This window comes from Nelumbo lutea, chromosome 3 (genome assembly GCF_056320005.1).
Source record: "Nelumbo lutea isolate HS-2025 chromosome 3, American lotus-T2T, whole genome shotgun sequence".
NCBI classification, from domain to species: Eukaryota; Viridiplantae; Streptophyta; class Magnoliopsida; order Proteales; family Nelumbonaceae; genus Nelumbo; species Nelumbo lutea.
Window position 1 is genome coordinate 8,848,939 of NC_142686.1, and position 69,101 is coordinate 8,918,039.

The 69,101-nt window shown below is 41.1% G+C and overlaps 4 protein-coding genes and 1 pseudogene across 6 annotated transcripts; 4 read left to right on the forward strand and 1 right to left on the reverse strand.

Annotated features, from left to right (window-relative positions):
- The first annotated feature begins 9,732 nt into the window (after window positions 1-9,732).
- Window positions 9,733-12,038, forward strand: LOC148862767 (putative cytochrome c oxidase subunit 5C-4). Of its 2 annotated transcripts, XR_016110938.1 has the most exons (4): window positions 9,733-9,866; window positions 10,206-10,323; window positions 10,672-11,125; window positions 11,644-12,038. XR_016110938.1 is itself a non-coding variant. In XM_088981707.1 (2 exons), exon 2 carries the CDS (start codon window positions 11,650-11,652, stop codon window positions 11,854-11,856), a length of 207 nt encoding a protein of 68 aa, XP_088837833.1. In that variant the 5' UTR covers window positions 11,016-11,125; window positions 11,644-11,649; the 3' UTR covers window positions 11,857-12,038. The 2 variants fall into 2 exon arrangements, 1 of the variants encoding a protein (XP_088837833.1); XM_088981707.1 differs by lacking the exons at window positions 9,733-9,866; window positions 10,206-10,323 and having other exon boundaries at window positions 11,016-11,125.
- Window positions 12,039-23,641: 11,603 nt separating this feature from the next.
- Window positions 23,642-35,252, forward strand: LOC148862768 (uncharacterized; annotated as a pseudogene).
- A 6,127-nt stretch (window positions 35,253-41,379) lies between these two features.
- LOC148862769 (cysteine-rich receptor-like protein kinase 3) lies at window positions 41,380-45,731 on the forward strand. 2 transcript variants are annotated; one of them, XM_088980151.1, is made up of 6 exons: window positions 41,380-42,709; window positions 43,641-43,754; window positions 43,843-43,982; window positions 44,060-44,270; window positions 44,368-44,602; window positions 45,194-45,731. In XM_088980151.1, the coding sequence occupies exons 1-6, from the start codon at window positions 41,941-41,943 to the stop codon at window positions 45,384-45,386; spliced, it is 1,662 nt and encodes a 553-aa protein (XP_088836277.1). In that variant the 5' UTR covers window positions 41,380-41,940; the 3' UTR covers window positions 45,387-45,731. The 2 variants fall into 2 exon arrangements, with proteins under 2 accessions (XP_088836277.1, XP_088836278.1); XM_088980152.1 differs by lacking the exon at window positions 45,194-45,731 and having other exon boundaries at window positions 44,368-44,606.
- On the forward strand, window positions 45,194-46,808 carry LOC148862770 (cysteine-rich receptor-like protein kinase 3). The gene is made up of 3 exons (XM_088980153.1): window positions 45,194-45,296; window positions 45,733-45,877; window positions 45,980-46,808. The coding sequence occupies exons 2-3, from the start codon at window positions 45,740-45,742 to the stop codon at window positions 46,304-46,306; spliced, it is 465 nt and encodes a 154-aa protein (XP_088836279.1). The 5' UTR covers window positions 45,194-45,296; window positions 45,733-45,739; the 3' UTR covers window positions 46,307-46,808.
- Window positions 46,809-55,247: 8,439 nt separating this feature from the next.
- On the reverse strand, window positions 55,248-60,150 carry LOC148862771 (cysteine-rich receptor-like protein kinase 42). Its single transcript, XM_088974979.1, has 6 exons — window positions 58,858-60,150; window positions 58,055-58,168; window positions 57,574-57,924; window positions 57,090-57,324; window positions 56,193-56,337; window positions 55,248-56,070 (listed from the first exon to the last, which is right to left on the reverse strand). Exons 1-6 carry the CDS (start codon window positions 59,618-59,620, stop codon window positions 55,756-55,758), a joined length of 1,923 nt encoding a protein of 640 aa, XP_088831105.1. The 5' UTR covers window positions 59,621-60,150; the 3' UTR covers window positions 55,248-55,755.
- Window positions 60,151-69,101: the final 8,951 nt, after the last annotated feature.

A 69,101-nucleotide genomic window follows, 5' to 3' on the forward strand; every position in this document is an offset into this window, starting at 1 on the left:
CCAAGTGGTTGCCTATCATCATGGCACACAAGTGCCTGTCATCATCGGCTTACAGAAGACCCATCACATCGGTGCCAAGTCACCTCATCGGTGCATGGTTGCCTTCCTTATGGTTGTCCCCCTTTAGCACGTAAGTGGCGCCTCCCATGGACCGGTCTGAGCCAGGAGAGTGCCCTGGCCATTGGACTTAAGGTCATGATCCAGAGCTACTAACTTTGGTGGAGCCATCCCATCGGGCAACTCCTAGCCTCTATGCGTTACAAATGCTTGTTCTGGCCTGCCTTGGCCAGGACGCCGCACGGGTTCTTCCGCTGTAGAACTACCCCGTGACAGTTGGTATCAGAGCGAGTTGGCCAATTGCAGCCGCAGTTGGTTTTCAACAGATTAGCCCAGAGCCAGTTGAAGCGGTCATTTCGACAAGCAGCATTTTGTGGGGTGCGGTCCCTAGGCACTTCCACCTAGGATTGAGCAGAATTCAGATCAGGCCTGGAAAGAGGCCATTTCAGTGTTCGTGTCCCCATTCCAATGACACTAAAACATCTTCCCTTGCGGTTGCAGACACATTAGTTGCTGTCCTCATGCGGGGGCAGACGCGTGAGCCTTGATAGGAATGTGGGTACACTGCCCGAGCAGATTGCTTATCAGGCCTAGCAAGAGGCCATTCATTGTTCGCGTTCCCATTCCAATGACCCTAAAACAACTTCCCTTGCGGGTGCAGACACATTGGTTGTTGTCCTCATGCTGGGGCAGATGCGTGGGCCTTGTTAGGAATGTGGTTACGCTGGCCGTTGGAGCATGGCGGCCCTACACCGTCAAAGTTTCAGGTGGACATGCTTAGTTTTCTGTTTGAACACTTGTAGTAGCAGAAGCTCATCACAAGGCGAGTGCATGTTCGGCAACTCATGGGTAAAATTTGCCACACTCGCACAGATTGCGGTCAAGTCTCCTTGAGGCAGCAGTAGTGGGACCCCCTCGGAGTGAAGATGTAGCCCGAGTCGGCGAGGCGAAGCGTAGTTTCGAGGGCCAGGAGAGCATAAGCCATGGCTAGGTTTGAGTAACCCGCACAGGGCGAGGTGAAGTCTGCAGGCCAACATGGTGAAAGGGTACCTAGGTCTTTGCCAACAGGAGGAGTAGACCTATCAGCGTGTTCGGTAGCATCACTGAAAAGCTACCAAGAAGACGGTTGAGCCTTGAGGTAAGATGGTACATGGGGCGGACCTCTGCGAAGCACCACACACATTTCTTCAAGGGCCCTTATTTCACAAATCAACGACATAGCCATTGCGCGGTTTGAGTAATCTCAACATTGGAGGGGTGAAGTTCAGGCACGCCGACAATGGTGAAATGGTTCCATCCCCATAAATGGACACCAACATAGGCAAGACCCGGGTTGACCAGGTGAGCCCAAAAACTGGTGGAGAAGGGGATGGCGCGGGACACATACGCACATTCACATGAAGACCATTGTCGAGGTCGACAATGGATTGAGTGGGGGAGCCTATGACGGTCTGACATAGGCTTAGCCTTGCCTACACTTGGCAGGCTTACGTTAGGGACATGCCTGTCATTTTTGCCTGTAAGATTTTTGGGAGAATTGATGTCATCTTCAGGCAGACCACCAAAAGCTTAACGTACTCTTTGAGGAGGGGTGGTCGACCTCCTTGGGTGCCTAACCTTGGCACTCCTAGACCATCATCCCCTTGCGGGGTGGCCTTGGTTAACGGCTAGCATGGCTACCAGGGTTCCTCATGGTCGCACACTTGCTCATGGGGACAGCGTTGAACCGGCACTGCGCTGCCGATACTCAAGGGAGGCTTGGCATGCGGGTTTGGCTCAAGCATGTCCCTTCACCACGCCAGTCCCTTGCCCAAGCTAAGTGAGCTACCCCGTTGCCCTTGGCGCACGGGTGTGTTCTGGCCCAAGCGGTTGCCTATCATCATGGCACACAAGTGCCTGTCATCATCGGCTTACAAGAGACCCATCACATCGGTGCCAAGTCACCTCATCGGCGCATGGTCGCCTTCCATTATGGTTGTCCCCCTTTAGCACGTAAGTGGCGCCTCCCATGGACCGGTCTGAGCCAGGAGAGTGCCCCGACCATTGGACTTGAGGTCATGGTCCAGTGCTACTGACTTTGGTGGAGCCATCCCATCGGGCAACTCCTAGCCCCTATGTGTTACAAAGGCTTGTTTTGGCCTGCCTTGGCCAGGATGCCGCACGGGTTCTTCCGCTGTAGAACTACCCCCGTTACACTAAGGCACCCTCCTGGTCAGCTCGGCACCTCACAACCAAAGCCTACGGGCCACATTACTGCTTAAAGACCCAGTCGCATCTTCGGAACGGGCAAAGTCAAAAAAGAGTGGACTATGAGTCGCTCCCAAAGCCTACGGGCCACATTATTGCTTAAGACCCAGTTGCTTCTTTAGCATGGGCAAAATCAGCAAAAGTGGACTATAAGTTGCCCCCCATAGCCTAAGGGCTACACTACTGAACTAGCGGAGACCTCCTCACCTTATAGGCAACTCGCTACTTGCAGGCAGCTCGCCACATACAGACGACTCCCAAGGCCTAAAGGAATTGGATCGACACTTACTAGCTCGTCTACTTACAGGCCAAAAGAAGAATACTCCCTCTAGTGAAATTGTGACACGTGGCACCTCGTGACAACTAGGTGACACCCAGGCAACAACTTACCAAGTTGGTGTCCCACCTGGGCACCGGCCTGGCATGCAGCCTGAACGCGGCCTGGTGTGCGGCCTGCGCGACCTGCCCTACCTGGGTCAGCCTAGCATATGATCCGACCTGGATCAGCCCGGCACATGATCCGACCTAGATCAGCCTGGCACACGACCCAACTTGGTCGACCTGGAAACCCATAAGATGTGCCCACCGATAAACTCGACATGCATATCCCATGATCTGTGGAGGCCGGCCCACGTTCCAAAAGTTGGTCAACGTGCACGGCGGCTCCAAGGAGCTCAGTAGCTCACCTAGGAGCTCGCCATCCCTCCAAGGAGCTCGCCATCTCTCCAAGGAGCTCGCCAAGGAGCTCGGCAGCTCACCAAGGAGCTAGGCAGCTCTCCAAGGAGCTCGCTAAGGAGCTTGACAACTCTCCAAGGAGCTCGCCAAGGAGCTCGTCAGCTCACCAAGGAGCTCACCAGGGAGCTCATCACTAGGTAGCTCACCACCAGGGAGCTCATCACCAAGTAGCTCACCACCAGGGAGCTCGTCACCAGATAGCTCACCACCAGGGAGCTCATCACCAGGTAACTCTCCACCAGGGAGCTCGTCACCAGGTAGCTCACCACCAGGGAGCTCGTCACCAGGTGGCTCATCACCAGGGAGCTCATTACCGAGTAGCTCACCACCAGGGAGCTCGTCACCAGGTAGCTCACCACTAGGGAGCTCATCACCAGGTAGCTCTCCACCAGGGAGCTCGTCACCAAGTAGCTCTCCACCAGGGAGCTCGTCACCAAGTAGCTCATCACCAGGCAGTTCGCCACCAGGGAGCTCCATCATCCTCTGAGTCACAAGTCACCTGGGAGCAGGTCAAATGACAAGGTACTTAGCCAAAAAATTGATACATCACAAAAAATTGTTACGTGACCAAAAACGGTTACATCACCTATCATCTAATTTTGGTATGATTGATAGTAACCACCTCACATTAAGTTGGTTATGGATTCAGGGCCCATACTCAATCAAGCAATAAAAAGGGAATAAAAAAAAAAGAAATAGAAGCAAGGGATAGAAATTTCTGAAGACCTTTTGCATTGGTATATGTTACAGCACAACTCCATAATCAACAATACTGAGAAGAACGATGGACTTTCACTGAAATGGGATTCAGTCAGTGGCTTTAGTCAGGGCAAATTCATGCCCACACCATTCTAACAGCCTTTTTCGACTTTGCATTGGGAATATCTCCCCATTAATAAAGCATGTTAGAAGACAGTAAAGTGTGCCTAAACAGAGTTTGCCCTGATTGAAACCGAACTTGTTAGATAGTCTACTGAAACCCAGGCAAGGCAAAGGATAGGGGGAGCGAGGGGATAAAAGATTCAAGAATGAGCTGGGGGATGGCAAGGGAAATGGAGAAGGTAAAAGGGCAGGACCATTTGTTCGTGGCGAAGGGAACACATGTAGCGGAGGGGTAGGAAATAAGCCTGATGAGAATGCCTGAGCTTGACCTTGTGCTTGAACTTGAGGTTGGGGTGCAACACGAGGTTAGATTGGGCTGTCTTGGACCCAAATCTATGATAGGAACTTGATTCCATTTTATTACTCTTATCATGCAATGCTTTTGTCTTACTAGACCTTAGATCTTTTATCCATGGAGAAGGAGAGATTGGATGAGTTTTTTCCTCGGGAAGTTCTGGAGAACTACCTCCGAAACTTAGAATTTGGTACAAGTTCATCCAAAGCTAGTACATTGAATTCTGATTCTCGAACCAATCATAGAGTAGTCTCCCATTGACAGGAATTTGTTTAGCTGATAAAAACTCGAACAATAAAGCGATTACACACCTTCTCTCCTTTCAGAGTTCCAAAGCTTTCAAAAAGGAAGGACATAAACAAACTCTTTGAATCGAGTCTTGCTTTTAGAGGCGGAGCTCTTAAATCCACCCTACGACTGCTCTTGTTTTTTGGTTTTACCGCGTCGGTGTTGGGTGAATTTGGGTTTCTCCAGCACATTGTTGTCGGTCTCTGATCCCGTTTTGTCCTTAGGATTTGACAAGAGAAGTATGCTGCTCGTTGGTTGATGGCGAAGTGAGGTTATAAGCTGTGTATCCGTTCATTTGATTTAGCTAAGTGTTTGGTTTTGAATGAGTTCTGCATTTAGATGCCTTTGCCTAAACTTAGGGTTTGTGTTACTTGGCTAAGATTTTAGCTCGAAGAGAATGTTACTTGGTTTAGTACGGCATTTTGGACGGACTGGATTTGTTCTGCCATTTGCTCTACTGAGATACTGGCGCTGGGTACCTTGGGTAGTTTCACTAGATCCAGCGCATGGTTAGGGACCTTCATGTACACGATGGAGAATGGGGATCTGCCTGTAGAACTATGCACTGCATTGTTATAGGCGAACTCAGCCTGGGCTATGGCGAAGTCCCACTGTTTCGGTCATTCCCGACATATGCTGTGAATTAAATTCCCTAAGGTTCGATTTACCACTTCTGTTTGTCCATCTGTCTGCAGATGGGCTGCACTACTGAAATTAAGTGATGAATCAAACAACCTCCACAGGGTCATCCAAAAGTGACTGAGGAACCGTGTGTCACGATCTGAAGTGATGGTCTAGGGTACCCCATGTAAGCGAACAATCTCTCTGAAAAATAATTTGGCTGTTGCGGATGCATCTGCTGTTTTCTTGCATGGGAGGAAGTGAGCCATTTTTGAGAACCTATCAACCACCACGAAGACGGAGTCCATGTTCCTCTGGGTCTTTGGCAAGCCTAGCACAAAATCCATGGACAAGTCTTCCCATATAGCAGTAAGAACGGGTAGGGGCATGTAGAGACCTGTGTTCTGGGTTTGTCCCTTAGTTGTCTGACAAACATAGCACCTGCTTACGATGGTAGACACGCCCCTTCTCAATTTCGGCCAGTAATATCGCCCCTTAACAACTTCTATTGTTTTGTCCCTTCCCAAGTGTCCTGCTAGTCCACCCCCATGCAAATCCCTGATGATCTTTTCGCGGAGGGAGGTGCAAGGGATACACAACTGCTCCCCTTTCATAAGGAACCCGTCATAAATAAAGAAGTCTTCTGCTGACTGCTTATTCACACATTTCTTCCATACCTGTTGGAAGTCTTCATCTTGGGCATATAAATCTTTTAGGCACTCAAAACCCACAATCTCAACGCTGAGGGTCTTGATTAGAGCTATTCGCCTACTAAGTGCATCAGCCACTTTATTCTGCTGTCCTGTCTTATACACAATTTTATATGGGAACTTGTCTAGAAAAGCAGACCATCTGGCATGTAAATCAATTCTTAATTGCTTTTGCCCACTAAGATATTTTAGGGCCTGGTGGTCAGTATAGAGAACAAATTCTTTTGCAATTAAATAGTGTTCCCATGTTTTCAAGGCTCTTATCACAACATAAACTCCTTGTCATAAGTAGACCACTTTCTCCTAGCTTCACATAAATTTTCACTAAAGAAGGCAATGGGTCTTTTCTCTTGGGACAACACAGCCCCTATGCCAACTCCACTGGCGTCACATTCAACTTCAAATAATTTATTGAAATCTGGTAAGGCAAGAACAGGAGCAGTACATAACTTTTCTTTTATGAGAGCAAAACTTTGCTCTTGTTCTTCTCCCCATTGAAATTTCCCCTTCTTCAAGCATTCAGTAATGAGAGCCATGATACTACTAAAATTCTTAATAAAACGCCTATAGAAGGTTGCCAACCCATGAAATCGCCTGACATCTGTGACAGTGGATGGGGTTGGCCACTCTCTAATGGCTTTCACCTTTTCCTCATCTACTTTCACACCATCATTGCTTATAATAAATCCCAGGAATAATATATTATCATTCATAAAGATGCATTTCTTCAAATTAGCATATAATTTATTTCCCTCAATGTTTTTAGGACCTCCCTAATATGTCCCACATGCTCAGTGATAGATTTGCTGTATATCAAAATATCATCAAAATAGACTACCACAAATTTACCAATGAAGGGGCGCAATACCTGGTTCATCAGCCTCATGAAAGTGTTGGGTGCGTTGGTTAGTCCAAAGGGCATGACCAACCACTCGAACAAGCCATCTCTAGTCTTGAAGGTTGTCTTCCATTCATCTCCGAGACAGATCCTGATTTGATGATATCCACTCCTGAGATCTATTTTTGAGAAAACTACAGCTCCGCTTAGTTGGTCCAGCATGTCATCCAGCCTAGGAATGGGGAATTTGTACCAATGGTGATCTTGTTAATGGCCCTGCTGTCGACACACATTCTCCAACTGCCATCCTTCTTAGGTGTTAATAAGGCAGGTACTGCACAAGGACTCATGCTGATTTGAATGTGCCCCTTTTTCAATAATTCTTCTACATTTTCTCGTAAAATTTCATTCTCCTTAGGACTCATCCTGTAATGTGGGAGGTTAGGTAGACTAGCACCTAGAACAAAATCAATATGGTGCTGTATATCTCTCATGGGAGGGAGCTCATTTGATAACTCCTCTGGAACTACATCATTAAATTCATTCAGTAGTCCCTGTATTTCAGCTGGAATTGTATTTTCATCATTAACATCTTCTCCTTTTACTACTAACAAATGTATCTCATGAGTATCCTTACATTCTTTAACAAATTCAGCATGATGATGGGTGATGGGTGATGGTAAGGAAATTTTTCTCATGTGCCTTTGGAGTATTTGTAATACTTTTTTCTGCTATGGTAACAAAGTATAACGTGTACCTTCTTTTTCAAGTTGGTAGGTATTCTTCCTACCCATGTGCCTTGCATCTGTATCAAATTGCCAAGGCCTCCCTTGCAGCGTTCTTCCACTCGTACGCCGCCTCCTTCCTTGATCCACCCAATTGTGTATGGGTTGGGATTTTTTCAGAAATCAGCTGTAATTGTTAGATGACATCCCTGCAAATAATATTTTCCTGACTACCACTGTCAATAATTAAATTAAATAATTTTCCCTTGACAGTACATCTGATACGAAATAATCTGTGCCTTTGAGAAGTATCCTTATTTCTCTAGGACAACATTAATTTTCTTACCACACAAGTATACTCCTCATGTTCATATGGACCCTCTTCATCCTCCCCATCAGGTCCACAATATACTTCTTCCTCAATATCTTCTTCCTCTTCCCTTTCTACCATATTAACTACCTTCCTCCTGGGGCAGTCATTGGATCTATGTCCAACCTCATTACATTTAAAACATTTAATAGGATCAGGCCTTGCATAAGGGTTACTGGGTTTAGGAGGGTTGGAAGGATTACCTTGAGTATGTCCTCCTGTAGTAGCCTTACCGGCGTCACTTGTACTTGCCGGGTGAGAAGGTGGTACTGCTGGAACTGATTTATTCCTGTCGACAGTTGCCGGTCTGTTGTCGCTCTTGCTGTACCGGCGATAATTGTCACTGCGTGCCTTGTCCTGGAACATTAATTCTGCTTTCAAGACTAGGTTCCTTGCTTCCTGCACATTGAGAACCATCTATACACCAATTTTATCTCTGATAGACGGTCTTAAACCGCTTAGATAACGGACTGCCTACTGGTTATCACTTTCAGATAATTGATTTCTTTCAGCTAATCTCAAAAATTCAGATGTATATTCATTAACACTACGAGAACCCTGTGCACACCTCTGATAAGATTCAAACATATATTGTTCATAGTCAGGGGGTAAAAATCTACATCTGATTAATTGTTTCATGCGCCTCCAGGTTCGAACAGGACCCCTTCATTCTCTCATCTGGGTCTCTCTCATCCGTTCCCACCAAACAGATGCGCCTCCCTTTAATCGGAAAGCTACTAATTTTACCCTTCGTTCCTCTGGTATTTCCATGTAATCAAAGAACCTATCGACTTCTGTGATCCAATCCAGAAGTCCCTCTATACCAAGATCTCCACTAAAAGTAGGAATATCTACCTTGAGTTTAAATTCATCATTATTCCTACGGGGGTTGAAATTACCTTGATTGTGCCAATTTCTACCGTTTCTGTCGTTGCCGGGAAGAGCTGGAGCACCATTAAATTTGAAATCGTCATCATTGTTGTTGACAAGAACTGGGTGTCGGGACGCAGTAGCGACGGGTGGTCTGTCGTGGTTGTCTCCTGCGATCTGCTGTGGATGTTCCCGGATTCGTGGGACAACCTCCCGTAACAAGGTTTGCAGTTGTTCAATCACCTCTGCCAACTGTAGTTCGATGTTACGTGTGGCTATACGCTGCTCTTCGATTGCTCTCCAAACAGCTGGGAACCCCTGATCTCCGTCACGGGGTGGGTTGCGACTGCTACCGTCTGGGTTGGACATGACTGGGCGAATTCCCTGCTCTGATACCACCTGACGCAGCGTGGAAGCAATGAGAACAGAAGCTGGCTATGCAAGCACCGGGCGTCCGCTAGCACCTAGCGAAAAACACCGATTTCTCTAGGAGAGAGAAAAAGGTGGCGAAAATATGAAGAAGAGAAATTGAAGAAATTCTAAAAATTTGAAGTATGAATTGATTAATAATTATGGGAAATAACAGTATTTATAATACATTGAGAAATTATAAAAGAACTAGGAAAAGGAATTAGATTTGATCTAACACATCTCAAACTTGTAGATAGGATCGAACTCTGCTTGACTTGATCTCCCCCGTCCGATCTCCCTTGATCTTATCCATGCATGAATCTTGGATTATCTAGAATTCTTGAATTCTTGATGAGCCTTGGATTCTTTGAATTCTTGATTTATCTTGGAATCTTGTCCTTATCCTAGGAGCTGCCGCCCCTAGGGTGAGATGGGCCTTGGGATGGTGTAGACTTCTTGTGACCGGAGGAGAAGATCACAGCTCACAAGGTCAATTTGTGGGCGATTGGGAAATCGGGCTCATTACTGGTCAGTTCAAATTCCGAAATTCTCTTCAGCTGCACATTCGTGCTTCTCTGAATTTGTCATAATTTTTAAACTCATGGCTTCTAATAGGTGCTTCTGTTTCTACATATTGTGGTAAATATAAACTAATAAGTCGAACCGAATTGAAATAGATACAATTACTTTAGAGGAATTCGTTGCCCATGCATCGAGTTTCAAGTAAGGAAATTGTGTAGACTTCTTGTGACCGGAGGAGAAGATCACAGCTCACAAGGTCAATTTGTGGGCGATTGGGAAATCGGGCTCATTACTGGTCAGTTCAAATTCCGAAATTCTCTTCAGCTGCACATTCGTGCTTCTCTGAATTTGTCATAATTTTTAAACTCATGGCTTCTAATAGGTGCTTCTGTTTCTACATATTGTGGTAAATATAAACTAATAAGTCGAACCGAATTGAAATAGATACAGTTTAGTTAACCAAAGGATAATTCTTTCATGGAGTTAAACTGGCCACTTATTCTTCTTTTTTCTTTTTAATTGCATGTTAATGTTAATCTTATAACTTTTCATTGTCTGCAAGGATCCGACGTTTAGGTACATCATTACCTGCTGTGACAGGATATCACTCTTCTTTTTTCGTGTAAATATGCAGAGCCTGTCTTGTCACACAAATGCAATTGAATGTGTAGCTTTTGATTCAGTAGAGGTTTTGGTGGTTTCTGGAGCTTCTATTGGTGCAATAAAGCCGTGGGATTTGGAAGAAGCAAATAGTAAGTCTATTCTTTTCACCCCATTGATTGTTTAAGTTGAAAAACACTAACTAAATAGTTTAAGTAGTTTAAGTACCAAGATATGGCACCTGAAAATTGGAACTCATGACACATGCACTGTAATAGAATGCATCAGTTAATGACTCAAGGAAGCATATAATTGAAATAATCCTGTTGTTTGGTCTCAGTTGGGCTTGGGAACCTAATTGCTTGCATCCCAAATCTGACTTATTAATTTTGTTGATTAGGACCTTCACATAACAATTCCTTCACTTTTTAAACTAAAGCTTGTATTTGGAGATTTTTTGGCATTTTCTAATTTGTTTTATGATTCTTGTTGAAGTGTAGTTGTTCGCACCCTTACTGGACATAGAATCAATTGCACCGTCGTTGAATTCCATCCATTTGGTGAGTTCTTTGCATCTGGTTATTTGGATGTTAATCTAAAGATTTGAGACATCAGAAAGAAGGGATGCATTCACACATACAAGGGCCATACTCAGGGAATCAGTACCATTAGATTCACTCTTGATGGCCGCTAGGTTGTTTCTGGTGGTCAATACAGGGCCAGGGGTGCGTGTAGACTTCGGAGAGAGTAGGGACACGTGAAAAGCATGCATGCCAAGGCATCGATGCGATCGAAGCAAGACCGTTCAACAATTGAACCCAACATTTTAGGTGGGCCACTGCATCTAAAGGTTGGTTAATACTGTAATAGATGCTCTCATTGCTGGGCTTCTCTACTCCAGAAGGTTCTGTGACAACACACTCTGTTCCGAATTGCAGTATTGGAGATTAAGAGGTGAGAAATTCATCGAACTCTCTCAACTTTTCATATTAGTTCTCTTCTTTTTTTAGATGCTTTTGCCTTTGAATTTTGGTCTTTATTCGATAAGTGACGATTCCTGTTGTCATTTCCTCCTTTCTTCTCTTGTTTCTTTTTCTGCTCAAATTCTCTCTCTTATTATTAGTTTCATTCCTTTATGTTCAAGGCCACTTCATATTTGGGGTTCCTCTGCACTTCTTTAAGGAGAGAACGATCTCACTTATTGTTTCCACAACTAGTTCTATAACTTCTTTCCAGTTTCAGTGTTGCCGCAAGTATCAAAGACTTGACTGTACTTTTGAGAGTTTATTTGTTCCTCTGTTAAGTGTGAAGGATTGCCAAATGAAATTCTGAATAGTAAACCTTCAGTAGTGTTAAAGAAGCTTTCTAATTTTCAAATCTAATTTCATGTATGGCTCATGGCTGGTGACAATGAGTCAATGACTCGGTGAGAGTACTGATTTCTGTTAGACAAAAAAAAACTGCATGCACAGAGAGAGATGGGTGTTACCCAGAGGATTGGTCATGCATCGTACAACAAAGGCTCTGGGCCTAGCGTACTGAAGGAGATAATGTATGGGATGGCACTGGGCCTGATTGCTGGAGGCTTTTGGAAGATGCACCATTGGAGCTATCGGAAGAGAACCAAGGAATTCTATGACCTGCTTGAGAAAGGTGACATCAGCGTCGTGGTTGAAGATGAGTAGCCGAGTTGATGGAATGGAATATTAGGATTAATAAAGTATATAGGGTCTGTTAGGTTGTAGATGTTTCTTTTTCATTCTGTTACTGTAGTGTTGTGTTGGTTAGCCAGATCACATGCAGATGTAGATTGGGATTTTTTTTAATGGGTATTAAAGCAAAATATCCGTTAGAGGTGGGAGTACAATCACTTGTCTAATCACACTTGCCTATCACACAACCCCCCACCAACACACCTAATACAAATATACGAGAAACATAAGAAGCATTTGAATGAGATATCTTAGATTGATCAGCTGAAGCAAATTAATTAAAGATGTATCACATCGATTATATAAAATCTGACTTAACAATTTCATTTACATGACTACTCAAAGCAGACTTATCTCCATTATTGAAATTTTGTTATTCCTTACTGCCCACATGTAAGATAGCTCTAGGCTCTAAGCCATATTAGATATTAGAGTGACAGAAAATGCATTAGAGAAGAGACTTTTCTTCGGTTCTTCCTGCCTGCTCACAGACAGGACAAGACGTTTCAGTAAGTAAGACAGTAACCAAACCTTTCCTAACCAAAATTCACCTACAACTAATCAAACCCTTCACAACTCTCCAGATAAAGAGCATAAAACGGGGTGGGCCTGGAAGTAGAACAGGAAGCTTCCAAATATTGCCCATCAAATCCCGAATGTCACTGCACAACAAATTTTTAAATCCAACCCACTCCAAATAACAGAAATCGGGCGAATTGATTTTTTTTTTTTTCCGGTTTAGGGCTCTTCCACTCCTTGATACACCTATCATATAAGCGAATTGGAGGGACCCAGAACGATACGTATCGGGGCCGTGTCAATACTTTGGGCCAGTTATTAGTTCTATCCATACAATCTAACTTGTCGGAAAAGGAAAAACTCCTTTCTGGAGTCCACTAATAGGGAGAGGACTATCGAGGATTTGGTTTTCTTCAAGATGGATGACTTCAAAAACAGACAAATTGCTGAAATTTAGTTGAAAACAGGATGATAAATGTTAGGATTACAATGGATTACAATTAGGATTGAACTCTGTTGTAATTGTAATTGAATCAGAGTCTCCGATCCTTGTATACGTAGGAGATATCGAGTGTATATATTTGGGTATTGTTAGTGAATAAAATACGATAGTAGAAACCAGAGAAGCTCTGGTTTTACATGGTATCAGAGCCAGGGCACTCTAGAGATCAACGACAACAGCAACGATCGTTCAGCGGCGGCACTTCGGACCAGTGATCAGCGGCGACTTCGAACCAGTGATCAACGGCGACTTTGGATCAGCGATCAGCGGCGACAACGTTCTGCGTTATGGTTTTTAGTCTGGCGCTGTGTTTTCGGACAAGCGGCGGCACTTCAGTGATTATCGTCTTCTTCGGTGAACAGCGACAACACTTCTTCTAGTTTCAGACCAGTGATCAACTGCATTGTGTTTTTTAGTCCAGCGCTGTGTTTTCGGACCGGCGGCGGCACTTCGGTGATCATCGTCTCCTTCGGAGAACAGCGGCAACACTTCTTCTGGTTTCTGAAGTATCACCGTTCATCGTCTTCTTCGGTGAACAGCGGCGACACTTCGGATCAATGATCAGCGGCAACGTTCTGCACTGTGCTTTTCAGTCCGGCGTTGTGTTTTCGGACCAGCGGCGGCACTTCGGTGATCATTGTCTCTTTCGGTGAACAGCGGCGGCACTTCTTCGGTGATCAGCGGCAATTCGGACCAGTGATCAGCGACAGCAACGTTTTGCGCTGTGCTTTTCAGTCCGACGCTGTGTTTTTCGGACCAGCGGCGGCACTTCGGTCATCAATGTCTCCTTCGGTGAACAACGACGACACTTCTTCTGGTTTCTGAAGTATCACTATTCATCGTCTCTTTCGGTGAACAGCAGCGGCACTTTGGACCAGTGATCAGCAGCGTGAGCTGTGTTTTTCACAGACCAAATCAGTGCGGCACTGTGATTTTTCGCAGAGTTCTTCCGACGAATCAACGTTCTGTGGCAGTTTCTCTTCAGCGGCACCAACACTATACTCAAAATGGCTGAAAACAAGGATCAGGGCGGCAGTCAATGTCCAAGGAACGTGATCTCACCCTACCTTCTATCAACCAATGACGATTTAGGGAGCGTTATCACACAGATCCAACTTAGAGGTGACAACTATGATGAATGGACTCGAGCAATAAGAACGTTGCAAAGAAATTCAGCTTTATCGATGGATCAGTGAAACAACCTTCGGAAGATTAAGTGGAATTAGAAGATTGGTGGATGGTGAATTCCATGCTTGTGTCATGGATTCTGAATACGATTGAACCAAATTTATGTTTAACCATAATGTACACAGAGATTGCGAAGACACTATGGGACGACATAAAGGAGCGATTTTCCATTGCTAATGGACCACGAGTCCAACAACTCAAATCCGAGCTAGCGAATTGCAAACAAAGAGATATGACGATTCTGAATTACTATGGCAAACTCAAGATGATATGGGAAGAATTGGGAAATTATGAGCAATATCCCACTTGTCAATGTGGCAAGTGCAGCTACGACATAAGCAGGGCGTGGGATAAGAAGTGAGATGAAGGGAAACTTCATCAATTTTTGATGGGGCTAGATGACACGGTCTATGGAGGTGTGCGTTTGCATATACTGAGTACGGAACCCTTGCCAAATTTGAATCGAGCCTATGCCATAGTGGTTCAAGAAGAGCAAGTTCAGAGTATGACGCACGCAAAGGAAGAGAAAGCTGAAGCTGTGGCCTTCGCAGCCCACACAGGAAAGAGGCAAAGCGAAGGCAGAGACAAGAACACAGTATGTACTCACTGCAACAAGACAGGCCACGATGTAGAGTCTTGTTCCAACTGATCGACTACCCTGAATGGTGGGGTGATCGGCCGAAAAATAATACCCGTGGAACAGTCCGAGGGCGTGGTGGATAGAAACAACGAACAAGGGCAGGAGGAAAATGTTGTGACAACCAAGCTAAGGCCAATATAGCCAAAGCCTCTGCGCAACGCAATACGTCTCATGGAGAACCAATCGATGCAGCCAAGACCGGATTAAATGGACTGAGCAGTGAGTAGTGGAACATGTTACTTAACCTTTTGAACACACAGAAAGAAGGGAGTCAACAACTAAGTGGTAAGCAAAAATTGTCAGAATGGATAATAGACAAAGGGGCCTCTCATCATATGACAAGAAACATTGAGTCGATGAGAGACATAAAGAATATCATTCCGTGCTCTATCGGGTTGCTAAACAGGAAAGCGATGATAGCAGAAAAAGAATGCACAATTGCACTGGACGATCACCTGAAACTGACTAGTGTTTTATATGTGCCTAGTTTGAATTGCAATTTACTTTCTGTATCTCAATTAATTAAGGAATCGAATTGTATCGTCCAGTTCACTAACAAATTCTGTGTGATACATGACTACACTACGAGAATGCTGATTGGAGTGGGTGAGCAGCGAGAGGGACTCTATTATTTCTGGAGCATTGCATCAACAAGAGCAATGAAGACTATAGAGAGCAGAACGTCGGATATTTGGCATCAAAGGTTGGGGCATCCTTCTTATAGAATTATTAAATTGCTACATTTTCGTACTAAGCATACTGACAATATTAAGGGTTGTGATGTATGCTTCCGAGCTAAACAATGTCGGGAAGAGTTTGTTCTTAATAATAATAAAGCATCCGATATTTTTGAGTTAATTCATTGTGATTTGTGGGGTCCTTATAAAACCGCAGCTTCTTGTGGCACACATTATTTCTTGACCATAGTGGATGATTTTTCTAGAGGCGTTTGGATTTATCTTTTGATTGATAAAAAGTAAGTGGGACGAGTCCTTCGAATTTTTTTTTGCTATGGTTCTAAGGCAATTTAACAAACCTGTCAAGGTGATCCGTACTGACAATGGGACTGAGTTTGTCTGCTTGGCTGGTTATTTTGCTGAAAGTGGCATTATTCATCAAACCACTTGTGTCGGGACCTCTCAACAAAACGGGAGGGTTGAACACAAGCACCGCCACATACTCAATGTTGCCCGAGCCTTGCGCTTTCAAGCTAACTTGCCTATTGATTTTTGGGGGGAATGTGTCTTGACCGCATGTTATCTGATCAATCTGACACTGTCCATTCTGTTAAAGGGAAAGACTTCCTATGAAATGTTATTTGGGTGACTTCCTTCTTATGATAATGTGCGAGTCTTTGGTTGCTTAGCATATGCGCACAATCCTAGTCATGGAGGGGATAAATTTGTTAGTCGAAGCAGACGGTGTGTTTTTGTCGGGTATCCTTTTGGGAAGAAATGATGGAGCTTATATGATTTGGAGTCCGGCATGTTCTTTGCTTCTAGAGATATTACTTTCTTTGAGCATGAATTCCCGTATGCACACAAAGAGGATGCACGGCCGAACAAAGCACAAGATTGTGGAATAAGTGGGACAGATAAGGTGTTGGTACCATTCACTTCTTCACCTGGACTTGCAAATGGCAAGACAGAGACTAACCAACAAGATGAACTCGCAGAAGGAGTCCGTGTAGAAGAAGGAACCCACGCAGACCCGAATACCAATGCACCCATGCATCATTCTAACGTCACCACAGAAAATGCAAGCGAAGACAAACCTGACGTCAGGGGGGGTGGCAGTGTTGAGCAACAACAACACTCTGATGCTCATTTGGGGCATGGGCATCGACAAAAACAGTAGTCCACAAGGTTAAGAGATTATGTGCTTCACACCACACAGTGTTTGAGTCCCTCTCCGCGTCCCTTTGCAAGTTCACTCGGCCAATCACATTCTGCAGGTAGTCCTTACCCCATAGATAACTATGTGAACTGTAACAAATTTTCTTGTCGACATCGTGCTTTCTTGGCAGCTATCACTGCAGGAATTGAACCCACTTCTTTTGCTGAAGCCGTAAAGGATGAAAAATGGAGGGATGCTATGCTGAAAGAAATACAAGCACTTGAAAATAATTAGACATGGACTGTGGATCCTTTGCCATCCAAAAAACGAGCCATAGGATGCAAATGGGTTTATCGAATCAAGTATAACGCTGATGGGACAGTGGAAAGATATAAAGCTCGTCTCGTGGTTTTTGGGAACAAGCAAGTTGAGGGAATTGATTATAATGAAACTTTTGCCCAGTTGCAAAAATGGTTACTGTCCGTACCTTTTTTGCAGTCGCAACAACTAGAAATTGGGAGTTTCATCAAATGGACGTACATAACGCATTCTTGCATGGTGATCTACATGAGGAAGTCTACATGCGAATGCCTTCGAGTTTTCAGTCAGATAAACCAGGTATGGTGTGTAGGTTGCGAAAATCTCTGTATGGCTTGAAACAAGCATCGAGATGTTGATTTGCTAAATTAACCGCAACCTTGAAGATATATGGGTTTCAAAAATCATGTTCAGATTACTCCCTCTTCACCTTTCGTCGAGACAGGGTGCATGTGCTTGTTCTCGTGTATGTGGACGACATTATCGTGTTAGGTAATGATCGTATGGCAATTCAAGTCTTCAAGAAATATTTGAGTGACTGTTTCCATATGAAAGACTTGGGACCATTGAAATATTTTTTGGGCATTGAAGTTGCCCGAAACTCAACAGGAATTTTTCTGTCTCAATGTAAGCATGCTTTGGATATTACCTCTGAAGTTGGATTACTTGGTGCAAAACCTGCTCATTTTCCTTTGGAGCAGAATCACAATCTCGCATTGACAGATGAGCCTCTCTTATTTAATCTTGAGCGATACTGGCACTTGGTGGACAGGCTTATTTATCTCTTAGCAACTCGTTCAGAGTTGTCTTATTGTGTGCATGTTCTGTCCCAATTTATGCAGCAACCGCAAGAAAGACATTGGGAGGCTGCATTGCGAGTGGTGCGCTACTTAAAAGGAAATCCTGGTTCAAGAATTCTCTTGCGTTCAGATTGTGACTTACAGTTATATACATGGTGTGATTCAGACTGGGCGAGCTGTCCTTTGTCCTGACGTTCTCTGACTGGATGGTTTATTTTGCTTGAAAAACTAAGAAGCAACACACTGTGGCTCATTCTTCAGCGGAAGCAGAGTATCGTTCTATGGCCACGGCCACGTGTGAATTAAAATGGCTGAAGGGATTGTTATTGGCTCTTGGAGTTACGCATTCAAACCCAATGCGATTATATTGTGATAGTCAGGCAGCCTTGCATATTGCAGCAAACCCAGTGTTTCATGAGCGTACGAAACATATTGAAGTTGATTGCCATTTTGTATGTGATGAGATTCAAAATGGTTGCATTCATCCTGCTTATGTGTCGACTACCGTTCAACTGGCTGACATTTTTACAAAGGCATTGGGTTGCAAAGAATTTGAGTACTTTCTCCGCAAATTGGGTATTCACAATCTGCATGCTCCAATTTGAGGGGGGTGTTAGGATTACAATGGATTACAATTAGGATTGAGCTCTGTTGTAATTGTAATTGAATCAGGAGTGTACGATCCTTGTATACGTAGGAGACTCGTGTATATATTTGGGTATTATTAGTGAATAAAATAAGATAGTAGAAACCAAAGAAGCTCTGGTTTTACTATAAAAATAATGAAAGTAAATTTCGACGGTGCATGTACGTCAAGTAACATTTGCCTTGATATCAATAAAAATAATATTTTTTATATAATAATTTAAATGAGATTTTCTTTTTAAATATTAAATAAGGGCATTTATCTTCCTCATTTGTATTGAGTGGCTTATCTATTAACATTTGCCATCGACAACTCTAAGTTAAGTGACGACCTTTTAGCTGGATTAGGACTTTCAATCCATCATCCATGTGTGCCATCAAGAACGGAACAAAAGCAGATTCCTCTAATCCAACTGGTTTGAACTCGAACTGCTTCAGCAGCGAATCTAAACAAAAGCCATCTCTTTCCTCAGGCACACACTGTGTCCGGCTTGAAACACCGGGAACTTGAGGCGCCGCTTGGACCCAAGACACAACGCTCGTTTAATCTTCAACAACGAAGATGGGAGTGGATGCATGCTTGGCGCTTATCTTGGAGGCTATGTGAAAAGCTCTGGCCAGAACCGAAACATGAAGCGAAGAATCCAAGCAACCAGGATCAATTCTTAGCGATACCATGCACACCGTGTCGAAGGCGAACCTCCTTAACAAGTCCTGCAGGTCTACTACTTGGCCGATTTCCATTGCAGACGCAAATACTGACACCAAGTGATCTGTCACTACTCCCTCCAACGTCTTCCCAACGAATTCCCGCAGCGACATGGTACTGAACTCATGGCTTGCTAACTTGCGCTAGGCGCACCAGATCAACAAGTTGAATATACCACAACCGAGCAAGTCTCTCAGGATGTCGGTGAAGGGTTTGTCATGATGACTGTCCATTTTGCACCAGAACGGATTAGCACGATTGTTTGCATAGATCAAGCACCCAATTTGATGGTAGGTTGGTAGGCCATCACCGGAGGACTTACACAGAGGCAGAGGAAGACGATCAACAGTGACATTGCTCTTGTTTGATATTTTTCCCCAAAAAATATCCCATTTTGGTTATTAAAAAAAAAAACGTCTCTGCACCTGAAAGCTTTTAACATTGGATCCAGCGCACAGTTTTTTTTTTTAACAACGATTTAGGTTATGGATACAAATCAAGTTGTCTTATTGAACTTTTTTTTGTTATTATTAGCAAATGAATACATGCTTTGCACATAGCAAATTTAGATGATTATAGTAAAAATATGTTTTCAATATTTTCTACAAATTATTATATAAAAATAATACTTATTTATTACATTTATTTTTTATTTAATATGATAAATATATGATATTAGAAATATATCTAAATGTTTTTCACAAAAAGGTTGAATTGTTGATCCACTACCAAACATGAAAACAATTTCATTTTGGGTTACTAAATTTTGTAAATATTTTCATTATCAATAAAAACAATTATTCTTTATCACACTTAATTTTTCTTTAATACGATTAATATAAAATGTTAGATATTTTCTAGGAAGTTCATATATATATTTGTAATTTTTATTTTTTGTAATTTTTATTATTTAATTATGACATCCACTAGATATGCTAGGCTTGAAAGGTTGACATATTTGACTTGAAAGGTTAAAATGTTGATATGCTAGGCTTCCATTAGATAGGAAAATAATTTCACTTTTGGATTAGTTTTTAAATTTTGTATTTCATTTCCATCATTAATAAAAATATTCTTGTTTAAAACATTTATTTTTCTTTAACATAATTAATATAAAATATCATAGATTCGCCAAATGTTTTCTACAATTTTTTTTTTTGTATTTTTCATAACTTTTATGTTATTTATTATTTAATTTTGATATCAAGGGTTGACATATTTGACATGAAATGTTAAAATATCAATTCATCACCAAATAAGAAAATAATTTTATTTTGGGTATTTTTACATTTTATATTTTATTTTCATAATCAATAAAAGAAATTATTTATAAAAGATTGACAGATTTGACACAGAAGGTTGGGCCGTTTAATTGCCACTAAATAGGAAAACAATTTTATTTTTGGGTTGGTTTTAGATTTTCTATTTCTTTTCTAACATCAATAAAAAAATAATAATTATTTATCACACTTATTTTTTTTAATATAATTAATATAATATATTCAAGAGAGACCAAATTCAATGATATAGGTATTTTAGTAAAAAATTACACTAAATCAAAGATAAAGCTAATACTTTAAATATAATATTTACTAAGAGGAAATTGAATGAAATATAATTACGTTTTATGCCTTTACAATTATATAATGACCAGATTCAAAAAATTAAGAATATTTTAATCAAACAAAAGTTAGTTCATGTTAAAAAGGAAATGGAATACAACCGTGTAAGATGAATGGAGTTGTTGCACAATGTACACCAATCTTTCTTTTTCCATTCTATTTTGAAATCGAGCCACCCTTACGGGTGAAGTGGCGAAATCCTGTTTCAATCTGAATGTGTTTGAAGTTTGAACTAAGGATACATCTTATATGCTCATATGGTCACGCTTTAGGTAAAAGGTCCAATTGATGTGCTTGACGAAATGGCTCAAAAAAACAAAAGCACTCGTTCCACGCGTATTGTTCTCCAGATGCGCCCCCACTATTGGTTGGTTCCATGGATTCTTGCGCTTGTCTACGCCTCAACCTCACTATGATCACGGTCAAAGGTTTGCATTGACCATTGTCTTGATCAGATAATCCCATCAACTTTGAACATTGTCATGCCCATTACTAAAGTACCCATCAACTTCAACTTGCACTTGGAGTTGTAGGTGGCCCGCCCTTCTCCATTGAGGGGTAATTTGGCCCGACCAATTATTATACGGTCATGTGAAAGGACCTAATGATTAGACGATAATTCAATAATATTTTTTATCATCTCAGTAGGTTAGGTCAGCTTGGGTACTTCAGGCACCTCGGCCAAGATTGAAGTTCGGGCAATTTGTGGTGATCCGGCTTGCCGAGGTGCCACACAACCCATTTTTAGAAGTTAGCTAGTGACTTCGACCTTTCTGGGATCACACCACACGTTTGCAAGCCTTATCTCACCTGGATCAGACATACTCGATAAGACTTATCAATTCACACGAAGTCTATCTTTAGGTGCAAAAAAGATTCTGGGTAATGTGGGTCAGAGATCTTGGATGTGTTTCGTGAGGCTTACGGTAATTTGCCTATATAAGGGCTTCACTTCCAATTTTATAAGGTGTGTGCGATATTAGCTTTTTAGCTCTTTTGCTTATAAAGTCCTTCGACTTGCATTACACTCTTTGCTAATTTAAGTATCTGAGTGCCTACACCGAATAAATCACCTTGGGTCCTCTAACCATGTTTTCTTACAATTTGACTGGCCACTTAAATAAATCAACGTCTGAACTGTCATCTAGTTAGGAGAAACCGGATTGTTTACCATCACCCACCACTTACTTGACATATATATTTCATCTTCCAAAGCCAGGCGTGGACAACTTTGCAGAATTCACGTCAACGCCCCTCTGCTCATCCCAGCCGTGTATTAAAAACATCTCCGCGTGATAAATACGAGAAATGTTTCCAATGCACGCTTGAGATGTGTATGATCTCAAATTTGCACTGTTAACCTGCATCTATTATTTCCCACTACAGTGCAGAATGTCTGCCTTGAGCATTAAATATTAACGGTTTTCTCCTGTTGGCCACCTTCACCCTTAGTCAACAACTTAATTAATTTCTAATCGCAGAGTTTAACTCTATGGGGATTCGGAGCCCATCTGAATTCAGCAGCTTATCTGCTATGAGAGCAGATCCCAGTCATCCCACACTAATCATTTGATGCTGTATTAAAAATTGAATTTTTTTTTTCTTTTTTAGTAAAAGTATTAAAAATTGAAATCTGATTGCACGAGTACGAGCCGTAAATGTTGACTCTATTTCCTTCTGGACTGGACATAGCAAGAACATGATAAGGCAAAGCCCACATTGGAATTTAATTTATTATTATTATTTTTGGTTGTAATTGTCAAATGACTCAACTGGGTTGACGTTGGGACTTCCAAAATTTCCAATCCAAGAGTTAAATCGGTTTCCAGGTGGACCAACTTATTTAATTAACCATTGTTAAAACGCTTAAACGTCACTTCGAATTTCCCTGCCGAACCACGTCAGCTCCATATATGTAGGTGGATCCTATGTAGCGGGCTGACATGGCATGTCTTGATTGACTCAGCATTTCTTCATTGACAATGTACCAACCGGCCACTGTAACTGCACATAAGGATAATCTCCCTTGTCGTTCATGGGGAGATGTTCTGAAACTGCTGGGAGCGTTTGTTAGTATAGTAGTAGATCTGAACTCTTTCATTCTATTACATTGGGCCATTGGCTTATAAGTGGAGAAAATTAAATTTAATTAATGATGAGGGTAGATTTAAATTCAATTATATACACAATAGCACCTCTAGATAATTTTGTTTTATTTTTGTTTATTATTAACTAGATAAAAGGTCATAATACCTTATTACCCTGTTTTTCAGTCTTCTTTTTTATTTATTTATTTTTAAAATTTTTCTGGTAAGAATTTTCAGCCTTCTTATGCTAAGATCAAAATGCAATCTTTTGATATGAAAGGTTTTTCTCTTCTGGCTTTGAAACAGAAGTTTTGAGTTTTGTAATTTCTCCAAATTTGGTTTAAAAGAAAAGATAGGAAAAATAAGGAAAAGGCAGAAAAAAACAGCCTTAAAGAATTTACGTTCTTATCGAATTTTTGTTTATTAGTCTTATAACTATTAGGTATCATGCTGGCTTCTACACTGATACAAAATTATGATAATGCAAATGATGTGGGTGCAAATTCTGCTTTAATTTTTACTTCAAATTTTACCTTATTTTGCGTTCTTTTTTCTTGTACGCATTTATACTAGTGCAAATAAAATTGCACTACAACCAAACTCAGCCTGAAATTTTTATATTGGAAAAAATAGTTGAGTAATGCTAGTCATGTATAAATACATCAGCATGGCTAAAGCTAGAGTAAGGTGACGGTGGAAATCTGTCATATATTTTGAAACTTGAACATAGGGAATTGGGACCATTTTGAGTTGCATTTTAAGATCCAAGGGTGCGTTTGGCATTGACGACTATGGATTCTCATTCCATAGATAATAAAGTTGAAGGGGTTCTTAAAGGGTTAAGATATACTTTAGGTATATCTTCAGAGTATATCTGGGATGCTTGTAACAAATGCATTTTCCAAGTGTTTATCTTCAGTGTACTTTAGAGTATATCTGGGATGCTCGTAGCAAATGCATTTTCCAAGGATATTCGGCTCAATCCATGGGTGTCTATCGTTTCTGTGGTGAATGGCGTAATATTCAACAAACAGCAACACATGAGGATGTGGGGGTTCAACACATGTGCAGGAGTATGGAATCAAACTGTGTCCCTGCTGAGGCGGATGTCATTATTTACATTGATGCTGCTGTCAAAGATGAATACATTTCTGCTGAGTGGGTGATTAATGGCATGAATAATAGGTTCATCAATGCAGGAGTTACTCCATCTCCTCTTTGTAATGTTGAAGGTGTGGAAGCATGGCTATTCTCTCTTCTTTAAAGCATTGTTTGGCGTTTCATCATCAAAAAATCTGTGTGGTAAATGACAATCTCAACGTGATTTACTGTCTTGGGAGGGACATTTCTTTTGTTTTCATGGGCTGCTCAACTAGTTATATCTGACATTAAGAACGTTGCTGCTTGTTTTGATGATTTATGTTTCGTTCATGTGCATAGATCTTTAAATTTGATTTCTCATACTTTGGCTACAAGATTTAGGGGAATTCAACATGAATCTGTTTGGATTTCTCCTCCCGATGTACTCCTTGACTTTTTTAGCAATTGAAATTTTAATTACAGCAAAAAAAATATTGATTATTATTAAAATTGCAAAAGGCCAAAAGGGTAGTTTGAGGGGTCGTTGATAATCGTATGATAACACCTCAATGGAATGACTTATTTCTTTGCCTTTTTGTTGAACTAGTAAACTTGCACGTGCTTTGCATGTAGCAATTTTAGATGATGAAAACAGTAACATACATCCAAATTATTTTAAAATTTGCATATATTTCTATGTGTATAAAATAATTCTATATTATAGATGTTCCAAATGTTTTCTACAAATATTTTGTATTTTTTGTGTTCTTATCTTTCTTTCATTTTTATTATTTAATTATGATGTCATGGATTGACCCATTTGACCTAGATGGATGATCTTACCCACAACCTAGACAAAAGGACAATTTCATTTTTTGTTCAATTTTGAAAATAAAAAGTGATTTATATTGTTAAAAGTATTGGATATAGATCTAATAACATACTTTATTGGTGAAAAAATATCTTAAATATATTATTTAATGAGAGAGAATAGACGTTAGTACTTCAAATATATGACTTAATGAGAGGGATTTGAATGACATCATCGGTCAATCCATTTGACCCAACCCATGACCCAAAAATGAAAATAGTTTGGTTTTTAGATTTTCTCTAGTTTTTTTTGTGATTCTTTTTATTTTCTATTTTTAAAATTTTATTATTTGACTATGACATCATTTCATTTCTTGGTTGATTTTAGAGTTGGTGTTCCATTTTCATCATTAATAAAAATACTTATTATATTTTATACTTATTTTGTTTAGTATAATGAATATATAATATTAGAGATATGCCCAATTATTTTTGTTTTTTCTATATTTTATATTTTATTTATTTTAATTTATTATTATTATTATATTATGACATTGCTAATTAACTCATTTAACCCCAAATGGTTGAATTGCTTATCCATCACCGAGAGGTAAGAAAATGGTTGTGTTCAATTTACTTTTAAAAATATTTATTTTTATACTATTAAAATTAATGTTGTGGATTTAATTATTAGAATTTAATGATGAGAAAAATATATCTCCAATATAGGATTTAATGAGAGAATATAACTTAGATATGAGATTTAATGAGAGAGAAGAGAATAGGAAAATAGTTTTATTTCTAATTGGTTTTAAATTTTATATTCCATTTCCATAATAAATAAAAAGATTTCTTATTTATCATAATTATTATTGTTTAATATGTTGAGTATATGATATTAAAAATGTTCCTAAATTTTCTTTGATTTATATATATATATATATATATTGAATTTTTATCTATTTTTGAAATTTTTATTATTCAATTGTGGCAACATGAGTTGGCCCATTTAACCCAAAATGGTTTAACTTCTAACCACCACCTAGATAAAAATATTATTTTTTTCATGTAGTATAAGTTTTTATTTTATTGGAATTATTAATTTATTATGTATGGATTTAATTAGTGAAATTTAGTGATGAGAATAAATAAAAATGCTTTAAATATATGATTGAATGAGAGTGAATGGGAGTTAATACCTTAAAAGTGGGATTTAATGATTGAATTGAATTCATTGAATAATAGTATTTAATTTACATTTTTTACCCTCATGATAAAGGGACCATGTTTCAAAAAAATGAGGTATTTTAGTTAGAAAAAAAAATCCAAAAATTTTGGAGACTATTAGTAATTTTTATAGTACTAGTAATTATGCACGTGCTTTGTACGTGACAATTAAAAATTTAATATATATGGCTGAAATATTAAAAATGGTGCTATAAACGTGATACAACATTAAAAATATGGTATCATGTCAAAAGAATAACATAACATGAATAAAAGTCTTAAAGAAAAAAGAAATGTACACAAGAGTCTTAGCATGCCTTTAATCTCAACAAATTGCCCAACTTTGATGATAAAACCTTAAATTATCTAAAGAATTTGGCATGAAACAATCTCACTCGATAATTTATTCTTAGTTAGGATATTCAACACAAATTTTATATGGGCTCAACAAACCCAAGAAACTCTGTTCACTTGAGTGGATCACTTTCATTGATCATGGCAACATCTGTCCTTAGGGAGGACCGTTATGTTTATAAAGAAACTCTTAAGGGATAAGAAATTTAACATGGGCAATGGGTATCCAAGGTATTTGTTGTTGTTTCTGGTGTGTTTAAGGGGACGTGGTTAATTGCTGCCTAAAGAAAGGTGAGGGAGATTTTGCTTTTACTCTATCATTCTCAATGCCTTAATAGTAGTAGTGGTACTTGGGTGAATCGGATCTATTTTACAGAGGAGACAAGTTAAAGAAACCCAAAAACCCAAAAATAGTCACTAACTGAAGCAACGAATAATCAGCTTCAATTTACTGGTTAGCTTTATAAGGAAAAGTGTTGGGAGGTATATTGGATAGTAAAATTGAGTGAAGAAGTATTGTTATGTCTTTAGGTCAAATGGGATTTTAAGTGTGTCCAACACTATCCAAAAGCCTCTATTTGTTTAGCATCTATACATTAAGCAGATAATTCTGCTTGCACATTCAAAACCTACTTTCTCTAGAATCTTAGTATCAACTTTAAGCATAGAATATATGAAACAACCCATATTCATGGACCAAAGGTAGCAATAATAAAGGATAAGTCTTTTGAGATTACATGATAGATTACAATGAAAATTGTATTAAATCACTACAATTTTGTAAGAGCTATTTTAAAATGCTCAACGATGAGTTTAGGGGTGGATACTGGATAGTGGATTGCTTCCACCTTTCCTCAGATCTACGCCTGAGTTGTTTATAGGTAATAGGGAACTTATTTTACTTTTTCTTGGATTCACTTCAGTTTTATGTAGACCTAGCAATTGGGTTGGGTGGGTCAGGTTAGGATTGGGTCAAGACACCTGAGGTTAATTTTGGGTTGGTCAGCAAATGCTAAACCCTAATCTTAAATGTTTGGGTTAGGATTGACCCATGGGTCAATTTGGACTATTCCTAAAAATAACTAAAATAAAAAAAAAAAATCATGAAAATGTGGGTTTCTTCTCTTTTCACTTTCAATGTGGGTTGGGTTGGGCTTCACTTTCAGTTTTATGGGGTTGGGTTACATTGACAACGTGGGTTTCACCTAGACTTATTTATATGGGTACCTCCCTAGGATATAAGGCACTCACTTAGGCAGAACTTAAGTGCACAGGCAAAAAAATTAGTAAGATATATATGGGATATTAGGAACGTTATTATAATGTGAATTGATAAAGAAAAGAAAATGGGTTGCAACAATATGGGTGGATTCAATTTTATGAGCAAGCTCAAAAAAAGAAAAAAAGAAAAAGAAAACACACTTATTCCAAATTGATCGTAGTTTAGAAAAAATTGCATGACAACTTATAATTGACCATATACATGTCTATAAGGAGATAGGTTATAGAGCAGACTTCAAATCATACATGGGATGACCAACCAATATGATGCAGCGTCTACTTTGATTGTTTTAATTTCTATTGTAATTGGTGTTGGTTAAGATTCAGAAATATGGACTTTGCATTTTCAGTCAAAAATTTATGAAAAGATTTTATGGTTGAAAAATATTTTGGGTGTCTTATTTTTAGAATCTAGTGGTTGAGTTGAAAGGCTTGTACACATATGGAACGTTGGGATGCAGTGTATGCTCTAGATTTGTACTTGGCTAAATTAATGAAGAAAGAATTTGAAGTTACAACTTTCCTTGGAGACTTGAGGTAGTTGTATCGATTTAGTTTCAGGAAATGTTCAATTACTCTGTTTAGTCTTTACTGCCAAAGTGCTAAGTTCCAACAATGTTATTGAAGCTTGTTAGTGGACCGGGCAAGGAACTTAAGCAGTGTAGCATCTTTTCTTTATACTTGTAACATTATTTTTATTTTTATTTTTTTGTATAAGGTGGCTCCCTCTATACTTTGTTTTATTTCTTTTTCTTCATATTTGCGTTTTTCCTTTTTCTTTTTCCTTTTAATGAACTTTTGCTTAGCTATTCAAGATGAAAGAAAATAGTGGTTTGAATTGGGAATACATCTCTGTGATTTTATTATTTTATCAGCTTTTTATATTAACTTCATAAAACAAGGTTTCCCTTTCCTAGCTATAAAATGTAATGCCAATTCTTTTGACACAATTAATTTTAGTTGTTTATTTGTTGTATGTTGTAGATTTTGCATTTATGTGGTTTAGGATTTACCCTATATGTTACACCAAAATGTATTGATACTTTCTATTTTTCCTCACTTTTATTTGGTTTATCTTATTTTACCCCTCTTGGTGATTACATAAGATTTACGGTGTTTATGTCATGCTTGTCATTAGATTATTTCCTATGCAGGGGTTTGTTATTTTCCATGCTCTGTATTATGTAAAAGCAGTCAATTAACAGTCATTGCATATAAACGATCTTTACATATCTTTACTGTTTCTTAGGTCCATTGCAAATCCTTCTAATCCACCTATATTTATCTATACTTGTTTATGGATGGTTTAATGTATGTGATTGATATTTGAAAATTCTATTTTTTGTTTAGGGTCTGTATCAAATCAATGTTTTATTTTTGTTTGTGGATCTGTATCAAATTTATGCACTTCCTTCACTTGTTCACTTTCTTTTTGTGTGCACTTCATCTTTCTCCAGGAGTTTCACTAATTTGAGTACAAATATCAATCAGCTAATCAAAAGTAAACTGATTGGTTTTAGAAACAAAACTAATAAAAAACTTCACGCTTTTTACTAAGAATCCGTTTGGTTCGTAGTAATAGGGGTCCAGAATCGGAATCGGTTCTAATTCCATGCGTTTGATTTGGCGGAATCAGAATCCGATTCCCATTTCGGACGGAATGGCAATCCCCCATTTTCGGGAATGGGCCATTGGGGACTTGTGCTTTTGGTCAATTGTCACATATATTAGAGCACTTATCTTCTTCCAACACTCCAAAGAAGTTAAGTTGTTATAAAGGCGGACCAAACATCTGGAAGAGGAATAGGGAGATGACACAGAACAGATAGCACTCCACTGGGGATGCTTTTCAAATTTCAACTAACTTGTCTTTCCTTGACATAGGGAGAGATTGATTTATGGAGAGAGGGTACTTTGTTTCCTAGAAAAGGAATCTGAGCAATTCCACTAGTTTGTGCCTTAGATATGCAACCTTGAATTAGTCAAATGCTGTTAATCAAGAGTTGAAGTTAGACTTGCAATATTTCTATGAGAATATGAACTTGGATGGATTGCTTGTCAGTCAATGTAAGAGGTTTGTTTGGATGGTTTTAGTTGTTAGAAGGAAGAAATGAGCAAGTGTCCAAGATGCTTTGTAGGTCAGCAGCATTGACTTTATGGGGTGATTGTCTCTATATATTTTTTATCCAGCCAGAAAATTCATCTAAACTTTATGGGGTGATTGTCCAGGATTTAGCAATGTGAATGCCAGATTTCTTTTTTCTTTCTCACCAATAGATAGTTCTTATGTTTATGGAAAGCAGCTTATGTATGAATCCAATATTTGTGTAAATTAGCGATTGCTAATACTAATCCTAAAAATTAGATAATCGAAAAGTACAAACAGATGGAGGAGGTGATACAACTCACAAAGATAAGAGTGGTGCATTGGGATTTAGTGACAACAAAATTTAAAGATTTACCTTGTAATAATTGATTAGAGACTGATAAACAGTGGTGGGTTTCCAAAGAAGTAAACAGCTAAGAGTGATGCAATGGAGTCCACCAGGTAAAAATCTTACCAATCAAGAAGCAAAAAAAAAAAAAAAAAAAAAAAATCTGATCAATCAGGATTTGTGAAACACACTAGAGAGCAATGGAAGCAAATTGAACATTGACTCCATGTTACCTGATTAGGTTATAATGAATGAATTATTAAATACATAAGAAAACTAAGATTTTTATGTTGTTAATTTATAATGCATTTGATGTAGGACAAAATTCACAATGAAATGTGGACCTAATGTGTACGGACAATATCAATTCAGATCTAGAACAAATCTGTAGAGTAATAATTATTAAATACACAAGCAATGGAAGGTAATTGAACATTGACTCCATCTTACCTGATTAGGTTATAATGAATAAATTATTAAATACACAAGCAAACTAAGATTTTTATGTTTAGTTGTTATTTTTTCTTTCAGGTTTTTCATCTGCTTTGAGACTGTTATCTGTTTCTCTTTATTTTGTTTGTTTTTTTTTTTCCAGAAAAGCAGTGAATTGTGCCTTTTATCCCGTGTTTTCTTCAGTTTCTTTATATAATTATATCTTGTCTTTTCAGAGTCTCCAAAATACCAAGCCCCATCAGTGAAGGAAGGGAAAGATGGCCAGAAATTGCCTTCCAATCCTGAAGAGGTTGAGGACCTACGACGTGATTTTGCTGCAAATCCACTGATTGCATTCTCTTACGATGAACTAAAGATAATAACAGAGAATTTTAGGCCAGATCATGTGTTGGGTGGAGGAGGATTTGGAAGTGTTTATAAAGGATACGTTTCTGAGGATTTAAGTAAGGGGCTTCAGCCCCTTCAAGTAGTAGTCAAGGTTCATGATGGGGATAATAGTTTTCAGGGCCACACAGAATGGATGGTACTTTTGTCTTTGGAGATTATTTCTCTATTTTTCTCTACTATTCTTTGGAGATTATTTCTCTTTCAGTTCTGATAAGAACTTGGTAGGTTTGTAGGTAGAGGTTATATTTCTAGGACAACTCTCTCATTCAAATTTGGTTAAATTCATTGGATACTATTGTAATTTCTGCATTTTCCCTGCAATCTTTTTATGTTTTTCTATTTTTCTTTTGCAAAATTTCTCGTATTTTCATGCATTTTCTGAATTTTATGCAAAATTATTGTAATTTCTGCAATTTCTGATTTTCTTGCAATTTTCTGAAATTTCCTACAAAAATTATGTAATTTCTATAATTTTATGCAAAATTGTTGTACTTTCTGCATTTTCCTGCAATTTTTGCAATTTCTACAAAACTCCTGATATTTTCATGCATTTTTTGAAATTTCTGTAAAATTGTTGTAATTTCTGCATTTTCCTGCAAATTTTCTCTATTTTTATTTTTCTACAAAATTTCTAGTATTTTCATACATTTTCTGATTTTTTTTTGCAAAATTGTTGCAATTTCTGCATTTTCTTGCAAAACTTTTACTTTTTTTGCAAGTTCTGCAAATTTCATTTATTTTCCATGCATTTTCTGAAATTTTTACAAATTATTGTAATTTTTGCATTTTACTGCAATTTTTGGCATTCCTATGCATTTTCTGCTATTTTTATTATGGGCAAAATTGGAAATCATAGCTGATTCCGATTCCAGCCTCTTAATGAACCAAACAGCATAAATTAGAATTGAATTCCGATTTCAGTCTGAACCAAACAACCAAGTGAAATAGACCATTCCAATTCTGATTCCAAGGGAATCCGATTCCAATTCCAATCACGAATCAAACGGGCCCTAGATATATAATAACATGAGAAATAAAAATGGGGAAGAAAAAGGAAAAAAAAAAGGATAAGATGAAATGCAAAAGAATTATCCTTGATTATACCTACCTTTGCAATTGCCATGTGCTTAGATTTTGTTGATTGAGATTTGTGTGAGATACTCCTACAGTAGTGCAAAATCCCATCGTACACATTCTGGTTGCTTTCATATGGTTTCATCTCAAGAAATGAAAAAAAATTCTAATCACTCCTCAGAGGGGGAGTCAAATAGTGCCCCTTTTTTTATGATAATCCAAGAGGTTGATAAACACCAGACCCATGATCAACATAACCAATGGCATTTAGGAAGCTTCCAATGAAGGCATTATCAATAGTCAATCTCTTCAAACGAACAAAGCCCTCTCAATCTCCCATTCTATCAAAGACAAAAAAAAAAAAAAATTCACTTCATCTAGCCTGCCCAACTCCAGAAACTTGATCCCGTGTTCCACCATGAAAAACGACTGACTATTATTATAGAGGCATACCTGGGAGCAATAAAAGAAAGTTAAAGAGACCCAGTAAATAACAACTGACTCAGCGATTTTATTCTTGCAAATGGAAAAAAGATGAAAATGAATAAGCATTGAAAATCCATGCTTATTCAAAGGTAGAACATAACACCACCAAAAAGTTAAACGTTATCCTCTCCATTTTCTTTAACTGATCGTTTCTTAGCCAAAACCGAAAAATCATCATCCAAACTAACCTCAATTGCATGCATCAATTTCTTGGCCAAAAACGAAAAGACATCGTCCAAGCCAAAAGCCATCATTAATCATTCTTCACCTGTATTAATGCATTAATTACTGTGGAAGAATTTTATCAAATTACGATAACATGCATGCCCTCCAAAGACATCAAGATGTAAGGGTAAAAGATAGATCAATTCTTGTAACCTCCGATATATTATTATTTATTTGATTATTTATCTTAGAAAACAAAATGGGTAGATCTCTATCATACCGTAAAGACAAAGTACGGAAGAGCTGTGGATTCCGCACCTGATTGTACTGATTGATTGGATAATTTGGATTATTAGTCGAATCCAAACAAAATAACAACAAATAGTTCAGTTCAGCCACGGTCCAAATGTTTGAACTGTTGACCATCATCCGGAGCTAAAACCGGTTCGGGCATTTTGAACACCGATACATGGCGTTGGATACTTGGGACACACTCGGCTCCTCCATCTTTGAATACGGAAGAAACGACAAGTTATTGGCACGGGCGTATTCGGCTCTTCAACGCGGAGGCGGACCCCCGGGATTAAGCAACGCGGAGATCCTTCTTTGTGTTTTTCGGGTCCCACCATACCACAATCTTTTCTTTTTCGTAAACAGGGTCCCACCATTCAGCGATAGCGAAGTTACGCTCAACGCTCGAATTCTTCTTCATTTTTCAGATCTGCGGAGTTCAAATCTGCGCCCCACCCCCCACAATCGCCCACACACCGAACGTCCGCCACCTGTCCATTCACACGTAATTAGCATTCCCGCGTACGGGGCTAATGGGAAGGCCGTTAGCTTGTCCCGTTAGTCCCAAAATTAGCCCCAAATCCTCATTTCTACATTCCCGCCCCCTCAACCGATCCCCTTGAACTGGCCGTCCCCTGATCCCGTTCTTCTCCCCTCCAACCGAGTTCTCCTTCTCCGGCACCGGCAACCACTCCGGTGAGATTCACCTTGACCTGGTATCTGCAACCTGATTATCTGCAAAACTCAGCGCTGTGTCTATTCCCTACCAAGCGCGGCGCTGCCGGAATGTCTACTTTCTACTTCTCCGGAATATCTCTACTCTCCGGGATAGAATATATCTTCCGGTCGTGGCGCGCTCCCTATGTTGCCTCCTCCGTCCCCTCTATCCTCTACCTAATTGCAGTGATCCCCTTCATCTCTGAGTCACCTCGCTGGTATCTTGTTCGAGGCAAGGTGGACCATGCCACGGAGATCATGAGTAGCATTGCTGAATCCAATGGAAAGCAGCTACCCGACGGGGTTCGCCTAGCCCTGGACGATGAGCTCATGAGCGCCGGCGCCGATGTCTCAAATGACACGCAGGCAGGCAACGACAGTGAAAGAGGCTGTTGCAACAGTATCCCTGCTTGATGTCATCCGATTACCCCTCACCCGTGTGCGTCTATTCCTAACCGTAGCCATCAACTTCGTGTGTTGTGTTGGATACTACGGACTTAGCTTGAACGTCGTCAACCTCAAAACTAATCTCTACCTCAGCGTGCTCCTCAACGCCGTTGCGGAGATGCCAGCATTCCTGATAACCGCAATTCTGTTGGACAGGTTTGGAAGGAAACCACTGGCGATTGGGACGATGTTCCTTAGCGGAGTGTTTTGCTGGGCGGGGAGCGTCGTGAGGAACTACGGGGTAGGGAAGGTGGTAAGGATGGTGTGCGGGATCTTCGGGATATTTGGGATGGCAGGGACCTACAACTTGTTGTTCATATACACAGCTGAACTGTTTCCTACTGTGGTTAAGAATGCAACACTGGGGTGTGCGACAGGGGATTGCCATTTGCAGTCTTCGGGGCATGTGGAACTCTCGGGGCTCTGCTTGCATTCTTCTCGTATATCAATTTCTCCACCCGTGAACCACCATGTTGTGCTCCTTGTACCTCTCTACCTCTCCAGAGGCAGCTTGAACTCCATGTCCGTGAACACCGTATCCCAGTCCATCCACCATATCCATTCCGCCTCCAGGTGAGCAATCACCGTGGCCCGTTGCACTAGGATCTTTGGCAATTGATGAAGGAAGATTTGGCCCGACCTCACAGTTATGCGACACGTTACAAAAATAACAGCTCGGCACAAAAAATAAATCTAAGGCGCGAGCACCAAGAGGAGAAACTCGCGGTCCAAACTCCCTACTAGGGGCCTGAACTCACCCTTGGCCCCAAACCAAAAAGTAATCCGAACTAGTCTGCATGCAACAGTTCGGGACATACTTCGCCGAACTGGCCTGCCTTGTAACAGTTCGGGATATACTTCGTCGAACTGGCCTACCTTGTAACAGTTCGGGACATACTTCGCTGAACTGACCTGCCTTATAACAGTTCGGGATACACCTCGCCGAACTGGCCTACCCCATAGCACTACGGGACATACCTCCGAAGTCAAAACTTCGCCTTGCTCATCACTCCGCATCGCCATCTGGGCACCAAAACCAAACAAACCGTACTATGCTTGACACCGAGGAAGTCCGTACCCAAGAACAGCGCGCCCGACTGACTTGGGATATGACGCTTGATAGCCGCATTCCAAACGGCCACCTGCCACCGCCATCTCCAGTTAGAGAGACGGTTCCAACAAAAGGCAGTGACGGTTTTGTCATAACTGAAAGAACGACATCCGAACTGATAGATACAAGGATAATCAAACCCGACCTGACAAGAGCTTCGGAGCGAGTACGCGAAGTGGTTATAAAAGGCCCCTACCCCGGAGTGCCTTTGAGAGATTACTAACTTGAGCTTCGGAATTATCTCACGGGGTTCCCCCCGGAGTTCCCTCCCGTTTTAGACTCCCCGTCGCTCTAGCTCAGAGGCGAAATCATTGACGGCTAAGACCAACCAGATTGTGCCAACAATCCACCTTGTTCTTGAAGAATCTCAGGAGGAGGTGATCGCCGATGGGGTTCTGGCACGGCGACAGATGCCATCCGGACACTATGAGAATTCGCTCCTGTATTCCGGGGGAAAAATATGGGTGGTGCTTCAGCCATTCACGCCGTAGTAGTTGAGGTTGGGATCATCATAGAATGTGGGAGAAGAGGGGTCGTGGCTTCGGTTTACTCTCATTGACGCAACAGCTTGGGCGCAATCATCTGAGGCGAATACCTCCGAGACAGAGGGCTTTGGTTGAGTGATAGCAGAAGAGAAAGTAGGGGGTAGGGTTGGGAATGATAGCTGGTGGTTGTAATAGATAACGGGTGGGGATTTCCTGTCAAGACCACCTCAGCCTCTCTGTTTAGATAACCTCTTTGATTTCCTGGACCTATTTCCTCCCCTCACTGTAGACCCTCCGATTCGAGCTTCTACAACAGAACCCGACAAATTCGACCCCTTTTCATCCTCCGCAGCATACAAACTCCTAGAACCAGACGAACCCGCAATGCTCCCATATGGTTTGATGCTGTGAACAACACCCTTGGGGAAAAATCTCGCAGAAGGGAGTCCATCAGGAGTCTGAAACAGCTGCGGTCCATCCTTCTCCGTCCACAGGTCGAACCCACCAGGCTTCTGGAACCTATCAGCTAAAACCTGAGAACTCTGCCGCCAGTTTCTCTTATTTCTGGAAAACGAAAATATCAGAAAAAAAAAAGAAAAATAAAAAAAATGTATGAAAAAGTTGAGCTGGAGAATACCCGCCGGTTGTCGTTGTAGATCGCCGGTGCCGGAGAAGGAGAAGAGAACTGGAGGGGCAACGACGGAAGAGGTGGGAATAGGGTTTTGAGATTTCGAATAATATGTTTTGAGAGTTTTGGGGGTAACGGGAGGGGCTAACGGACGTCCCGTTAACCCCGCGCTCACTATAAGCGGAAGGCGTGTGAAGGGACAGATGGCGCACTAGGGGTGTCTGAGGCATTTGTGGGGCGAGAGGGGGTGGGGAGCAGATTTGAACTCGCGAGAATGAGATATTTTCTATGATTAAGATAAACGTGACAAAATTCTCGTGGACTGGAGAACCGGGCTCATTGATAAATGATACATGGACATATGTATGTTACCCGGGTGGCTCGTGTATATCGGTATTTAGTATTGTTTAGGAGGGCATTATTAGTCATTAAACGGAGCACAAAATTCTATCCTCCACTTGATTATAGGTTTGATTGGTCATACTTCAAAATCCGAGGTTTGTTATTTTTTCCCTAAATTATTATTTTTTATCAAAATTTTAATTCATAAAAAAACGAAAAAAATCTAAATTAATTTTTGGAGTTTTATAGTTCGGTCCACCCTATAAATCTGGGGTAGAAGGCGGGAGTCTTCTCGCCCAGTCGCTCCCGCAGGTGGTGTTGCTGCTCTGAGCTTCCGTCCCTTTGACTTCATATATTTATTATTTAAGTTTGGGAAACTGTCCAAAATTCACCGTCATTTTCTATGAATTCTCCTAAATTCATCATTAATTTTTTAAAACATCCAAAACTTATCATATCATTGAGATGAAACCCACCATCCGTTAGAACCCCGTTAAAGTTCAATGGCCGAAGTTATCCATATCAACTTAAATGCATATTTTATAACTAAACTGCCCCTGAATAATGAATCAACCTGTTAAATATTTTTTTTCAATGGAAATGTCCTTAAACGCCTAATCCTATTTCATATATAAGATTTCTCACTGAGAATCTTTCTTTGCATTTTCACCATGGTTTCAAAACTTTCTTTCTCAAAGATGCAGTAGAGATGCGGTGGCTTGGACAGCATTTAGGCTATTCAAAGCAATGACATTTGAAAGGAATACCGTATTGTCACGGGGGTAATTCTACAGCGGAAGAAACCCGTGCGGCGTCCTGGCCAAGGCAGGCCAGGACAAGCCTTTGTGCGCTTAGAGGCTAGGAGTTGCCCGCTGGGATGGCTCCACCAAAGTCAGTAGCACTGGATCATGACCTCAAGTCCAATGGCTGGGGCACTCTTCTGGCTCAGACCGGTCCATGGGAGGCGCCGCTTACGTGCTAAAGGGGGACAACCATCATGGAAGGCGACTATGCGCCGATGAGGTGACTTGGCACCGATGTGTAGGGTCTCCGGTATGCCGATGATGACAGGCACCTGTGTGCCATGATGATAGGCAACCGCTTGGGCCGGAACCCACCCGTGCGCTAGGGGCAACGGGATAGCTCAATCAGCTTGGGCAAGGGGCTGGCGAGGTGTAGGGACATGCTTGAGCCAGGCCCGCGTGCCAAGCCTCCCTTGAGTGTTGGCAGCGCAGTGCCGGTCCAACACTGTCCCCATGAGCTAGTGTGCGCCCATGAGGAACCCTGGTAGCCATGCTAGCCATTAACCAGGGCCGCCCCGCAAGGGGATGATGGTCTAAGAGTGCCAAGGTTAGGCACCCAAGGAGGTCGACCACCCCTCCTCAAGGAGTACGTTAAGCTTTCGGTGGTCTGCCTGAAGATGACATCAGTTCTCCCAAAAGTCTTACAGGCGAAAATGACGGGCATGTCCCCAACGTAAGCCTGCCAAGCGTAGGCAAGGCTAAGCCTGCTTTGAACCGTAACAGGCTCCCCCACTCAATCCATTGTCGTCCTCGACAATGGGTCTTCCTCGTGAATGGGCGTCTGTGTCCCGCGCCATCCACTTCCTTGCCAGTTCCAGGGCTCGTCTGGCTAGCCCGGGTCTTGCCTATATTGGTGTCCATTTATGGGGACGGAACCATTTCACCATGCCGGCCTGCCTGGACTTCACCCCAGTGTCGAAGTTACTCAAACCGCGCAATGGCTATGCCGTTGAATTGTGAAAGAAAGGCCCTCGAAGAAATGTGTGTGGTGCTTCGCGGAGGTCCGCCCCATGTATCATCTTACCTCAAGGCTCAACCGTCTTCTTGGTAGCTTTTCGGTGATGCTACCGAACACGTTGATAGGTCTACTCCTCATGTTGGCGATGACCTGGGTACCCTTTCACCATGCTGGCCTGCAGACTTCACCTCGCCCTGTGCGGGTTACTCAAACCTAGCCATGGCTTATGCTCTCCTGGGCCCTCGAAACTACGCTTCGCCTCGCCGATTCGGGCTACATCTTCACTCCGAGGGGGACCCACCGCTGCTGCCTCAAGGAGACTTGACCGCTTCGAACGCGAGTGTGGCAACTTTTACCCATGAGTTGCCGAACATGCACTCGCCTTGTGATAAGCTTCTGCTGCTGCAAGTGTTCAACCTGAAAACTGAGCATGTCCACCTGATACTTTGCCGGTGTAGGGCCGCCATGCTCCAACGGCTAGCGTAACCACATTCCTAACAAGGCCCACGCGTCTGCCCCCGCATGAGGACAACCACCAATGCGTCTGCCCCCGCAAAGGAAGCTGTTTTAGGGTCATTGGAATGGGAACGCGAACATTGAATGGCCTCTTGATAGGCCTGATTAACAATCTGCTCGGGAAGTGTACCCATATTCCTATCAAGGCTCACGCGTCTGCCACCGCATGAGGACAACAACCAAAGTGTCTGCAACCGCAAGGGAAGTTGTTTTAGTGTCATTGGAATGGGGCCACAAGCTATGAAATGGCCTCTTACCAGGCCTGATCTGAATTATGCGCGATCCTGGGTGGAGGTGACTAGAGACCGCACCCCACCAAATGCTGCTTGTCGAAATGACCGCTTCAACTGGCTCTGGGCTAATCTGTTGAAAACCAACTGCGGCTGCAACTGGCCAACTTGCTCTGATACCAACTGTCACGGGGGTAATTCTACAGCGGAAGAAACCCGTGCGGCGTCCTGGCCAAGGCAGGCCAGGACAAGCCTTTGTGCGCTTAGAGGCTAGGAGTTGCCCGCTGGGATGGCTCCACCAAAGTCAGTAGCACTGGATCATGACCTCAAGTCCAATGGCCGGGGCACTCTTCTGGCTCAGACCGGTCCATGGGAGGCGCCGCTTACGTGCTAAAGGGGGACAACCATCATGGAAGGCGACTATGCGCCGATGAGGTGACTTGGCACCGATGTGTAGGGTCTCCTGTATGCCGATGATGACAGGCACCTGTGTGCCATGATGATAGGCAACCGCTTGGGCTGGAACCCACCCGTGCGCTAGGGGCAACGGGATAGCTCAATCAGCTTGGGCAAGGGGCTGGCGAGGTGTAGGGACATGCTTGAGCCAGGCCCGCGTGCCAAGCCTCCCTTGAGTGTCGGCAGCGCAGTGCCGGTCCAACACTGTCCCCATGAGCTAGTGTGCGCCCATGAGGAACCCTGGTAGCCATGCTAGCCATTAACCAGGGCCGCCCCGCAAGGGGATGATGGTCTAAGAGTGCCAAGGTTAGGCACCCAAGGAGGTCGACCACCCCTCCTCAAGGAGTACGTTAAGCTTTCGGTGGTCTGCCTGAAGATGACATCAGTTCTCTCAAAAGTCTTACAGGCGAAAATGACGGGCATGTCCCCAACGTAAGCCTGCCAAGCGTAGGCAAGGCTAAGCCTGCTTTGAACCGTAACAGTATGCTGGAATGCGATGATTGTAGGCAGGGGGTGGGAGAGGGGAGCCATAGCCCCCCATTCCTATAATAATCATTTAAATTTCACATATTTTGCCGTTTCTACCCATGTTTTCTATCTCTTGGCCCTCTATCCATGTTTATTACGCTTTGACCCCACCAATAAAAAATCCTACCTCCGCCCCAGATTGTAGGGTTTATTATGCGGGGTGAGATTGCTGCTGCAAGAGAGTTGTTTGTTGTGTGCTGAATGCAGTGTGTTGCATTGATGCCAAACATTCTCAAGCCTTATTCAATTCAACAAAATACCAAAGAAGTGCTTCCGTTCCATCTCAATTTGTCTAAGCTGTTTTTGATGCTCAAACACCAAGAAATAAGAACCTTTAATGGAGAGAGATATCAAGTTGAAATATGTTTACATTTATTGGAAACATCTATCTTTCTGTTCATAATCCAAATACATACATTTACTGTTCAAATCAAATCACCCTCATCAAATCGACTCCCATCTCACATACCTAATCGTATGCCGTCTCAGCCACAGCTGATATATGACCGTGTGGAAGGCATCGTTCGGCTGCGGGGACGATTTCCAAACAAAATGCTGACTCGCCACCATGGCTAGATTCTTCATTCTCTCGTATCTATCTCTCTTGCACAGTTGCACGTGCGATACAGTTGCTTCTTCATCCCCTCAACCCCTCCTCCCGCCCCCACAAACACCGTGATCTCCGACCATCTCAGCACGTCCATGAACGGAAGATCCAGAATTGGACTCTCCGTAATCACCGCCGGCACGCAACCGAATTGCAACGCGTCTCCGATTCCTGAAATATTTCCTCCGTAGAAAAACAAGCAGAACTTACTGCTCGATAGCCTCTCCGCATACAACGCGGGATCAGACGGCTCGGATTCGACTAGGAACTGGGATCGCCACACAATTCGTTCGAGAACGTCGATTCAAACTTCCCATTTCGATCCCCGCTGCCGTTTAGGTTTAAGTAGCCCAGGTACTTGGCAGTTCCATTGCCGGGCGGCGCGTGAAGATGTTGGTCGTTGAGGTGAGGAAAGCTGACATCTTTGTGAGGGATGAACCTACCTTCGGCTGTCGGAAAACACGAGATTTCTACGGAGTTTCTTCGACGATGTTCATGTTGGAGTTCAGGAGAGAATCGTGGAAGAGCGATTCGACTGTGGTACGAAAGGGCAGGGACTTCTCTGGAGACGGAAAGAAAGAGAGGGCAGAGTCGGAGTGAGAGAAATAAAGGGAAATAATGATAGCGTTAAAATAGAAAACAAAAATTTTAGCGGCAGAATAAGGGTAAAATAGTAAATTAACGATGTCCACTTGAACGTTGGGTTTTGGACAATTTCCCTTTAAGTTTTACGGGGTGGTGACTGCTGAGGCCTGAGAATCGATTAAAAACTTGGTATCAAATTATGAATCATATATAGCAATAAATATTTTCTCCTACTCTATTCCTCTTTCTCTGTTGCTTTAATTAAATAATAATATTTAAGTATTTAAGTGCAGAGAATTCAAGGCAGGTCGCTGCTCCTCTTTTTCTTCTTCTTTCTGTTTCCCTCTCATCAAAACCCGCAAGTAAACCTTGAAATTCTATGCCCGTCTCCTCTTTTTTTCTGGATTTTGCAGAGATAATTCTTCATCTTTGCCTCTGGGTTCCTAAGCTCAGAACACTATTCCTCTTTGAATCTTCAGTATTTCTTTTTGTAGAACTGAACGGTATTCCTTAAACTTCAATTTCAAAACCTAACACTTTCTTTTTCACAAGCCTTTTTCTCTATTTTTCTTTGTACATCTTGGGATCTCTTTCGGGCACAAGATCCTAGAAGCCTGCGATTCTCCTTTCAAAGGCCTATTCTGTGTAAAGTATACGTATCTGTTCGTGTTATTCCTGTCAAAGCTCATAGAAATCCTTTAGAACATCCCTGTAACTTTTTCCCCCGCCTCTTTAATGTATTCTCTTTTATCATTTGTATTATTTCTCTCCTTTTTGTCGCTGTTCCTCAATACAGCTTTTTCGGACCCTCGAGCTACACAGGCTGCCCTAGTATGCACCAATAGAACCGCTGCAACGCCCGATCGCCAGACCTTTATTGCCAATTTCTTAGCGGCCATGGATTCCGTTACCCCACAAATTGCTTCGCAGAGATATGCGAGAACTGTTGAGGGGACTGGAAACAATACGGTATATGCATTCGGTGAATGCATGAAGGATCTCTCACAGAACGACTGTAATCTCTGCTTTGCTCAGTGTAAGACCCAGGTCCTCAGGTGCCTTCCGTTTCAAAAAGGAACTCGAGGTGGCAAAATTTTCTACGACGGGTGTTACCTGAGGTACGACGATTACGAATTCTTCGGTGAAGCTTTGAGCCCAGCAGACAGGACTGTTTGTGGGACTACAGGTTTTGGTGGAAAAAGGACGGCCTTCAGGGTGAATGCTCTTGAGCTTGTGAAGAATTTGAGTGCTGAAGCACCAAGAAATGATGGATTTTTCGTGGGTTCCGTGGATCGAGGGAACTCCACCGTTTACGGATTGGCACAGTGCTGGGAGTATTTGAATGCCAGTTCTTGTAGGAGTTGTTTGCAAAGTGCTGTCTCCGAAATCGATTCTTGCCTCCCTAATGTAGAAGGGAGAGCATTGAACGCTGGCTGTTACCTGAGGTATTCAACAGACAAATTTTATAACAATTCAGGGACTGATGCAGTTGGAGGAGATGGAGGTGAGTTGGATTTTGTTTAATGTTTCATATGCTTTGATTACATAAGCCTTGTCTTTAATTTTGGGGATCTATCAAACCTGGTAGAATTTATTATTTATCTGTTCGTTTAGTTATTTCTTTTGGGTACTTGGTGGCTGGTTCAATTCATGGGGAGTTCTTAGTTTTCTTTCTTTCTCTTTTTTCCCACTATAAGAGTTCTGCTACTTGTTTCTAATTGAGATTTTGTAGGGTGTATTGGAATTTTCTCCCCTTCCATCATATGGGTTCTAGGGATGTTTGATTGTCAATAGCTTTTAATCATTGTTATGAAAGATTCTGAGTTTACTATCCTCTGTCTTTAGGGTTTTTTTTTTTTTAATAGAACTTCTGTGCATTATAGTATTTCTGTATCTCTAAAGTTGATAGTGATGAAATGCGCTCTCTCCATCTATTAATATTTGTGGAAGAGATCTGTGATATTGTGGCATAAAATGTCATAAAGATAATTTCTATACAAGAAGTCCTTATGGCTTAGCTGTTTTATTCAATGGTTTTTTTCAATACCACCTTACTTGTTGTAATGATTGTATTGGGTTTACTTCATCTTCTTCTAGATTGAACCACTTCATGAAGAAAAAGTTGATATGATCTACGTTGGACAGAATTCCAATTTCGCAAAATCCTATCATTTGAATTTTGAATTAAGTTGTTCGTAAGTTATTAATAAAAGTCCAACTCTTCTTTCTTGTTACAAGAATTCTATTATGGCAGAGCTTGTTTCCAACATAGCCACTTCTAAAATAGAATCTAAGTTTTGAACACTCGAGTTATCTTTGATCTTTGAAGTGGAACCTCAACTAATCTGCATTTGTGTTCCTTAAATTCTACCTGATATATACACCAATTCTTGTAGTAGATCATCTACTGACAATTTTATGGTGTTGGTAATTAGGAGTGCGCCATTTGGCCACTATTCTGGCTGTAGTTTCTTCTGTTCTGGCGGTTGTGATGGTTGTTGCAACAGTTATTTTCTTTGGGAAGAGGAAACTTGCAAGGAGTAGGAGAGGTACCACCCGTTGCTTCATATTTTAAAGGTTCCTTTCCTTTTGTTATAGTTTGGAATCCAAATTACATTGATCTTTCATCTGTTTCAGAGAGGAAGCAACTTGGTGCTCTGGTGACTGTTGTAAATAAATCTGAGCTTAACTTCAAATATGAGACTCTTGAAAGGGCCACAAACTATTTTAGCAATTCCAACAAACTGGGTGAAGGAGGATCTGGTTCTGTGTACAAAGTAATTCTGAATTATCCAATTTTCTTCACAGGGAGTTGGTTTTGAATACGCTTTTGACTTAAGGTATTGTCAAACAGGGTATTTTGCCTGATGGGGAGGCTGTTGCTGTAAAGAGACTTTTCTTTAATACAAGACAGTGGGTGGACCAGTTCTTTAATGAAGTAAATTTGATCAGCACTGTACATCACAAAAATCTTGTAAAGCTGTTAGGCTGCAGTATCACTGGTCCAGAGAGTCTTCTTGTTTATGAATATGTTCCTAACCATAGCCTTGCTCAATACCTGTTTGGTATTATTCTCCCAGCAAATCTGTTTTTTTTTTTTTTTTTTCAGTTAATTATAACTTTATCCTCCTTTTTGAATTGGAACCTATTTGTCTAATGCAGATAAGAGAAATGCTCATCAGCTAACCTGGGATGTGAGATATAGTATAATTGTAGGAACAGCTGAGGGTTTGGCTTATCTTCATGAGGAATCAAGGTTGAGGATTATACATAGGGACATCAAATTAAGCAATATATTGCTGGATGAGAACTTCATGGCCAAGATTGCAGATTTTGGACTTGCTAGACTATTCCCTGAAGATAAGACACATATCAGCACTGCCATTGCGGGAACACTGTAAGTGTATACATTTTATCTTTAATTTGGAGTAGGTTGTTCTGTCTCCTTTGCTTGTGAAAGTTACAAGGCAAACTCCAACCCTATGGCTACATTTAGTTGTAGTGCAGATCTGAACCAGATTCAAATTTTACACAGTTCAGCTTTGCATCTGTTTATTTGTTACTATGTTTTGCACTCCTACCTGATGCAAAATTTGTACTTTTTGTCCCATTTTTACTCACTAGCAGTGTAAGTTTTGCATCTCAAAAACTGATGCAAAATTTGCACCACCTTCCTCCTACCTCAATTCTCTCTCTCTCTCATATAAAGTGGGAACCACATCATCTTGCTTCCTACTTCACTCCCAAGCAAATAGTCCTCCTCCTACCTCCATTCTCTTGCATATGAGGTGGGACCACACCATTTCACTTCCTATTTTTACTTTTCACAAACAAACAAGACAAAGTTAAATCTCAATGAAAAATAAACCAGAATTTACACTCAGCCTACTTCCATGTATTTACATTAGTGCAAATGAAATTTTCACTGCAACTGAACGCAGCCTAAATGATAAAACAAATTAACCTATCTAATGTTGACCCCTTGAAGTGCAATGGTCCTAGACAAGCTGCTTTGCTTGACATATATATGTCGGGTTCATGAGGAAGGAGGTCTATTCCCTTTATTGTGCCAGACACATAGTGTAAGTGAGGTGAGGCTTGTTTCATGTATACAACAAATTCTAGTATCTTTTCTTGCCACAGACTTTCTGCTTTTCTTTATTTATTGGAGCTTTTCTTGATAATATTTTTCAATTCAGAAAATCAAATATAGACTGTATATAAATATTGATTTCCTATTATGAGTAAGTTCCGGTCCAATAAATCTCCATGATCTCAAAAATGGTTATTGCAAAAGGAGTTGTCACTGTATATCTTGCCCATAGGGAGCTCGAAGACAAGATTAGCATAGGGATGGGTTGAACTGGACATATGGCCAATTGAAGTATTTCCTGCGTTGGATGGACATTTGGATTGACTATTTCATCCTTCTATTTATCTGAAATAAGATTGCTAGTGCTATTCAGAAACTGTTCTGTTATTTACCAAGATTTTCACACTTATCCTTTCAAAATTTACATTTGTTAGAGGTTACATGGCCCCTGAGTACATTGTCCGTGGCAAATTAACTGAGAAAGCAGATGTTTATAGTTTTGGTGTGCTTGTAATTGAAGTTGTCTGTGGCAGGAGGATTAGTTCCTTCACTCAGGATTCATACAATATTCTTCAGATGGTAATGCTTTTTATTTATTATACACGTATATATATTTTTTTATGGTGCTCTTTTTTTTTTTTTCAAAGAATTGGCTTATTCAACAATCAAGCTCTTGTTCAGGTTTGGAACCTTTATGGCTCAGCTAGACTTTATGAAGCTGTTGATCCATCTCTGGCGAGTAGGTTTCAAAAAGAACAGGCATCTCGGCTACTCCAAATTGGTCTACTTTGCACACAAGCTTCCGCTGAATTGCGGCCATCTATGTCAATGGTGGTGAAAATGCTCATTGATAACCATGACATTCCTCAGCCAACACAGCCACCATTTCTCAATTCTAATAATGTTGGGCCCTCTTCCATTTCACCTGGGGCTTACAATTCTCGTCCAGATTCATACAGTCAATCTTCAGGGAATGATATGACAGAAAGTTGGATTGAACCCAGATGAATCATTTCCCTGTTGAACATAACTAATGAGTTGGATCGATCCCAGATCAACACTTGAATTTTAACAGTTAAAAACTCAATCCCGACAACATGCTTCCCAAGATCTGCTAGTCTGCATTCTCACTCAAACCAACTCACTGTGCGAAGAAGCATCACGTTCTGATTCTCCCTCTTTGGGTAATTCTCTGTTGCTTGGGTGACTTCTGAACGGGCCAAACGATTCGTAGCTGAGTGTGCCATGTTCCGAATCAGCTGTATAGAGGATTGTTGAAGCATTTACATTTTTAGGAAAAAGAGGTGTTCCATTTGAATGTGGAATGTCGCCTTAATTTATTTTTTCAGATTTTAACCATTTTAAATGACATATCTTTGGTGTAACATGTATGTGTGCTCTGTGAAAGTTCGTCCTGATTTGTATTTTTGAATATTTGGTGTAATCTTTTGGCATTCAATAGTTGTGAACTTGAGATTTTAATGTTATATACATTTTTTCTAACCCCAAACATTCTTTCAGCGGAGGAGCCGCTACCATGAAATTTTAATTATTGATATAAAGAAAACCTATGGGGGACTTAGATTAATGTTGTATATATACATAACACTTACCAACTTCAGCAAACAAATGGTGTGCTTAGGCTAGAGGGCAGATATCACAAAATGAGTGCGTGCAGATGCATGTGTACCAAAATGATTAGAAGGGGTGCTCACGATTCGGCTAACATTAGAAACATATGTAATATTATATGTATGTATATATATATATATATACATTTTTCAGTTCCATTTCATTCATTCGGTTTGATTTTTTGATTTTTGATTATCACCATAATTAAAAGAGGATTTGTTGTATAATGAAATTGTAGTTACAGTGGTTGTCCGATCCCTTAATAATGGTTTGACCGATGTTTTAAAAATCGACCCTGAGGTTGAATCGTTTTTGATTTTGGGTCGTGGGTCACCAGTTTGACTGTCTGAGTGGAATGAGTCAGATTATCCCACTTTGTATAAATATGTTTTAGATATGTTATATGTATTTTTGTATTTAATTTATGTTTTTTAATTCATCTTTTATTTTTTATTTATAAAAAATATTGAAAATTGTAATTTATGGCCTCGGAAAATTTGCATGCATTGAGTGTGCAACATGCAATCCGGTCACTGGGTTGAATGGATCAATGGTCAAACCGATCAGATTGAATGGTTCTTGACCGAGTTAACGATTTTTAACCATCTGGCAGGTCTTAACTGAACTAGACCTAAAATCCTGGCTGGTGATGGTTCAAATGGTTCAACCGACCAGGTCAATTCTAAATTGAAAAACTAGGTTTGACACCATTATAGTTTTTCTTTCTATATATCTTCTTTCCACGGTTTCAGCCTTTTCAGTCTAATATTTGCTCTACTTGCCCAGATGGGGCTACATAGTACATTACTCTTCCACTTTGTAAAGGCCCTGGATGCAATGGTTCCCCAACAGAGGTTAAATTTATTATTAAAAGCTGAAGTGTAAGATAAAACCAAGCAAAATCAGTGTTTTTAACCTGCTATTACCTGATTGATTGAACCGCTTGACTCGCTAATTCGTCTTCCGGTAGAGAGTAGAGACTACTACACTTGATTCAATAATGCTTATTTTAAATGCACAACAAACAACAGAACACTTCTAATACAGTATTGTATAGGCCACACTTTATCTTATGTCGATGGGATCTGCTGATGCATGAATACATGACCCATCACGAGTGGATACGTCAGTACTTCCTGAGCCATGTTTGTTGACGTGAAACAATCTTTAGGTGGGTCCAAGTTCTTTGAATTGAAAAAAGAAAACATGAAAGAAAATATATGAACGCATTAATTATAGGAAATTCCTAAGCATTGTATCAATTGTGAGGAATTGTAAGAGCTCCTGTTCTTTTGAGCTTTCTTTATCATCAAAGTATGTCGGCCTAAGCCTTAAACACCGACCTGGACCAAAGCTGAAAGCCCCAACCAACCACACTAATAGAAGTTTGTTGGGAACCCAATAAACACTGATGTTACCTCCACCGTCCCGTTACACACCCCGGCACTTTCGGTTCACGCATATATTAATCATTGACCCTGGATCTCCTGCTCGCTATTCTCAGTGGGCGAGTGATGACACATTGCCATTAGAGGTGTAAACCGGGCCTGGCTCTCGTTGCTCTAACAAGCGGATTATGTATACCGCCCCCGGGCTGTATTAGGTTTGGATTTTATATATTTTTAATTTTATTATTTTAATTTAATTTTATTATTTTATATATAAACAATCGGATATACCAAAATTCGTATAAAATAAAAAGTTAAGTTTTTTTTTTTTCAATTTTTGTTTATTTTGTTGATTTATTTTAAAAATTTTATAGTATTTTTTTTTCAAATTTTTATAAAATGTCTCTTATGGCCTGGCCCCAAATTTCTGTCTCGTTTTGAATTAAGTCACATCAAACCAAGCACACTCAATAAATAAAATAATCCTTAAAAAAATAAATAAAATAATGGTTCATATTTTCCTTCTTTTATGCAGCAACCAACCAACCGGAAATGGATCCCATACCTGCATAACGATTCCTACAGATATGGCATCTAGCTCCGGTTTTGGAGCCCATACCAACGTGGGTCCCCACATTTTGATCTCTCTTTAGCCTATTAGGATTTGAAGAAATTTTTTATTATTTTTTTTGAAAGTCCTAACCTAATGGAGATATCTCATAGGAATGGGGCTGTGAGTTCCGTGTAAGGTGTGATTTATGAGGAGCAGATCCCAATTCGTCCTACGATGAATTCATTCACCAATCATTGAGAACATATATGCAAGAAGCGAAAATACAAAGGAAGGGTCACCCCGTCTGTGTGAAGAAGCGAGTGTTTCTCCACCTTTAGTGGTCTGAGGAAGCGAGATTACAATCGTCTGTGTAAAGAAACTGCCCATCCTACAACGAATGAGATGGAAACGTAGAATGGAATAGCAGAAAGAGGAGGACAGAGCATAATGATGGTCAAGGGCACCCAAAGTTCCAATGGTCTTTATGCGAAGATCTTCTCTGACAAACCACTTAATGTCTGGTGTAATGGACCAAATAAGAAATACGTGGTGGTGGATCAAACGAGAAATGCAAATCGAAAGAGCTACTGATGATATTCTCTGGATTTCTTTCTCCAGGGAAAAAGACATGAGGAATATTCTAAGGGAAGAACCATGGAAAATCAAGAAATATCCACTACTTCTCAAAGAGCAGTCAAATGAAGTTTTGGTGACTGAGCTGAAGTTGAACACAATCGCAGTATGGCTTTGAATCCTGAATGTACCTATAGCATACAGAACAAAGGCAACGGGAGACCTACTGGCAAGGGAAGCAGGTAAGATCTTAGAAGTGAAGCCGAAGGAGGAGAGGAAAAAGAAAAAGAAGGGGGAATGGAATAAAGGATTGAGAGTTCGAGTCTGCTTGGATGTAAGTAGACCTCTTGTAATGGGATCGAAAGGAATGCTTGAAGACAGAGCGGAAAATTGGTTTTCGTTTCATTATGAAAACATTCCGCTATTTTGTTACCGGTGTGGTCTACTTGGCCATATTGAAAGAAGCTGTGTAGTGGACAAACAAAACAGAAAATCTTTGGAAGAGCTAGAAGCAAAGTTTGGAAAACAAGATCTAAGCAGTTCGAAGACCCCAGACGGCTGTGGACCTTGGCTAAGGGTGGAAGTGGGGAACGATTCTGATTGTTTCCTGAATGCTGGAATCTGACCAAGAGGGGGCAAAACTGCAGGATTCAGATGGGGCAAAGGAAGACAACGAATCAGATGAAGCTACTCAAGGGGAATCTAAACAAGAAGCACCAAGCCTCAGCATAGTAAAAGCACCGGTTAAAAGGAAATTGTTTGAAGAAGGAGAAGCGATTGGTGCAACATCAACAAATCCTGAAATTTTCAAAGGCAACATAAACGTAATCTTGTCGCCGGTAGCTTTTTTCTGGCGAAGACATGCCGCGTTAGTGGAAGAATGGTTGGATTTCCGAGACTCCAGAGCAGCATCGACAAATCTTACCTTTCCAAGATACAATGTCAAGGAGAAACATCTGGAGACTTTTTCGAGTTTTCACAATAATAGTAAGTCGATCCTTGCACTCCAAGTCTTATTAGAAACGGAGAGTGAAATAGAGGGGCCAATAAATCTAGAGTTTGCCAGAACTCCAAATTGGGAAACTTCTCGGACAATGAATCTGGGGCTTCTTCGGATGACTTTTTAGAACCGGGACAGGAGGAAAAAGGAATTAATTTGGACTAGGGTCTATGGTCGGGTAATTACAATTCAAGAACCAAATCCATTGACGGCCCTAATCCACTCACAAACCTAACTGAGGTGATCCCGCTTGTGAAATCGGTGGGATCGAAAAGAGAAAGGGGAGAGATGTCGGAGAAAGAGGAAGATTTGGAGCAGTAGAAAATGAAAAGGAAGAAAGTGATTGAAGATGTTGATTCTGATGGAATAGAGGAAGAAGTCTTAAAGTTGTTCAACTGTGAATTAAATCAAACGCCTCTGAACGTGAATCTGTTAAACTTTTCATTGCCAGACAAGGTATGCCTTGGTGTCAGTACCTCTGGAGACAGAAATATGTTGGAAGAGTTGGAAACAGGGATCAAACTATCATAAGAAAAATGTTGAAGAGTTGGAAACAGAGTTAGATAACTGGCTTAAGAGAAGGAAATTTTGTGGGCCAAAAAATCAAGGATTAATTGGCTAAACCATGGAGACAGAAATACTAGATTCTTTTATAACTCCACAATTAAGAGGAGGGTGAAAAGTAGGACCCTAAAAATAAAAAATGATAATGGTGATTGGATGGAAGGCCAAGATCAAATTAAAAGCATCCATGGAAATCATTTTAAGGGAATCTTTTCTACCTCCTATCCTACAGAAATCCCTCAGGCCCTTGAAGACATTAACCACCAAATCAGTGAGGAAAACAATGAGGTTCTCCAGAAGCTGGTTACAGTAGAGGAGATTAAAGAAGCTCTCTTCCAAATGTCTCCTAGAAAGACCCCTAGACCTAATGGTTTTCCAAATTTCTTTTTCCAAAAATTTTGGGAGTTGACAAAGGAGGATGTAGTGAGAGAGGTAAGGTCTTTCTTTGATGAAGGAATTTTAAATAGATCATTGAATTCCACCTTCATAGCCCTAATCCCCAAAGTTAAGAATCCTGAAGAAGCCTCTCACTTTAAGCCTATTAGTCTGTGTAACACAGTGTATAAAATCATTCCTGATAGAGCAATTACAGATAATATTCTTATAGCTCATGAAGTAATGCACTTCATGTCACATACCATAGCAAAAAATGGCTTTATGACTGTCAAATTAGACATGAGCAAAGCATATGTTAAAGTGGAATGGGGTTTTTTGAAATCTACCTTGGAAAAAATGGGTTTTGGGAACAAGGGGATCTCCGGGGTCATGACTTGTGTAACAACAGTGTCATACCAAATTCTGGTAAATGGATCTCCCTCCAGGAAGTTCTATTCTCAAAGAGGTTTGAGATAGGGTGACCATCTTTCTCCATTTTTCTTCTTTGCAAGAATCAAAATCTGTAAAAGAGCTCCAACTATTTATCACTTATTTTTTTTTAGATGATAGCTACATTTTCTCTAAGGTAGATCTTAGTGAAGCAAGCTCTTTGCTGGAGGCCATCTCTTTCTTTCAAAAAGCTTCTGGACAACAGGTGAATTACCAAAAATCTGAAGTTTTTTTTTTCAGTAAAAATCTGCATCCTAAGCTAAAGAAACTGATTGAAAACTGCATGCATATAAAAAAGGTAGAAAAACCCTCAATTTATTTAGGTTCTTATCCTCTCTTAGGAAGGAAAAATCCCAAGCATTTAAGTATCTTGTTGAAAGATTATCAAATAGAGCAAGGAGCTGGAGGGGATCCCTCTTATCTCAAACAGGCAAGGAAGTGGTCTTTAAATCTGTGCTTACGGCAATACCTGCATACTGCATGTCTTGTTTCCTTCTCCCTAGGTCTGTGTGCAATTCTATGGTGAAGAGTCAAAAAGCTTTTTGGTGGGTGGATAGTGAAGGAAAAAAAAAGAAAATTAGGTGGGTGAAATGGGACCAAATTAGCCAGAACAAATCAGATGGGGGTCTAGGCTTTAGAGATCCAAACTTGTTCAATCTAGCTCTCCTGGCAAAGCTGGCCTGGAGGCTTTGCTTAGATTCCTCAAGCTTGTGGGCCAGGATTCTGAAGGCAAAGTATTTTGAAAAGACCAACATTCTTCACTCTTCCATGACCAATAGACCTTCCTTGGGGTGGAGAAGCATTGTGGCGGGTAGAGAAGTTTTGAAGGAAGGGGCAATGAAGTATATGGGAAGACCCCTGGATTACAGGTTTAGAGGGTTTTAAAATAATGGGGCCTAGACCAAATAATCCTTCTTCCCAAAAGGTAGTTGACTTAATAGATTGAAACAATGGAACATGGGATGAAGAAATAATTTCCATCTTCATTCAGCCTATTGCTCAAAAAATAAGGATCTAGGCCTCCCTACTAATCCTTGACCAGATAAACTAGTGTGGACTGGAAATAAAAATGGTTGTTTCACTGTTAGATCTACCTACTCTATTGCAAAAATCCTTTTGGAACTTAATTCGGCTCCTTCCAGCCCCTTAAATGAAGAAAAATCCTTTTAGAACTTAATTTGGAAGATTCCAACTGAACCAAAGATGAAGCTTTTCTTGTGGAAGTCTTGTTTAGGAGGTTTAGCTGTTAAAACATCCTTGTTGAACAGAGGTATAGGTGACTCAGAAATTGTGAGAGATGTGGCAAGGAGCCCGAAACAACCCCTCATGCTCTCTTGTTGTGTGATAAATGTAGATGCATATGGTTGGGTTCTGGTTTGGGCCACAATCTAGAACACGGAAGAGCTTTCAATACTTTTGGTGAGTGGTTTAAAAATATTGTGCTACCGCTAGGAAAAAGAAACTAGGACCTTTTGGCAAATATAATGCAAACAATGTGGGGAATTTGGAAAGATATTGAACCTTTTCCTTTTTCAAAACAAAATTATAAGTCCCTACATTGTGCTAACATTCACAAGTCAATAGTGGAGAGATCTCTTCCAATGGTGATGCCCATTGGAAGCCTCCTGAGAAAGGTTTCCTCAAGATGAACTGCGGTGCTGGTTTTGTCTCAACAAATAAAGCGTCCTTCGGCTTCATTCTGAGAGATCACTGCGGATTTTTCTGGGGTGTAGGTTTTGGTGCAATGAAAGCTTCATCACCTTTGGTAGCTGAAGAAAAAGCAATAAGGGAAGCAGTGTTTTTTGCTGATTTATTTGGAGCTGTCAAACGTAACTTTTGAATCAGACTGTACTTCTTTGGTTAAAGTTTTTTGTGACAGTAATTCTGAAGTGCAGCCTGAAGTTTTATTTTGTTATCGTGATATCAGGAGGTGGCAGCTTATAAAAAAGAAAATTACAGGTTTCAGTGGTGTTCAAGATTGCTGAATAGTGCTGACCATTCTGCAGCAAGTCGGGGCTTTTACTGTTCTTTTGAATCCAGTTCGTCTGTTCCTTTTAGTATCTCTGAAGTCTGACTTACCCAAAGAGTTTTCCTCTTCTCTGTAGTTGTTTTTCTTTTGTTTCTGTTTTTCTGTTTCTTTTTCCTTGTTGTTTTGTTGCCTTTTGCCTTTAATGAAAAGCTACTTCAAAAAAATAAATAAATAAATAAGAGAAAAACATAAGAAAGGACAAGGTTGGGACAAAAATCTACCAAGTCCCGTCATGATAGACAACAGACATATTGGGCTAGAAAGTGAGCCACAGAATTGCATTGTCTCGTTGTGTAAGTGATTGATATAGCATTACAATTACAATATAGAGAATTGTATAAATTCCTGCGGTCAGCAATCGAATTACGGATTTGCCAAGGTGGACGGAGGGAAGCGTCCGACAAGAATTTGATAATGACTTTAGCATCTCCTTGCAAGATGAAGTTTTGAAAATTTGACAGTTGAACCAAATGTACACCTTCCAATAGAGCTTGTTGTGAATCATACCTCCTCAATCTTTGCAATAGCTTCAAGCACTCCACTATCCCCTTCATGGTCACACGCAACTACCTCGAGATTAACATCCCAATGCCATCCGAAATGTTTATATATTTGTTTAACGTCATTGTTAACATTGTATTATCAAATTTAACTTTTTATCACATACACTGAAATAAAGACAAATGTCCCCTTTATATTCTTCTATAGGCATGTATACAAGTTGGATTAAGTGCTAAACTTGCATTGACGAAACCCCTACAGATTAGACTCCAGTTAATTATATTAATAATTGGATTTTGGATTTAGGTTTTGGTTGGAGAGAATCCGTACTGAATTTGACCCATTAAAGTTGCAGCATTAAAGCGTTTATATTATAGGCTTGGTTGAGTATGGATATGTCGGGGCAGGATGGATCCGGTACCCCCTCTTTTATCTAGCCGACTTGAATAGGAATTGCTTTTGATTCGGTTCAATATCAAATATGACCTGTTGACCCAGTACATAATCACCAAGCATTTATTCAAAGTAGGAAGCACAAGATCAAGATCAAACCTACCAAACCGCAGGCTCTTCATGGTATAACCAGTGAGCCTCGTGCAAATTCAGATTAGCAGAATGTGTAGGTTGTTCAGTGGGCTGTGCCCCATGTATTTTATAACTGGTGTAGAGTGTTATCATTGGTTCCACAGCCTGAACAGCTAAAGCATTGAACTAATCTTATCAACGACGTCTGCTTCAATCATAACCTCAACTGTTTGAAGCTTCCCAAAGAAGTGTCTGCTTGTGGCTAGAAATTTAGCCGATACTCAACCTGCTAAGCAGATTATTATTGATCATATTATCCAAAAAAGAAAAAAAAATAAAGAACAAAGAACAAAAATCAATGAAATGAACTCAGAGAGAATTTGGGCCTCGTTCACCCACTTGATCATTGAAATTTTGAGACTTAAATGAACAAAATGCATGAGGGGAGGGACCAAAAGGATACAATGTAAACTCACCATCCATTTCTATTTATTGCGGTTGGGGGTTGGGGAGGAATAAGGGAGGAAAAGAAACAAGAGAATCAAATATAGAACGCCTCCCTCCCTCAATCCACACAAAGTTACAAATGACAAGAAGTCCTCGGTAATATATCATTAGGTCTACCATCTTATGCCATGCCTCTATTGTTCATATGTGGCAAGCATCTCCTCATCTTCAGTACATTAATTCAACATGGGCTCCCAAGCTTCACTGAGGATGAATGCATATAAAATCTGCCAAAGCTGCAGGATTTTTGCACAGATAGTCTTTCGATTTCAAAGTTTCAAACCAAAGATATTTAACTTCAGATTCGAGATCATGGCGCTGCTATAACATATCATATCCAATTGATTACTCCTGCTGTTTCTACCTTGGCTCATATGCCTTAAAGGTTGTACTCTCATCTGATGATGAAGTAGGTAAGATAAAAGATTTGATGGACGTGGTTGGATCCATGATAGTAGAATTTAGAAAAGGAGGTTGCCTTGGCAAAGGAATAGACACACTTTTATCAGTAAGCATCTGAACAACATCAGGCATGAATGGTCTCAAAGAAACTGAAGCTTGTGTACAAAGAAGTCCAATTTGGAGCACAACTGATGCTTCCTTCACTGGAAAATCATCTTTCAGGCATGGGTCAACACATTCTGGCAGTGTATTAGATTGGAAATGCTTCCAAACCTGAGATCATAATGAACAATTTGACTAAATGGAAGGAACGCTTTATGCCACTACATACATGTAAGAGCAAGAAGGAATATGAGATAGACTGAATGTTGTCCAAATAAGAATATGAATCTTACTCGTTGTAGAACAGAACCAGTCTCCTGTACGAAAATTGTGTTCTTTCTACCACATACAATCTCAAGGACCAGCACCCCAAAACTATAAACATCTGCCTTTTCTGTTAGCTGCCCTCGAACAAGATATTCAGGAGCCATGTACCCGCTGCACCAAGAAGACACTTATTAATAGACTTGTAGAAATACTTCCAAAAGACAACAGAGAAGAAAAAAAATGGATACCTAGAAGCAGGTATGTTTAGTCAAATACTTATCAAAACGTAAACAGTAACTGAAACTTCATGGAGAGATAAATGAGTATTTGGGTCAGTGGACGCCTCACCCTGTATCGGGTTCCTGCTGTTATACACATGTAGAAATTTCTTTACCAACACAAAAAAGGGAGAAAATATATTGTCATTGTCAATGGGTTTATTTCAAAATCAGTGAAGAAAGTTCCGGACAAGTCAACCACTAGAACTGATACTTGATATTAGACAGCATTAAGATCTCCATTAGAACAATGATGCTAAATCATTAAATTCTATACTACAAAATAAATGCACGTTGGTTTGTAGTTCAATAAATCCTGAACCAATAAAAAAGTGTGGCATGTGCACTCAATGTGTAGAGAAAGGAAGAAAAAAGACATGTATTCTTGTCTATAGAGTAAAAAAATACAAGTTTAGCACAGCTAATTATTTCTGACTACTTATTAGAATCCATGATTCTTTTCTCTATACAAGAATCTTTAGCTAAAAGAGCTAATAAGAAACTGCTTATTGTATTATTAAAGGACAACCATTGTCTTCACTCTACATTAATTGCTAGAGTTACTAATATCCTTAACGTAGATATATTGCATGGACTTCATGAGAATGATAGAGAAAATTTACTGATAGATGAGCTCTTTCTTACAATGTCCCTGCGATTCCAGTGCTAATGTGAGTTTTATCAGCTCCAAAGCATCGAGCCAGTCCAAAATCAGCAATTTTTGCAGTCAGATTCTCATCAAGGAGAATGTTGCTACTTTTAATGTCCCTGTGGATTATTCTTGTTTGAGAACCTTGATGTAGATATGCAAGTCCTTCTGCTATCCCAACAATAATATTAAACCTCTGCCGCCAACTTATCATTTGGGTCTGGTTATCATCTGTGTGCAAGAAAGAAATATACAGATCATATCTCGTTTATTTCCATTTGTAATGAATACATATTGTCCATTTATAGTCATATTAATAAGTTTAATGTAGGAATTTGAAGATGTTAATTCTGGAATTCTCAAGCAGTGTAAACTTGTTTGAAATTCACTAGCAAAGGAAACCAGAAATTTAAGTAAAGAAACTTAAAATTGGGTATTGAGAAATGAGAGATTTGCAACTGGCTCTGCCAGAGGACTTACCAAAAAGGATTTGGTCAAGGCTTTTATTTGGCACAAACTCATAGACTAGAAGACTCTCTGGGCCTTCAATGCTACAACCCAAGAGTTTTACAAGGTTCTTGTGCTGAATCCCACCGATCAAGTTTACTTCATTGAAGAATTCATCCACCCATTGCCTGGTGTTAAAAAACAACCTCTTAACAGCTATGACCTTTCCATCAGGAAGAGTCCCCTTGAATACTGAACCAGCTGCTCCTTGGCCTATTTTATTTGAGAGATTGAAAAAGTCTGTAGCCACTTCCAGTGTCTCATACTTGAAGTTCAAATTAGACTTATTCACAGTGGATGCAAACCTACCGAGGTTACTCCTTTCTATAGGATGCAAGAGAAGACAACTATATCAGAACCCTCAATAGATAAGATGGAGAACCACAAAATCTAATCGAGTCAATTTATGTTTCTTTTACAGTTATTAATAACATTGCTATTATTGGAGTTGTACCTTTTCTGGTCTTTAATATTCTTCTGTAGCCGACCCAAGAGCCAAAAAGAATAAGCACAGAGAGGGCAATTGCTGCCAAAGTAATTGCAACAATAAGACCTGTATCAGCTGAGCCTGAAACAACAAGAAACAGAGAAGAAAATCAAATGAACTTATAGATAATGTTAACCAGCAACCACATGTCCAAATCCCCATATTCCACCAGTAAATAATAACTAGAAGTATAGCTGAGTAGCTAAATGCAAGAACCAACACAACCACATCATCCTGGGTCAGTGCAAAGCAGGGAAGAACAGATTCCTCTTCATCAGAAACACAGAAACCATGAACTCCAGAAATACAAAAGTCATGATAACACCTAAGACACAGATATACGAAGATGCAGCATTGTTTCATTAATCGATTTAAAGATTCATATAGTTAGAGTTTTACAGGATTGAGTAATTTAATATCCTGTCCCTTTTCTATCAGAGAAAAAAGAAAACAACAATAATATACACTACACTATAATAGCACTGTAAGACACATTAAACCAGCACAACAACCCAACATCCCCGTGAAATATGGAAAAAGAAAAAAAAAATCAGATTAAAGTATTAACAGTAGAAACTGGATTTGATCCTAAAGTTAAAGAAAAAACAAAAAGAAGATGCAAATTTGGAATACATCCCCATACAGAAAAGGGAGGAGAGAGAGCCCAAACTGTGGAGCATCAAGAACAACCAAAACCCAGAACTCAATTTACTTCATGCGACAACATATTTAAAACTAAAAACACACACAAGAAGAAAAACCATTCTTACCTGCTGTATGAATTTCTGAAAAGTCGTTATAAAACTTCTCCGTTGAGTACCTCAAATAGCACCCGGCGTTCAAAGCCCTCCCTTGACTTGCCGGAGCACACCCTCTGATTGCACTCCCCCCCTTCTGCAAGCACTGCCTACATCCGTTTTTGCTCAGCGTCTTCCAACATTGCGCCAAGGCGTAAACCGAAAAGATTCTATTTTTCACCTCCGTCACTCCAAATCCGTCGTTCAACAATGCAATATCCGTTACATTGATGATCGCTTGCCCGACTTTATTTGCAAACTCCAATTTCATGTCATTTTTTAGGATACCACCATCGGTTGAACCACAAACCACTTTGTCGTGTTGAGGATCGAGGGATTCGTTGTAAAAATTGTAAGTGTCATAACGGAGGAAACACCCATCCAAAAACATTCGACCTGAGTTGGCGGGAAGGCAGCTGGGAAGCTTAGTTCGGCTCTCGGCGAAGCAGAGGAGGCAATCAGTCAGGGAGAGGTCGCCGTGGCATTGAGCTAGGCCGTATATAGAGGAAGAGTTGCTGCTGGGAGAAGAGGAGGTGGTTTGGGTTCCCCAACGTTGGACATTGACAAGTTGAGCAAGACCTTCCATTTCTTTAACGAAAATCGGGACGAAATTGGTGCCCGTCTGGCTCCGAGAGGATCCGCAAAGTAGGGCAGCTCGGGAGATTCGTGGATCGGAAAGGGAGGGTGAGAAGAAGAATGAGAGAGCGAAGAAGAAGACTATGAGATGTTGAAGCATTAGGAACGAGAAAATTGTTCAACTTCAATTGGGTTTCTTGAATTTCGTTATTTTTTCGTTCAGATGCTGTGTAGCAGGAGAAAAAGATAACAGGACAGATGAATGGATATCCAAACTAGTAAGTTTATATTTCCATGAAACATCTCTCTCTCCTGCTGTTTCTCTCTCTTATTTCTGAAGGATTTATTTCTTTTTTTTTCCAGATTTCCCCCTTATTTCTATTCTAATCGAGATTAGGTTGCATACAGTTGGTGGGATGGACTATTACTTGGTTGATATTTTGACTCAAAAAGAGAGATGCTTCAGCCTCCAATCTCTGGTTACAACTTGGAAGTTCAGTGCAGAGATTGAATTTCGGTTGTAGCCAAATGATGGCGGTTCTTTGACTGTTTGTAGCAGAGACGTGAGATAAAATGGGTTTGGGCCTTGGTGGATGGGGTACCGCTGTTGGGTACAGTACTGTGCAGAGATAGAGCGGAACTGACGGCGACGAAATCGTCGGAGGTATCTTTGTGAGGTAGGTGAGTGGTGAGGTTAATTAAATTATATTTAATTATATACAAAAAGAAACCGCCCAGCAGCAGGCAGCGCTCCAAAAGTCCAAACTGGACAAAAGTCCATCAACTATCCCACAATTACTTGAACTATTCACATAGTTTCGGAATTTCATTAAAGTATCCTGAATTTTTAGAATCTATTTAAAATATCTATGAGTTTTCAAAAGTATGGCAAATACTACCCTTATGTTAGTCATCCGGCACGTTCCATTTACATGTAACATCGCGTGAGCCTTTTTTTAAGACCCGTTTGGCGCATCTTTTTTTAAAGATGTTTTGATAATTCTGATAGTTAAGACCCGTTTGGCAGATGCGTGTCTTTTGTGTAAAAATAGAATGCGAAAGACGTGAGAAGTTTCATTTGGAGTTTCTCGAAATCAGCCTAGAATGAGCTTTTTGTGTCTTTTTGGCATTCCATCTTTTGACTATTAGATCTTTCGTGGACCAAACGAAAATAGACCAAAAATCCGTTTTTCTAACATGTAAACTAAGGTTGTTCATGGGTCGGGTTGGGTCAGTTTACTGTGGTTTTTCCAACCGACCCAACCTAGTCCGGTTACCTGACATAGAAACCGAAACCGACACAGTGTTAAACAAAACCGACCTGGTCGGTTTGAGTTGGGTTGGGTCGATTTCGATTCTAAGTTCATCCCTGTGATAAAACCTTGCTAATTTTAAAAACAATCATAAATTGAACATCATTTCAGCCATCTCCTATGATAAAATTTAAATGAAAAGTTAATCACAAAAGTTGTTCATTAATCACTATTCACTAATCCAAAGTTTCTTTCAACCATTCAAAAACTAGGTGGCCTAATGGGCTTTAGAACTTCATGTTTGAACTAGGAACTAAGTCGGTTCAGTTCGGGTTGGTTTTCGATTTTTTTGTATGAAAACCGAAACTGACCCGAATAATCAATTTAGGAATTTGCACAACCAAAAATCGACCCGTGTTGATGAAAACTCGACCAACTCGGATTGGGTCGGTCCGTATTAGTGGGTTTGGGCCTTCTTATGAACAACCCTAATGTAAACAGCCAAAAGACTGCATAGGCATGCTAAACGGGCCCTTAATTTTTGAAAACCCAGTTTTTCCCTCACCACCGACCTAGTACCTTATCCATTTAAGAGTAGAAAAGGCCTTAAAAGGATTAATCCTAACCGATTATATGATTTGGGTTTTCAAATTTTGAAGAATAATTGAGGGTAAAAAAGATTTCTTTCTTTTTATCTCATTTAAAAATAAAATGTAACTAAAATTGAATTTCTAAAAGTTCAAGGGTAATTTAAACAAATTGTGTAGTTTTAAGAGTACTTTTAAGAAATTGTGAAATAGTTCAGGGGGGTACTTCAAATGATTAATTCGTCCAAAAATTATATGAGCGCATACGTCTAATGCACCCAGTTTCCAGATTAATTTATGTATAGATGCTGCAGACTGCAGTTGTGGGAATTCTCATCGTGTGTATCCGTATTTCTCCGATAAGTTTATGATGTCTGAAAAGGTACGATATCGAAGAGTGAACGTCCTTCGCGTTTGTGGAACCAATCATGAAACAACAACAATATCGGGACGTGTACGTAAGTGACCGGTGTGAAGCGGCCTTAACTGGGTATGGGTGCGTTATATATGATTGGGTATCTATTAAGGGCAATTTTTGTGGTTTAATATCAACAAAAGTAATATAATTAAAAAAAATAAAAATAGGTTAATTTTTTAAAAATGATATCAATAAAGGGTAATAATACTGTTGATATTCTTCTTCTTGCCTTTTGTTCATCAAAGCCGCCACCCGTTGCCGCCTCTACCTCCGACAACATTGCTAAAGGTGGCCAGAGGTAGAGGTAGTGGCGACAGCAATGACACTAGTGATTTCTCTGTCCAACACCGCCACCTCTGCCTCTACCTCTAGCGACGTTGCCGAAAATGGGTGGAGACAAAGGTAGCAGGCAGAGGAATAACCACCAGCGCCGTCACCACCACCTTCAGCAATGTTGCTAGAGTCAAGAGGCAGAGGTGGGCAGAGGCATTGGCAGGCGGCAACGAACAGTAGTGGCGAACGATGGCTTTGGTGAACAAATGACAAGAAAAAGAAAATGAACAGTATTTTTGCTCTTTATTGATATTATTTTTAAGAAATTAACCTATTTTTAATTTTTTTTAAATATATTGCTTTTATTAATATTAAACCCTAAAAATTACCCTTATATGCTATTACCCCTATATGATCCATGATTCATGACTCATGAAAGAAGATGATGAATCCCGACGGACCCACCCATCCATTTCCATCGTCTCAGATTCTCAATAGTGGGCCAGTGGTTGGCTGGCTGGCTGGCTACACCTTCCTTAGATTGAAAAAATGTCATCAGTTGGGTTGGGCCCTTTAGTGCTTATGAAGAGGTCATTTATTCAAAATCCATATATAATATTAAGTCATTATATTTGTTAATTGCTAAGGCCAAACTGACTCAATTAATAACTCATTTAGGAGGTTTCAAGCTACCTTGGTAAGATTAATTACTATGTTATCCAATATTTTATCATTTAATTAATTTATTCACTGAAGTTTCATTAATCTCATCCATTTCATCTGTTTTCAAACAGCCCCCAGAGATTCGTTCGTCCAAATATATTAACTTTCGTTTATTTGACTATATATGTAAAATCTAGAACAACGTGATTGACAAGTGAATCCTCTAGAAAATGGAAAGCAATTTGAGTTTCTATTGACGTCAGAGTGCTATTTGGCCAAAGTTTTTCCACATGTTAATTGGAGTGATGTGGCAAGTTATGTGGACCCATCTGATGAGGTAGCAGGATTCATGTGTTCATCACTAATTGGCTCGAGTCTTTTGTCATTTCGGCCACCAATTTAATTTCATGTTAATAAAACAAAATAAAAGAAAGAAAGAAAGAAACAAATTCACAATAACAAGCTTCTTCTGTGTTAAGACCTTAGAGTCTTAGCTTGCGTGTTTGGGGTTTGAAAGAAAAAGTAGAGAAATGAAGATAAAGGTAAGGAAACTTACTGCCTTAAGGTTGTATTTGACTTCATAAAGATTGTATAAATCTTTTAACCTTTCTAGCTGTGCTATTTTGATTGTTTTTTTTTTTTTTTTTTTGTTGAAACCTCAGGCTTAACTACTTTGATAGCTAAATAGTCAATGAATCCTATATAAAATAATAAATATAATATTGTGGTCTATCTTCTGTTAATTAATAATTAATTTGTTTATATTGTGGTCTATTTCTCAAGGTACTTTTGCCCTTTCAGTTATTGTTTATTCGTCTCAATATATTTTCCTTTGAAGTAAATAATCAATAGATATTATAATTGATTATTATTACCAACTTTTTGTTGTACTTCTGCTTTAAGAAGCTAAAAGCACACTTAAAGGTTGGGTTGTCTTATTTAAAGAATTTCAATTATATTTGGCTCAGGTTAGGGCTTGGGCCCATTGAAAAGTTGACAAATTTCTAACCCAACCCAAGTTGCGCCATTTAGAAAATACAATTTTTTTCATTTCATATTTTCTACTGAAAACTAGAATTTAATGTATGAATTAAAAAAAGATGATGATATCAACCGATTTAAATGAAAATTTTGAAGACAAAGCTTTGATGGGTGTAATTGAGCCGAGTATAAGGCTGTTTAAGTTCGAACTAACTCAAAACTTGAAATTCAACTTGAGCTTGATTGAGTTTCAAGTTTCTAGCTCACACTCGACTCTTATCAATACTTCCAGCTACTCGAGCTTGGTTAGACTCAAGCCAGTTATAAATAAATTAGTATTAAAAATTATAAATAAATTATATATATTAAAAAATTATAGATAAATTACTATTATAAATACTATAAAGGAAATATATTATGAGAATTGATTATAATTTTATTTGTATTTATATTATAAACATAAATACATTAAAAATAGTATTTTATTATGAACTTGATTAGGCTTGCGAACCACTTGAGCCAAGTACTGCAGAAGCTCAAACTTTTGAGTCAAGCTTGACTAGAACTTTATTACTTTAAGCTGAGTTTGAGTATTTAGCAAGATGAGACTGTCTAGCTCATAGGGATGTAGTAGCAACTAGCAAATTGATGCACTTGATTTCTGCAAGTTAACTATCTTGCATTCATTAATATTATCTGGATGTAAAATCGAGATCTCAACTTAAAATTTGCTTACTTTTCTTTGATCCAAATTTCATAAAATATACTTTCTTACTATCATGTGCAACCAATCACACGTTTTACTGCAGGGAAGGTTTTGCCTGGTTTTTAATATCAAATGATGCCTACAGTTTATAGCTGATGTAACCGTTTTCGGCCACGTACCAATGTTTTATGATGTAAAATTTTTTGGCAAAGTACCTCGTTATTCGACCCGGTGGTGGCGTGCCTTAGTGACGAGCTACTTGGTGGCGAACTCCCTGGTGGCGAACTGCCTGGGGGCGAATTGCCTTGGTGGCGAACTGCCTGGGGGCGAACTGCCTTGGTGGCGAACTGCCTGGTGGCAAACTCCCTGGTGGCGAACTGCCTGGGGGCAAACTGCCTTGGTGGCGAACTGCCTGGGGGCGAACTGCCTGGTGGCGAACTGCCTGGGGGCGAACTGCCTGGTGGCGAACTCCCTGGTGGCGAACTGCCTGGTGGCGAACTGCCTGGTGGCAAACTGCCTTGGTGGCGAACTCCCTGGTGGCGAACTGCCTGGGGGCGAACTGCCTTGGTGGCGAATTCCCTGGTGGCGAACTGCCTTGGTGGAGAACTGCCTAGGGGCGAACTGCCTTGGTGGCGAACTCCCTGGTGGCGAACTGCCTGGGGGCGAACTCCCTGGTGGTGAACTGCCTGGGGGCGAACTGCCTTGGAGGCTAACTCCCTGGTGGCGAACTGCCTGGGGGCGAACTGCCTTGGTGGTGAACTGCCTGGGGGCGAACTCCCTACTAGGCGGTCGATGCCTTAGAGAATGTTGGAGCTCCCTGGTGCGGCGCAATCCGACTGCCCTCAGCATGAGGTGGTCTTCTTTCCTTTGTAGGTTGCGGGAGATGAGGGACTTGCGAGAACTTCATCTTTTCCTCCTCTTTGTAGGTGGCGGGAGCTGAGAGACCTACGAGAACTCCATCTTTTCCTCCTCTTTGTAGGTGGCGGGAGCTAAGGGACCTCCGAGAACTCCATCTTTTCCTCCTCCTTGTAGGTGGCGGGAGTTGAGGGACCTCCAAGAACTCCATCTCTTCCTCCTCCTTGTAGGTGGGGGGAGCTGAGGGACTTCCGAGAACTGCATCTTTTCCTCCTCTTCGTAGGCGGCGGGAGCTGAAGGACCTGCGAGAACTGAATCAGAGGTCCCGGGGGTACTTTCCTGGTGGGGGCTCTCCGATGCTTAAGTTAGCACTCTTATTGTAGAGAGCTTTGAAGATAATACGAGAGAGCTAGAGAGCAGGGTTACTTCCCTTTCTTTTCCATCCCCTTCCCCTTTGGGGGGTGAGGTCTTTATATACCGGAGTCTTCGCGGGTTAGGTGGGTGAAAAGCCTCCAAACGGTAAGACTCGTCACATCCGGTCAGAACTGGGGTATGGTGGTGAACTCCTCAAGGTCGTCAGGCTGGTGCTTGTGTCAGGCGGCCAGGTCGGCGCCTGGGCCGGGTTGTCAGAGGGGTGCCTGCGTCAGTCGGCGGGTCAGTGTTTAGGCTAGGTCGTCAGGTCGGCACCTGTGTCAGTCGGCGGGACAGTGCCTAGATCAGGTCGTCAAGCTGGCTCCTGTGTCAGTCGGCGGGTCAGTGTCTAGATCAGGTCGTCAAGCTGGCGCTTTGGCCGGATCATGCGCTAGGCTAGTCCAGGTCGGCCAGGTCGCGTAGGCCGTGCACAGTTCGCGCACGCCGTGCGTAGTTCGCGTAGGCGCGCGTCAGGCCGCGCGCAAGTCACGCTAGGCCAGCCAGACTAGTGCCCAAGTGGGTCACCAACTTCGTAAGTTTGTTGGCTGGGTGTTTTCCTAGTTGTCACGAGGTGCCACGTGTCACAATTTTATTGGAGGGCCAAATCTGTCCTCATCAATAGCCCCCCACTCCCGAGCTGATAGTAACTCAGCGAAGGGAGTAGATTTCTTTTGGCCCGTAAGTCGATGAGCTAGTAAGTGCTGATCCAATTACTAGTACGGCCCGTAGGCTTTGGGAGCGACTAGTAGTCTATTCTTTTTTGACTTTGCCCGTGCCGGAGAGGCGACCGGGTCTTGAGCAGTAATGTGGCCCGTAGGCTTTTGGGAGCGACTCATAGTCTACTCTCTTTATTTGACTTTTGCCCGTGTCAGAGAGGCGACTGGGTCTTAAGCAATAATGTGGCCCGTAGGCTTTTGGGAGCGACTCGTAGTCTACTCTTTTTTTTACTTTTGCCCGTGCCAGAGAGGTGACCGGGTCTTAAGCAGTAATGTGGCCCGTAGGCTTTTGGGAGTGACTCGTAGTCTACTCTCTTTTTTTTTTTACTTTTTCCCGTGCCGGAGAGGCAACCGGGTCTTATGCAGTAATGTGGCCCGTAGGCTTTTGGGAGTGACTTGTAGTCTACTCGTTTTTGACTTTTGCCTGTGCCGGAGAGGCAACCGAGTCTTAAGTAGTGAGGTGGCCCGTAGGCTTGGCCTGCATCAGCTTCGTAATGCCGGTCACCTACTCCTACAAGAAGCTACTAGGGGCTCGACCTTCGGGGGCAACACCACTAACTTTAGGTTGCCAGCTCACACGGGAGCCTTGGAAGGCTCGACCAGTAAGGGCGTCTATGTAGTCAGTTGGCTGCCAATTCCCGCGGAAGCCACGAAGAGCTCATCTTTGTAGGGGGGACCTTGCGGAGAGGACTGATGTGGCATTATTTGAATTGAAAGTAAGGTTGGTAGAGCTACTTAGTCCATTAGCTCCCTGCATAGTCTCTGAGTTCATAAAAAATGTAAACTATAAAGCGATAGCTTCAATTTCTAAAAAGTGAGGACTTAGTTTTGGCAAGATGAGAACTTAGCTTTGGTAGGATGAGAACTTAGCTTTTTGTAGCGGGTTCCCACAGACGACGCCAATTAATGTTACTGTTTTCGGCCATGTACCAATGTTTTGTGATGTAAAATTTTTTGGCAAAGTACCTCGTTATTCGACCCGGTGGTGGCGTGCCTTAGTGACGAGCTACTTGGTGGCGAACTGCCTGGGGGCGAACTGCCTTGGTGGCGAACTGCCTGGGGGCGAACTGCCTTGGTGGCGAACTTCCTGGTGGCGAACTCCCTGGTGGTGAACTGCCTTGGTGGCGAACTGCCTGGGGGCGAACTTCCTTGGTGGCGAACTGCTTGGGGGCGAACTGCCTGGGGGCGAACTGCCTGGTGGCGAACTCCCTGGTGGCGAACTGCCTTGGTGGCAAACTCCCTGGTGGTGAACTGCCTGGTGGCGAATTGCCTTGGTGGCGAACTCCCTGGTGGCGAACTGCCTTGGTGGCGAACTGCCTGGGGGTGAACTGCCTTGGTGGCGAACTGCCTAGGGGCGAACTGCCTGGTGGCGAACTCCCTGGTGGCGAACTCCCTGGTGGCGAACTGCCTGGGGGCAAAATGCCTTGGAGGCCAACTCCCTGGGGGCGAACTGCCTTGGGGCGAACTGCCTGGGGGCGAACTGCCTTGGAGGCTAACTCCCTGGTGGCTAACTGCCTGGTGGCGAACTGCCTGGGGGCGAACTGCCTTGGTGGCGAACTGCTTGGGGGCGAACTCCCTACTAGGCGGTCGATGCCTTAGAGAATGTTGGAGCTCCCTGGTGCGGCGCAATCCGACTGCCCTCAGCATGAGGTGGTCTTCTTTCCTTTGTAGGCTGCGGGAGATGAGGGACTTGCGAGAACTTCATCTTTTCCTCCTCTTTGTAGGTGGCGGGAGCTGCGAGACTTGCGAGAACTCCATCTTTTCCTCCTCTTCGTAGGTGGCGGGAACTAAGGGACCTCCGAGAACTCCATCTCTTCCTCCTCCTTGTAGGTGGGGGGAGCTGAGGGACTTCCGAGAATTGCATCTTTTCCTCCTCTTTGTAGGTGGCGGGAGCTGAAGGACCTGCGAGAACTGAATCAGAGGTCCTGGGGGTACTTTCTCGGTGTGGGCTCTCTGATGCTTAAGTTAGCACTCTTATTGTAGAGAGCTTTGAAGATAATACGAGAGAGCTAAAGAGCAGGGTTACTTCCCTTTCTTTTCCATCCCCTTCCCCTTTGGGGGGTGAGGTCTTTATATACCGGAGTCTTCGCGGGTTAGGTGGGTGAAAAGCCTCCAAACGGTAAGACTCGTCGCATCCGGTCAGAACCGGAGTACGGTGGTGAACTCCTCAAGGTCGTCAGGCTGGCGCTTGTGTCAAACGGCCAAGTCGGCGCCTGGGCCGGGTTGTCAGAGGGGTGCCTGCGTTAGTCGGCGGGTCAGTGTTTAGGCCAGGTCGTCAGGTCGGCGCTTGTGTCAGTCGGCGGGACAGTGCCTAGATCAGGTCGTCAAGCTGGCGCCTGTGTCAGTCGGCGGGTCAGTGTCTAGATCAGGTTGTCAAGCTGGCACTTTGGCTGGATCATGCGCTAGGCTGGTCCAGGTCGGCCAGGTCGCGCAATTCGCGTGCTAGGCCGCGCAGTTCGCGCGCGCCGTGCACAGTTCGCGCAGGTCGCGCTAGGCCGGCTAGACTGGTGCCCGGGTGGGTCACCAACTTCGTAAGTTTGTTGGCTGGGTGTTTTCCTAGTTGTCATGGGGTGCCACGTGTCACAATTTTATTGGAGGGCCAAATCTGTCCTTCAATAGCAAATGCCCAGCTTCTTAAGTCTCACTTATTCCTATTCTATCAATATATATATATATATATATATAGAGAGAGAGAGAGAGAGAGACAAAAAAGGGCTTATTTATAAAAAAGTTAAAAAAAGGCTTGTTCTGGTTTATTGTCGATCAACGAGGGCTGTT

Bases quoted from the DNA above. Each gene is read 5' to 3' on its own strand.
- LOC148862767 (XM_088981707.1), top strand. From the start codon at position 11,650: ATGGGTGTTACCCAGAGGATTGGTCATGCATCGTACAACAAAGGCTCT.
- LOC148862769 (XM_088980151.1), top strand. From the start codon at position 41,941: ATGTATTCTCTTTTATCATTTGTATTATTTCTCTCCTTTTTGTCGCTG. The intron at 43,755-43,842 runs GTACCACCCGTT...CATCTGTTTCAG, and splicing joins ACTTGCAAGGAGTAGGAGAG to AGAGGAAGCAACTTGGTGCT. The intron at 44,271-44,367 runs GTATTATTCTCC...TGTCTAATGCAG, and splicing joins CCTTGCTCAATACCTGTTTG to ATAAGAGAAATGCTCATCAG.
- LOC148862770 (XM_088980153.1), top strand. From the start codon at position 45,740: ATGGCCCCTGAGTACATTGTCCGTGGCAAATTAACTGAGAAAGCAGAT. The intron at 45,878-45,979 runs GTAATGCTTTTT...GCTCTTGTTCAG, and splicing joins CATACAATATTCTTCAGATG to GTTTGGAACCTTTATGGCTC.
- LOC148862771 (XM_088974979.1), bottom strand. From the start codon at position 59,620: ATGCTTCAACATCTCATAGTCTTCTTCTTCGCTCTCTCATTCTTCTTC. The intron at 58,169-58,857 runs GTAAGAATGGTT...TTGTTGTTTCAG, and splicing joins TTCAGAAATTCATACAGCAG to GCTCAGCTGATACAGGTCTT. The intron at 56,338-57,089 runs GTAAGAAAGAGC...TTCTTGGTGCAG, and splicing joins ACTGGAATCGCAGGGACATT to CGGGTACATGGCTCCTGAAT.